The 63,651-nt window shown below is 42.8% G+C and overlaps 1 protein-coding gene across 1 annotated transcript; it reads right to left on the bottom strand.

Annotated features, from left to right (window-relative positions):
- Window positions 1–9,596: 9,596 nt before the first annotated feature.
- Window positions 9,597–29,750, bottom strand: LOC149305377 (COP9 signalosome complex subunit 8-like). Its single transcript, XM_089477829.1, has 8 exons — window positions 29,492–29,750; window positions 23,426–23,496; window positions 22,002–22,050; window positions 19,491–19,623; window positions 17,144–17,251; window positions 15,779–15,841; window positions 13,888–13,929; window positions 9,597–10,675 (listed from the first exon to the last, which is right to left on the bottom strand). Exons 1-8 carry the CDS (start codon window positions 29,579–29,581, stop codon window positions 10,596–10,598), a joined length of 636 nt encoding a protein of 211 aa, XP_089333955.1. The 5' UTR covers window positions 29,582–29,750; the 3' UTR covers window positions 9,597–10,595.
- Between the last annotated feature and the right edge of the window lie 33,901 nt (window positions 29,751–63,651).

Here is a 63,651-nt window from a genome sequence, read left to right as displayed (position 1 = left end):
TAGGCAGAGTATAGGATACAGCAGGGCAGGGATTCGTAGTGGGAAAGACAGCAAAATGGGGACCCTTTCATGCAAGAATTCTCTTTCCCCCTCCCATGACATTGTGAATCAATTTCCAAATGTCTAGCATTGTAGAATGTGACACTGAAAATAGTTCAATTCTAGAATTCTTATATTTCCTCTGTTTGCATTCACTTGGTACCTTTGTCTGTCCTTTTCTTTGCATGCCTAAATTGTATTTTTTTAAAATGCTCAACTGAAATTTTAAGTTGCTCCAATACTAGAAATTCAGAGACTGAAGGAAAATTTAATGGGTGGGGGCAGTATTCCTTTTTTGGGGGGAGGCCAATGCTGTTATTTTGCCCACCACCAGTAGCTACATCCCTGCAGCAAATAACCTTTATTTAAATCACTCCAGAAGAAACAGCAGGGGTTTATCTCTGTGCTTGTATTGTTGGGACAACTTCCCCTCACATTATACTTCCCAATGAAGGCCTTTGGATGCTTCCAGACAGAGGACTCCTCATGCTCTCAATTGAAAGACATTAGGCAGCTCTTCCATCTCTTCCTCCAACTCCAACAGATTTCCTCAGGTACGAGAAAAGAAACAAACGAACAATCAGAGAAAACAGAAGGGCTGTCACTTGGATTCTTTCTATAAAATTTCACACAGGAGGTAGAGTAATGACAGTAAAAACCTTGCCTGGAAACAACCTTAGGTGAGTTCAGAAAGAAAACAGGGAAAGTAACTGCAAATAACTGTTCATTCAAAGCAGCCACACCTGGCCTATTTGCAAGACCCTAGCAGGACAGTTGGATATTCTTAGGGTCATCATAAGTCGAAGCCAACTTGATGGCAAATAATAAGTGCTACAGGTTGAGTATCCCTTATCCGAAATGCTTGAGACAGATGTGTTTTGGATTTGGGAATATCTGCATTTGCATATACATACAAGGTCTCTACAAAGTCTTCCATGGCTGAAGCTCTTAGCATACTGGAAGGCCTGACTCTCACACACTGGACTTTATTATGTGTAGCATTGGGTTCCACCATATTTTTCTTACTCCATTCCATGTGTCACATGAATGGTCACTTCTGGGATACCCTAGCTCCAGGGACGTAGCCAGGATTTTAGGAAGGGGGGGGGGGGTCCAGACTAAGTGCTACCATTATAATGGGGCTTGAGTGCAGCAGCGCAGCAGCACACACCATTCATTTTTCTAATGGAAGGGGGGATCCGGACCCCAAGATCCCCCCCTTGGCTACGTCCCTGCTAGGTCTTGAAATATGTGTAAAGAATTGCAGATTTCATAAGATCCCTGGAAAATGGGACTACTGTACACTTCCCTAAACATAGTTTGAAATATATTTCTTGGCAGATATTTCTACACAGTCATATGGAAGAGATCTGGCAAGTTCCTGCTTAGTCTAAAGCCTTATTTTTAGAGAACAAAACAGGAAGCTACATTTTGTGCTGCACTATCTTCAGATTTTAAGAGTCCATTAGATCAAGTAATATATACAGAAAATAAATGGTTCTCATTGAGCTGGCATGTATCTGAACTATAAGAAGTCAGGTGGAAGGTACAGGGCTCACAAACCTAAATGATCCCCCTCCACAGAAAACCCAATCCCTGATCACAGAAAGCTAGAATGTGAGGCAAATGTTTAGGGCAGAACCCTTTTCCAAGAGAGACAGATACATTCATCCACCTTCTGAATTTATAAATCTTTCCTTCTGCCTATGAGGCACCCATGTCAATGTAAAATAAAGATATGATAAATGTGGTAAACACTGGACTAAAAGCTACACCATATAATAAAATTTAAGAAAGGCCAAAGGGGAAAAAAGGAGGAAAATATACATCCAACAATCCCCATTAAGTCTCCGTCTTCCCACTTTTTCAGCTGCTTCTCTTCTTCTCCCACCTTCCCTCTTTCTCCTCCACTTACTTCACTTGCAATTGAGTTCAAAGTGCAAAGGTAGTAGAAGGAAAGCAGGGGTTGGATCTTCTTGTCCCCAGTAGACTCAAGCACCCTCTCCTAGCTTGTGTGTTCTTCCTCATAAATAACTTTTGCCATCTTGACCACATGCATCCCAACATTCCTCTGTGAAATGTTGGAGGGTATGGAATAGCCCAGATTCCTTGGTGGAGAGGTCCACAGTTTGGAAGTAATTACCAAGATAGCTATGGCCCATATCTCCACAAAACATGCTTCTGAACGTGGCGAGAACATAAGAAAATCTGCCCTCCTTGCAAATTAAAGTCTCAGACAGGCCCATATGAATATGCACTTTGGACTAGTGCAAAATGATGTTAAAGCCAACATTTTCAAGCACAGAGATCACTACTGTTGTTGACTACTTATCTTTCACATGCAATCCTCTATGATCCGAGTAAACTTGCATGCTGACTGAGGAATTCTTTTAGCTACGTTTTTAAAAAAGTAAAGTTTTTAAATTCTGAGACTGATCCATTTCATCAATCACAGGAATTAGATTAACAATATATTGTACAGCATTTCTTAGATTAAAATGAGCATGTCAGGAGGGGGGGACCCTTGGTTTTATGTTCATTTCTGCTCAGGAAGACACATTCGCTGGCTCTTGTTCTGAGGAAACCATCATGGCAAAACCATATTTGACTTATGTGGACTTACTACAGTTCAGTGAGACAACAGCCCCCTCATTAAAGTAACAATTTGTCATTAAAGTAAGTGATTCATCGTTATCTTCCATTTAAAATGCCTCATAGCAGATGCTGCAGCTTTTAATAACCCCTCTCTGTACACTGGAATGCAAAAATGGTTAGGAGTTTTTAAACTTTCCCACTAATAGTTTCCCAAACATAAACTAAGTTGATTAAAACTTCCTGCCAGTGGCAAGCCCTGCTGATGTGCAGAATTCCAGGAGCATGAGCAGAATGTACCTTGAATCATAAGGCCCGCTTTCCAGAAGTTTTGGCTTTTCTCCAGCCACCCATGATGAAAAATGGAGATAAAGAGGTGCTAATATCCTTTCAGATGTAGAATGGATAACGTTAGTAATAATGGGGTGATATTGCCATGATTAGATTTCAGGCATTTGACTTAAAACATCTGGTTTTATTTATTTCCATTCCTCCTGATTTAATCATAGCAAGAAACGTACAAGGCTGCAAGTTGCATAAGAGCTACAGCAAAGTGAATTTCTATTCTAACATTTAACAAATGATAACCTCAGAAGAATGTCATGCCCTCAGTGAAGATTTCTCGTGAAGATCTGGATTTAAGTCAGATAAAAGTTCAACAATTCAGCTCTAATGACATCGCCTACCCCAAATTAATTTTGAAGGAGGTTCCAAAAATCCTCAGGAAAGAGATGTTTTGAGTGGCAGTTGGGAGGGGAAAGAACTGTTTCTATGGGGCTTTACAATTGAGGCCAGGAGAAGGTGGCAAAGGAGAGCATTGAACTCTGAACAAAGGTCTATCTAATTCTCTGTCCAAAAAGCTTAAGCTTTGTTCATTCACATTGGGAATATGAACCATAATAGTCAATTTTCAGAAAATGTCAGGAACAGTTGCACTAGGTTTAATAGCCCAGCTAATGCTTATGTCGTCTCTGTCAGTTACAACATACAGAGTCATTCATTTCTTTCTGTGTAGACCAGTGATGGGCTGCACTGCCTCTCCAGGGACCTTGGATGGTCACCCCCCTAAACCAAACTTCTGATTTATTTATTTATTGCCCCCTAATGTCTCCCAATGCTCCTTAGGGAAAATTTCACGCTTGTATAGCCATTTGGGCCCAGGAGGGATCCTCTTTTTTTAAAACATATAAAATGAATGAAAGTTGATTAAAATAATAATAATAATAATAATAATAAAGTTTTTTTATATTTCCCGCCTCTCCCAAGGATCGAGGTGGGATTACATCAGTAAAAATGATACAATAATACAAAATACAATCAATAAAACACTAATACTGAATTAACCGACATTCCTATTAATTCTCTAAAGTAATAATTCATCAGTCAACAATCATAGTAAGGAGTGGAGCAATCATCATAACCTTTTATATGGAGTCCAGTGGATAAGCCCGCCAGAAGAGATCCGTGCCTTCTTAAAGGCCTCTAAGGTAGTGATAAGACAGATCTCTTCCTGTAGGCTATTCCATAATTTTGGAACCGCACCAGTAAACATCCTGTGGGAAATTGTCATTAACCTAGTGTTAGGATGTTCCAATAAATATTTCCAGATGTTCTAAGTGTGCAGGGAGGATTGTGTAGGGAGAGGTGTTCCTGCAAGTAACTCAGGCCCAAGTCATGTAGAGCTTTAAAGGTAATAACCAACACCTTATACTGCGCCTGGAAGCTAATTGGCAACCAGTGAAGAGATTTCAACACTGGTGTTATATGGTCAAACCTAGATGTACCGGTGACCAATCTGGCTGCCGCATTTTGAACCAATTGAAGCTTCTGTACTTGGTATAAGGGTAGCCCCAAGTAGATCGCATTACAGAAATCTAAAGGTGAGATTACCAGTGCATGTACCACTGCTTCAAGGTCCTTTTGGTCCAGGTAGGAACACAGTTGGAGGTGAGTAAAAACTGGCAAAATTGCCCCAATACTGTCCTAGAAGGCTGTCTTTACTCCCATTGTAGGCCATTATTACAATCCTATTCATGCTTGGTAATACATCCCATTGAACTCATTGGGACTTACCTCTGAGTAACTAGTGTTGTATGCAACAAGCTGTATGCAAGACACTTACAATGGAAACTCGAGGAATGGATGGAACAAGAAAGCATACTTGTAGACTAGAGGAACAAGCTGGCTTTAGGAAAGGCCAATCCACCTTAGATCAGCATCTTGTACTCCAACACCGCACCGAAAAGTGTGCCACCTGCAACACAGTCTCTCTCTATGGCCTGATACACACAGGCATGAAGCGGCGTATCATCCCTGATTCTAGGGTTCCGGACCACGCGGCATCCGCACAGTCTGGAACCCTAGAACGTGTGGACACCATCATCATGGCAGCCTCCCGTCCACACGCGGGCCACCATGATGACATGCATGACGCACAGTGTCCGTATGTCCACATGACGAAGAGATGTCATAAGGGCCGCGATGCAGTCCATATGACTCAGGAAGAAGCTGCTCCAGGCTGCTTCTTCCTGGCAGCAGATCATTGGTGCAGCAACTACATGGCCCCGCCAACGATCCTGAGGAGAAAGGGCCCGACCCTTTATCATCTTTAGCACCGGAGTGTCTGGGGGCATGAAGCCCCAAGGACACCTTTTTCTGGGCCATTCTAGATTTTTCCATGGCCCGGAAAAATGCTGGATTGAGGCTACAGGGCTGCCAGTGAGGCTGCCCTGGCCCCAATCCAGCACGAAAAGGGGTGGGTGCAGGGGTGACTGCTTTAAAGTCTATATGTTGCTTTTATAGACTCTAAAGCAACTTTTATCTCTGTTTCTAGACCCAAACCATGGGAAAAACTGGAAGCTTCCTCAATTGACCAGCATCTACTAATTCGTATGCTGCATGAAGAGACCTCACTCAAAGTAAGATGCAACCCACAGCGTCATCTCACCAATGCCATTGCCACTGAGAAGGGTGTCAAGCAAGCCTGCATTCAAGCTCCACTCCTGTTCAACTTTTACATCAGTGACATGGTGGGTCATCTTGACAACACAAATTTCCATCCTCCAAAACTTGATCCGCTTTTCCTGACTGATGAATTCCAGTCTATGTGGAAACAGCATGATTAAAATTTCTTCAATGGGTTTCTGTCCAGATATTTTACTCAGCATGGGATATGAAAAGGCTAAAGCAACCATCAAAACAATGGATGGATATAGAATGACAGCCAGTATTGTGTACTCTAACTGGCAATTGCATTCCAGGGTTTGAAGTGTAGGTCTGCCATATCACCTTTCATTGTAGGTAAAAGGGACAAAATCTGGTGCCTTGGGCATGCAAAGCACACATGCTTTACAGCTTTAATGTAGCCCCTGCTGCACAGGTGGAGAAATTGTGGTCCTTCAGTGTTTCCAGACTGCAGTTCCCACGATCCCTCGTAACTGGCTGGCGTTGATGGGAGCTGTTCAACACCTGGAGAACCACAGTTTGCCTACCCAAGACTTACAGGGAGACTGAAATTCTTAAGATAATTCATGATAAGCTAGTGCCCCCAAATTTAGTATATTTAGTCCAAGATAGTATCTTTATATGGTTCATATGTTGGTTACAAATCTGGAATTAGATATATAAATAGTTTAATATACAGTACTAATTTCTAGAACAATCTGATGGGACAGAACATTTGCTTTTTCAGGAAATTTCTAACTTATGGTGACCTTAAATCTATCACAGAGTTTTCTGTAAGAATGTATGACTTGTCCAAGGTCACCCAGTAGAGGGAATCAAACCCTCATTTCCAGAGTCATAGTCAACACTCAGACTGCTATACACGGGCTCTTAGAACATTTATACCCCCATCTCAAAGTTCCTTGAACATTCGTAAGGATCTCAATGTGGTCTTTAATGTCTTTTGTGGCACTTTCTAAAAACAAATCAGCTCACAAGTCAAGCTGTTATTTGTTCTTAGTATGCATGTTATCTCATACATTCACATATTTTTTCAGCATGATACATCTATGTGTGAGATGAAACACTATGTTTTGCATTTCCCCCCCCACTATGGAAATAGGTTCATGGGCCAAGCCAATATTTAAACCTGTAGTGTAGAGCTGTGCACTGAGCACATTTACCATGTACTCTGTCACTGTATAGTATAGTTTCCGAAAGGCATCCTGAATAAGCAAGTAAAACCAATGGCCTCATTTTGCTCTGCCAGTAACAGAACAAATTCATTCTACATCGTATGTAACGTAGCATCTTTTTGCACATATTTCCAGGAAGTTTCAGAAGAAATTCTGATGCAGTATTGAGGGAATTGCATTTCTTTGAAAAGGGAGAAGTCACACTGGAGCATGCTAAAGACTTTGGAGGAGTTATAGGGACTTACAGAATTATGGCTCCATTTAAACAAAATATCTCCTAAGCAAGAAATTGATTGTCATCAAATGAGTCTCTCTCCCAGTAAGTTTCCAATTTAACCATATCCTGACAGTTTATATATGCAATGATTATATTTCTTGTTCTTCTAACTATCTGTAACACTGTTCTTTTGGTAGCTGCAGTAAACTAATTCTTAGGGTGAGGTATTTACTGTCTCCAATGACCTTTTATCTAAGCAGTAATAAGCAATTCAGTTTTCCAAAGTACGTAATTACAGCTGCAGGCCTACCCTCTGTCCATTTTTGCTCACTGCTCATTTAGTTCTATTGAGCTCTTCGGAGCTTTCTTCAGATGAAACTATTAAAAGTAATTGGCAACATGGTTCATATGGCTTAGTGCAGGAGAGCTTCTGTGATTTTTAACTATACCCTTTAAGCAAATTATGAAACTGTGTGGCTAACATATAACAGATAGCCACCTATGCTACAACACACGTGATATGGAAAAAGTAGGAATACACTCTCTCTCTCTCTCTCTCTCTCTCTCTCTCTCTCTCTCTACAATCATGTAGCCGTTTCCAAGATGCCTCCTGGTTCAAATAAAACATATGCCTTGGAGAATCCTCACACAGACACTTCCTGTTCACAGTAACAGAAAGCAGATGAGGAAAGAGAAAGGTTAATCAGTATTTATTTTTCTGGCACTATCAGTTTTGCAATGACTGCTTGCCAGGTATCTGAGGACAGTTTGAAACAGCTGGGTTTTTTTTTCACACGGGGCCCAGTAACCTGGTTTTCACAGAACAAAGAAAATTCTGTTTGAATCAGTTTATTGGATTATGTACCTTGTCATATGGATAGGAAGCACCTACCATAAGTTGGTGCCCTGGAAAAAGAAAAGGAAAAGCACTCCAAAAAGAAATACCAGAGAAGATGATAAAGCCACCATCTTAATTTATTTCTAAATGCCTTTGGGTCCCAAAGCATTTAGAAGAAATTTATGACAATTGCTGTTTCATCTGCCAAACCTAGCATTTGGTTGGAGCCTTTGATTCTAAGTTGCTTGTTGCAGCACTACTTCATTACCCCCTTTAAGCTTGAGGGAGCCCAAACTTAAGTTGTTAAATTTGATGATATAGGTAACAGTGTGGTCAAACCAAACAGTATAATGACTCTTCTCCAGATGTACTTCTCACTTGGTGCTAAGAGAAGATGCATATCTCTGATCATTATTTGGATTAGTGTGCTGTATTGTCAAGAGTTCAGTATTTCTACAAATTACGTGGGGGGAAAGATACCTTGGAGGGTAAAATATTGATGATCGATGGAAACATTTAGTAATATCTTCTCTCCCCACACAAGCCTGCAGTTCCAACCATGACATATAGATCCTTAACATACTTAGCTAGTTTCCTATACAGCATGTAACCATCCAATGTACTCCCCTTCCAGAACAAACATTGTGAAACCAAAAGTGCCTCCCTGCAACGTGACAGTAGAGCAAATCAGGTAATCATCAGCATCATCTGTAAGTGCAGAACTTTAGAACAAAAGCTGTTTATGTCAAATGAAAGCAATAGTTTAACAAGTGTCTTAGGGGTCCTCTTGTATTCTTTCTCGTTCTTTCCTTAGACATATTCATCCACTAATTTATGTGGTTTGTATTTTTATTCAGTTGCCCCTCTACCCAACATTGTTCCATTATGATAAATGCAACCCACCCTTCTCTGTCCAATTCCCATCACCTAAAATTCCACCTCAAATTTTTTTTTCTAATTCTCAAGGTATCAATGTTTGCTGCACTATTCTTATCCCTACCCTTTATCACTTCCTTTGAACACAACCCTACTCTAAACAAGTTCACTAAAATTAAATATAAACTGACTTGCTTGTTTGGCTAGAAGATTTTTATCTTAAAAAGCAAGGTACAGATCCAGTAAAAATAAATAAAAGTGAGCTTAAGAATCTTACTGGTCCAAAACACACTGCAGAAATAATCCAGTTTGAGACCAGTTTAACTGCTCTGGCTCAATGCTAAGGAATTCTGGGAACTGTAGTTTTATGACACATTGGGCCTTCACTATCAGGGAGCTCTGGTGTCACAATAAACTACAGTTTTTTATCCCTCCAATCCATCTGCCCTGGTCCAGGCCTCCGAGGGAGAGAAGATCTACTGGACTTTCCCCCTTTCCCACTGCCATTCCCTTCTCCTTTGGTGTCTTGTCTCTTTAGATTGTAATCCTAAGGGCAGGGAAATGTCTAATTAACAATTTGTAAGCTACTCTGATAGCCTTTTGGCTGAAGAGCGGGGTATAAATATTGTTGTCATTGTTTTTCCCAGGATTACCTAGCACTGAGACAGGGCAGTTAATCTGGTCTCAACTGTATTATTTCTGCAGTGTGGTTTGGACCACTGTTGAGACAATCCCACTGAGCAGGAACTATTAGATTTGCATTTTGTATACGATTTAAGTCCTGTAGGATTATTACTGCTAGATATAATACCAGGCTATGTGCTGTAATAAGGTCAATGCTAAACACATCTGTGAAAGAAAACAAAAGGAAACTGAATGATGTAGGAAACTGGAGTGGTGTAAACATATTTTAATATTACCAAAATTAAGCTTCCAACTACTTACAGAGCTGAGGCTTAAAACTTTTTTCAAATAAATAATGGATTGAAATCAATGGCTATGCTCATGAAGAGATTAAAGAAACAATGCACATATTAGTGCCTTCTTGCACCCAAGGGAGTCCAAAACATGGTAAGAGTGTACAGTAGTAGTGCACTGGGAGAAAAGTGTCACTACAGAGGCAGACAGCAACCATTTCTGAGAAGCAAGCTATTCAAAGATGATGCTCTGACAGAAAAGAGGGAGGAAAAAATAATGGTGTAGGAGAGAGACATTTAAATGCAAGAGCAGAGGCAAGGGAATGGCAACCTGTTTCCTTCCAACATTAAAAATGGAGGTTGCAATACATATCTGAAGGATCCCAATCTAGCAATACTCTAACTTAAAGTTGCAGTACACATTCAGCCATTTGCACCAAAGGTCTGATTTTCCAGTGATAACAAGCATCTTCCAAAATGTCAGAAGGTCAGGCAGTCTTCATTAGGTAATTAAAAACAGAAGCCAACTGCTGAGATTCCTGGGGAAAATTAACAAGAAAATACCTTTTACTATATAGAAGTCACAATCCAGTAGTTATGGAAAGATTGTTCTTGGGAAAGTCTTTTTTTTCTTTCTGAACACATGCCTTCTTTACTTTTTCAGTGTTTGACATCTGATGCATTAACAGATTTCTCAGTATCCTCACATTTTCAAATAAAGGTTGCTGCCTCCCTCACAACAAAGAGCAAGAATTTAAAACCTAAAACATAATACTGCTATGCACCTGGTTGAAAATTATGGAAGGTAAAGTGAACCAAAACTTTGCTTCAGCAAAACACAGACAAAGTTGTAATAGAAAATTATGTTTTACCAGCATATTCCATAATAGTGCATACATTGCAACATTCAACAGGATAAACATAATGTCAAAAGGGTCTAGAAGAACACAGGTCTGATGAATGAGTGAGTCGAGTTCTCAGTTTTCAAGGAACGCAACGTAGTCAGTTAATCGGGCCAACTGCTGTTCATTAGGAATTGGTGGGACTGCAGCAGGTTCTAAAAAGAAGGCAGAAAGCATAGTGAGTATTCTTATTATTAACCATTAGACATAATCACTGTCATCATCATCATCATCATCATCATCATCATCATCATCATCATCATCATCATCATCATCATCATCATCATCTCCTGCCTTTTCCCCAGCCTTTTAGAATTATAAATAGAAACCACATACATCTAGTGACAAAACATAGCAATATTTTGCCCCTCAAACCTTGGGGCATACTGCCTGTATATGATTAGTAAGCACTTTTTTAAAATCTGTAACATTGGCCCCATACAGACAGGCCAAAATAAAGCTGCTTCGGGTCACTTTGGAGGTATGCTGTTTCAATCACCGCTATGATCTTTGGGATAGCGGTATATAAATAAAACAAATTATTATTATTAATTATGCATGCGTACTAAGAGTCCGGAAGCCACGCCAAAGCCACAATCCAGTCCTAAGGACTAGAGCACAGCTTTGGCGCAGCTTCCAGATTCTTAGTACGTATGCATCATTGAAACAGCATACCTCCAAAGTGACTCGAAGCAGCTTTATTTTGGCCTGTCTGTATGGGGCCTTAGGCGCGTTACAGACGCGCACAAAGTACGTGCAGAGCGCGTATTAGGGTTAGGAAGGGCACTTCCTGATGCCCCTAATCCTAATACGTGCGGAACGCGTAGAAAATGGCAGCGCCCTATACACATGGGCGCCGCCATGACTATGTCATGACCGCACCACCGCCAAACGGGGCGGCGCGGAAGTAATGTAGTGGGGCCGTGTGAGGGCGCCTGGGGCACCCCTTCCGCGGCCCCAGAAGGAGCTCCGTTTCAGAGCTCCTTCCATGATTTGCGTCGCTGGCACAGCCTCTACACGGATGCGCCAGCGACGCAAATGAGAAAGGGGCCAAGCGGCCCCTTTGTCCGCTTCCCCACAGCCTGGAAAGCGGCAGATTGGGGCCTCAGAAGCTGCCGCTGTGGCAGCAGAGGCCCTGATCCGGCGGGGAAAGGGCCAGTTACAGGCCGCCCCACACAGGCGGTCTGTAACTCGCCTTAGAGAATCAAATCTGTACTTTAGGGATGTAACTAAAACAGTGTCTTTCATGGTCACATGGTATGGAACTTTGCAAATGTTGTTGTTCTACGCCTTCAAACAGTTTCTGACTTATGGTGAACCTATCATGGGGTTTTCTAGAGCAGAGTTTGTGATTTGCCTAAGGTCACCCAGTGCATTTCCATGGCTGTGTGGGGAATTGAACCCTGATCTCCAGAGTTGTAGTCTGATAATCAGACCACTACACCATGCTGGCTCTCTAACTCTGCAATACCTAGTGGGAAAATACATTTTGTGTCTTTTTGAAAGTCTGCAAGAATTTGTGCTTGCTTGGTACTTAAAAGTTTGCATTCTTGGATGCTTTCTCTATCAAGGTGAAAAACCTACTACCACCCCCGCCCAGGTCTTACATTTACCCATGAATAACCTGGTCCACCCTGCCAAACTCACCCCTCCAATTTGATACACATCCTACTACCCTCTCCCCCAAAGCTACTAACTATGAGGAATGACTGATCAGTGTCAGCATCACTAGAAGAGGGGGTGAAGAGAAGACTCTACAACTCCTTCCCCCAAAATTCTCACAAGAGCACTGTTTCCAGCCAAGGAGTGGTGTGTTATGAGGATCTTTGGGGAAGAAATGAAACGCCTTTACTTCATCCTGTCCCCCAAAGATCCTTATACGGATACAGAAAGATCCCCACTCCTTCCAACAAGGAAAGAACTGCTGCTGGGAAATCGAAGGCTTTCATGGCCAACATCCATTGTTTTATGTGTATTTTTCGAGCTATGTGGCTATATTCTAGAAGAGTTTATTCCTGACGTTTCGACCGCATCTGTGGCTGGCATTTTCTCTGAAGATGTGGGCGAAATGTCAGGAATAAATTCTTCTAGAACATGGCCACATAGCTCAAAAAACCCACATAAAACTGCTGCTGTGTTTGTGGATGTATAGGAAGAGCTACGTGCAAGTCAGTATCCTATGTAATCCCCTGGGCTGAAAACCTTGTGTCCCTCTGATTTACAAGGATTTAAATACCATCACAAAATTTTACTTCATGTTAACCTTGTGCCAAGAAACTATTGCTTTCACTGAATCACCATTCCTTATACTTGCATTCCTTACATAATATGACACATGTAGTTCTGAGGAAAGTTTAAACAAACAAGCAAACAAACACTCATATTTCAAAAGAACTACAGTTTGAGTTTCCTTTATCCTTAATGCATGGAACCAAGAATGTTTCAGTCTTCGAAATTTTTTAGATATCAGAATACCTGTCCTTGTATATTTGTACATAATGAGATATCTTGTACATAGGTCTCAAGTCTAGACACAAAAGTAATTTATGTTTTAAATACACCTTATACACACAGCCTAAAGGTAAGTTTATACAATATTTTAAATAATTTTGTACATTAAACAAAGTTTATGTACATCAATTCATCAGAAAGCAAAGGTGTCACTATCTTAGCTACCCATGAAAAAAAATGGTTTCTAGCATATTTCGGAATTCCAAATAAGGGAGAATGAACTTGTATACACTTGTCCCTACATATTCACTAGGGTTAGGGGCACAAGACCCCTGTGAATATGGAAAAACCACAAATAACAAAAACACCATGTTTTTACCTGAGAGGACATCTCTCTAGGAATCTCTAGGTCCTGCAGTGCAACTCCGTGGTCAATGTCCAACAGACACTGACCATAGAACTGCACTGGAGGAGCTACAAATGCCTAGTAGAGTATTCTCTTTAGGAATCTCTAGGTCTTTCAGTGCAACCTTTGGTTAAAGTTGACCATCGAGTTCCACTGGATAAGTTAATAGAGAGAACATATTAATCAAATCCGTGAATAATCAAAGCCGCAAATATGGAGGGATGAGTGTATATGAAAAGTAGCCCAAAGATTGAACGTAAATCTTGAAAAGAACAAGATGGCTGGATCCACTTGTATGTGGATATGATGGGTCCAGAATAGAACCTAACAGCTATTACTTTTCATTCCAGCAGGTGGCCAATCGAGACACAAAGGAAAAGCATGCTTTCAACTGGGAGGGGGGGATCAACCTCCAAGTTTTTGCACCTCTTCGTATCTCTCTCAGATTTCATTTAGATTCCACAATAATTGTGGTCTATTTTTAGATAGGCCAGAAATATAAACACATACCTGATAATGGGTGAAATCTATTAAAGGCAGGCTCTTGGGGACCTAAAATACATACACACAAAATGTATTATAATTTTTTCTTGGAACTCCAACATTAACTATACATTTCTATATGTTAACACCTAATTTTGCAATGAAACTTGTAGATCCTTTACTGATTGTTTCCTGCATATTGCAAGCTCTGTGTTCAGTAAATCAATCCAGGTTCTGGCTAGAAAAAAATGCCTTACCAAATTTTGCCTACATCTCTAAAACTTTATTTACCCGATCTCAAGCACTCTGCATTACAGCCAATATGAATGGAGTGATAATAATTATAGCAGTACTTAAATAACATTACATAGCACAAGAGTAACTTAACGATAATAGACGGCAATAATTTTAAAAAATAAAATGGAAGTACTCTACAAATCTGGAGAAATACAAAGCATCTAGTCTTGTTAAGAACCAGTGCTTAAGAATATGAAGGTAGATACTAAAAGTGATATGAATACGTAATTATATTTGTTTCATTTCCAGTTGTTGGTGCTTGACCACTTTACATTTCACTTTTAAGTTAAAGGTTTTTAGTTTTAGAGCTTCATTCCCTTTTTGATAATTTAAAAATAATTTTCCCCAGAGTGCACCAGATTAACAATGCTTTAGACTAAACAGCTATCAACACACATACACATGCATAAATCTCACAGGCACAACATGAACAATTACGTTTGCCCTTATATTTAAACAGTCATGTCTTCAAGTCACGCTGTAATTTTTTTCATTGACGCTATTTTAAAAAGAGAATGGAACACCTTTGAAGTGAAGGATGACTTACTCTATGAGCAGCAATATTTTAGCATTTCTAGATATTAAGAGATCCAGCAGTGTGGTGGTTTGTGCACATAAGCATTCCTCCCCATTTCCAAGAGTGGTAATCTATCTTGGATTTTGTGAAGTCAAAGGCTTTCATGGCCAGTATTGATAGTTCTTTGTGGCCATGTTCTAGAAGAATTTATTCCTGACGTTTCACCAACATCTGTGGTTCTGAAGATGCCAGCTACAAGTCCTGGCAAAACATCAGGAATGAACTCTTCTAGAACATGGCCACATAGCCCGAAAAACCCACAAAAGCTATCTTGGATTTTGTGTGATGATCAAGCAATCTTAGCTGAAAAGCAACTGTCTGCTTATATAAAATGGTTCCTGTGTTCTGTAGAGAGTTCACTCCAATCTATATCACACCTTTCTTAAAAAGTAGCTTAGTTTTTAATTTTATTTTTTTAAAAAACATGTCAGCAAGAGCACTCCTGTGTGCCAAAGGAAAAGCAGTAATATAAAAAAGGAATAGCAAACATACACTAGAGGTATTTTATTTAGTTTGGAACATGCCATTTTCTGCCAATAAGCAAAGTACATAACAGCGTATGTGTTCTTGTCCTTTACTCCATTAAGACAGGACACTAGTTTCAGTTAGCGAACAAGAAAGAAAGAAGCACAGAACCCATTTTATGCTGGGTGGTACTTCAAAATGTCAACTCCATTTTATTCAGGCATGTCAGTTAAGGTCACTGAAAAAGACATTCAGCTGAGTCTTTTGCCCAGAATTCAAGAAAGTTTAAGGCACATTGTGTTTGCTTCCATCTAAAAGTTTCACATTCTAAAATGTTTGCTTAATTAAAGCTGCCTGTGCCCATATCAAAAGAGGACCAACTCATGCTTCTGACATCATGTTTTCTGAGTATCCCCTGCTGTTTAAAAACGTTGACTCTAGTTGCGTGCAAATACTAATTATATTTCAAACATTTTACACTGAAGGCAAGCAATGCAAAGTAGATCAAAAGTGCCATGTTCCCCCCTCCAATACTTTCCACAAAAATAAAAATCCTCATGGAACAAGAGCTCCACCTACCTGGCTTCTTAGGCATAACCATGCGAGTTGATGAATCTGCTTGCCAGCCCTGATCAAGTACTCCTATAAACATAATTGAATTTTTTTTTTTACTATTACAGCCTGTGGCATAAAGATTCTTAGATTACAAATAAATTCTAGACTCTTGTATCTCCTTATCTTCTCAGTAAAAAAGCAATAATTCTTACCTTATTATAGCATGATATAATTTTCTTTTTGGTCTGAACTGCACTGCTCAAGCTTCTAATCCATTTGATAATCATAATCAAGATGGTAATAAAAGCTGGTAAAGGTAAAGGGAGTGCCTTGACATGAATGTCTAGTCGTAACCAACTGTAGGGTGCAATGCTAATCTCTGTTACTAAGCCAAAGAGCCAGCGTTGTCCAAGAACTAAACCGGTGGTCATGTGGCCAACATGACTGCACCGAATGCTGTTACCTTCCCACTGAAGTGGTACCTATTTATCAACTTCCATTTGCATGCTTTCAAACTGCTAGGCTGGTAGCAGCTGGGACTAGTGATGGGAGCTCACCCCATCATGCAGCACTCGGACCTCAAACTGCCAACCTTCCAATCTTCAAATTGTCAGAATTGGCATCTTAACCACTAAGCCACCACATCCCTAGTTGTTAATCACCCTGATATCTTTAAACAGGAAAAAGTGGAAGTGTTTGACAATTTCATTACTATTTTAGGTTTTCATATTAATTTGTGTTGTCTAACTGAGGAAGATAGTTCAAATTAAATGTTTTATTTTACCCTGGAACCCTTTTCACCAAATAGGATTTGTTATTATACCAATACAGTGAACTCATTTCTCATAAATAATGCTAAAATTTTATACATCCTATTAACTGATTTATGTGTGAGTAAAGGTGGCTGTCCAAATCCACAGATACTTTATCCACTGATTCAACTTGTAAATATTTTTTAAGAATATAAAATATGAAATCCAAAAAAACTTGATTTTTGGCATTTTATATAAGGAACACCATTATACCAACCCACTGTATTTAATGGAACTTGAGCATCCACAGATTTTGGTATCCACAAGGTGCCCTGGAACCAAATCCAAGTGGATATTAAGGGCATGCATAAATTTCAAAACTATGAATGTGCTCATATGTCCTGGTTCAACAGTGGCTCACTTCTCACTAGAACTCTTAACTCTGTGTAAAGAATCCATCTGATTTTGTTCTGTTTCTAGAACTGCATAAAGATTTGCATAGTTATAGATACTTAACAAACTAAGACGTACCGATATGGTTACATGGATAAAAGAAGTGAGGGGAAGGGACGTTAGTGCAAATCATAATGGAGATCAGTGGCACGATAGGGCAGACTGGTATATGGGTTTTCAGTACCTTTCACTGCTTCCTCTACAGGAAGCCCAACGAAGGCAGCAAAGTCATCTGCACTTATTGAGGTATATGCTTGGGATACCAGCCCGAATGCTCGTCGCCTGGTTGCATCTGCAAGAGGGATAATTATAAAAAGAAAGCATAGTGAATTATTTCAAGAAAATGAGGTGCACTCACAGCAGTACCATAGTACTAGGCAGGCACGAACTTTTATTTATTTTATTTACTTTCACAAATGGCTTGGCCAATATAGCTTTTGTGCCCTAAAGCTCCATTTCCCCTTATATGTCTGGTTCTAAGGTTCCATGCTCAGAAATAGTTCAGCTCTCCTGTCTAACACCATCTATCACTATTAGCTAAACACCACGTAGTGGCTAATTCCTATATGACTTCACTCACCATGTATCACTGATATCATAGATACAACAGTGACAGAATCTAAACCACCCCAAGCGCAGTCATTTAAGGTGTGTGTGTAAACGTCCTTATTTTAATAGAAGAGAAATAAAAACATCAAGAGTATTTAGTGTATAAAAGTATATGGCTTTAAAAGAACAGTTTCTTAAGTGTTACCAATATTCTAGTGCAGTGATGGTGAACCTTTTAGAGGCCGAGTGCCCAAATTGCAGCCCCAAACCCACTTATTTATTGCAAAGTGCCCTGTCCCTCTGGCTTTCCAATAACAAATTCTGGAAAACTCTGTGCTGGGGCGACGGCACATGTGCCCACAGAGAGGGCTCTGAGTGCCACCTCTGGCACATGTGCCATAGGTTCGCCATCACTGTTCTAGTGTAACCTAACTCTAAACTTCAGCTGTTAATCCAAGTAAATAATGGCAGCCCTACTCTCTGCCCTCCTACCAAAGCCACATGCTAACACCCATAAATAAATATATATAATTTATTTCATAAGGTTCAAGTAGACAGAACATAAAAATTCCCAGCCAATCACCAGTGGCCTCCAACATTTCACACATTCTCTGGCACTTCAAAAGCTAAGTAATAATTGTTAAATTTACAGCAATGACACTTTATCCTAATTAACTTTTGCACAAGCTATAGAACACTACAACTTCCTTCTCCCATCCCAGAGCTGTTCTAGTAGGATACTATGGTCAATGGTATCAAAAGCCACTGAGAGAAGAAGAAGGGTCAACAAGGCAGCACTCCTCCTATTATCTATCATACACCTCTGGGGTCAGGCAGATCCTCTTCAGGAAAAGGAACACTACAACTCACCCTCTCAGAGCTTCCCTTACAAAGTGAGATTTTTACAACACCTTGGATCTGCCCAATCAGTCCACTTGGATTGGATCTTATCAGTCATAACAAGCAAGGGTTAAATGTGTATGTGCCAGGATTTTTCCATAATATTTTATATTATGCATTTTATATCACATTTTTGTATTATTCTGCATTGTATTTTTACCTTTTAAGAACTGTATTGTATTTTACAACTCCTGGACTACAACCATTTTTTTAAAAAAGCAGCAAAAACAATATTCTGAGGTAGACTGACTTGTGGATCTTTGTTCACATCATAGCAAACGTGACCAAAGAAACTCTGAGCGTACGCACACACACACATCCCAACACTGCAAGAATGATGGCATTAAGTTCTGCCCATGGATGAACAACTTTGGCGGGTTACAAACAGCCCTCAAGAGGCCGTTTCCCCGCCGCCGCTATTCACTGCGTAGGGAAGCCCCAGCGGCCAGACCGCGAGGCTTCCCCGTGCAGCGAAAAAGGAACGCCGAAATGGCGCTCCTTTTCGAAACGCGGAAGTGGCGCCGCGAGGGGCGGAGCGTGCCCTTGCGGCGTCACTTCCGCCGTGACACATCTGGACGCACATCAAAATGGCGGCGCCCATGTGGATGGGCGCCGCCATTTATGACGCGCTCCGCGCATACTGGGAGGAACAGCCATGAGGAAGGTAAGAACCTTCCTAACCCTAATACGGTCCTTTCTAACCCTAGTACGCGCGGAGCGCAGACTTTATGGCGGTTTGTAACCTGCCTTTCTCCTCAAAGGGCCCAGGAAACATTACAGCCAGCAACCAAGAGTTCCCTGGGCTAAAGACACATCTGGATTTACTGGGTTAACAACACCTGGCACAAATTTCCTTGAATTTATTTGGCTGGAGTTTGGGAAACAGTGTTCACTGAGGAGAGGCTGGATGGCTGCTTGTCCCCAGGAAATGCAACAATCCAATATGCATTGAGCACTTTTTTTAAAAAAAGTAAAAAGATGGGATCAAAACAGAATAAATAATTAACTTTTTTGAGCAACTTCTGTGAAATCACAGATTCATCTTGCAAAGTAAAAAAGGACTATAAGAACGATGTCTATACCTCTAAGTGCTTCCATGATTGGCTGAATAGACTCTGACCACTGATGTGCACCAATTGTTGTATAAATTCCAGGAAAATCTCTCTGCCAGATTCTTTGCCCTACTGCCCAAATTGCACCAAGTTCAGGATTTGCCTGCAAAATAAGAAATGAGTCGCAACAAAGCCATATTTGTTTCATAAATCACAACCTCAAAGCTTTCTATCTACTTTAAGTTACATGAAATAATATTTTCCCCTTGTATAAACCTGTCAGAGATGTGCAACAGGAGAGATTGTATCTGACTGAAAACAGACATAAATCTGTTGGAAAGAAGAAAGAAGCATTTCTGTAATGGATGCTAGGATATGGGATCTATTTCTCCAGAAGTTATTTTTTTGTATCCTTTGCATCTTGTCTTCTGAAGAATTGCTGTTCTTCTGGACTATTATATAATTTTTCTCTATTCTTTCAAGAAAATGATTTCTCTGTTCTTTCCAGAAATATTACCACCTTCTATTGCATTTTTATTTTTTTCAAATTACATGATTGAAATTAGCCATGTTGAGCGATTTATTATGAAGAGCCTTTGTGTCTCTGTCAGAAAGGTGGAATAAGATTAATGCTTGTGTTATTTGCCTTCAAATCACCTACTGATTTATGGAAACTCCACGCATTTCATCATACGTTTTTCTCAAGCAAGGAACACTGTCACTTTGGGTGTTCTTGGGAGAGAACATAGCTTAGAGGTGATTTTGCCAGATTCTTCCTCTGAAATACAGCTCCTAATTTCGATTAGCTGGGATGCGGTGGTTCAGGTGGTTAAGATGCCTAGTCTGTTGATTGTAAGATTGGCAGTTTGAGGCCTGGGTGCTGCATGAAGGGGTGAGCTCCCATCATTAGTCCTAGTTTCTGCCAACCTAGCAGTTCAAAAGCATGCAAATGTAAGTGGATAAATAGGTACCACTGAGATGGGAAGGTAAACAGCGTTCTGGCAATCATGCTGGCCACATGATCACAGAGTAGTCTCTGACAATGCTGGCTCTTTGACTCAGTAATGGAGACGAGCACCACCCCCTATGGTCGGACATGACTTGACAGCTTTGTGAACGGGGAATACTTTTACCTTTAATTTTCACTGGCAGTCTAATGTTCAAGTACTAACAACTAGATAAAATTAAAACTTGCCAGAGGATTTAATACAATTTTCACTGGCTAGGATGCTGGACGCTTAAGACATGTTTCTCCCATAATTTCCAGTGCTTTTGTTGCTCTTATTTATGTCTTCTGTAGCACAGTTCCTGACTTTCATTTTGGCATACAGTACACCCCAAATGGTTCATTACTCTCAGAACTGTGACAATTTCCCACAAATTACCCTAGCCCATGCCATGCAGTGATATGTGACCTTGAAAGTGACCTTCTGCTTTTGTTCTTACTTCTGTGCTTGCTTTTGTCTCCTTCTTCTCTTTGCAATTGAAGCAGAAAGCTTCCTCCAGTTCCCTCTTCAGACCTCACTCCTCTCCTCTCAAGTGCAGTGTGCAGAGGAATGTGCTCCTAGATACCTTCTCTTGTACTTCATTCAAACACAGGTGTCTTTAAGCTTGGAGAGGAGCAGACTGAGAAGGAGGTGGCATGACAGACGTCTCTAAAAATCTGAAGGGATGTCCTCTAGAAAATTGAACAAGCTTGTTTTCAGTTGCTCCAGAAATTGTAACATGAACCAATGGATGCAAATTTCAAAATGAGAGATTTCACCAAAATATCAGGAAAAACGTCTTGATGGTAACAGCTGTTCAATGGAACAGACTACCTCAGAAGATGGTGGACTCTATTTCTTTGGAGGTCTTTAAACAGAGGATGGGTGGCTGTCTCTTGGAAATGTTGTAATTGCGTATTTCCTACATGGCAGAGGTTTGGATTTGTTGTTCACTTCCAACTCTATCGTTCTTGAATTCATAAACACTTTGAATCTGACACATATCCCATTCTTCCTAATGAATTAACTGAAAATCAGGATGCTGTAGTAGTGAGTTGGTAGGGAATGCACATGTGCAGGAATAGCCAGTAAAGATCTCTTATTTTTCCTCCATGACATACTGTAAATACTCTGATCTTTCAGGTATTTTGAACTTCCATTTGTGGAAGGACCAGCCAGCTTGGCTAATAGTCAGGAATTCTGAGAGATGAAGTCAAAAACATCTGAAGTACCAAAGTTTGGGAACCACTGTTCTAAACTATGCAGCTGAACTCTGAAAAATGAGACCTATAAAAAGCTGCATTCTCTCCCAAGAGCACCCAAAGTGTCATACAGGTTTTAATAACAGACCATATAGCTATCACACTCAGGTCTATGAAATACAATATATTTGTTGACACAGTGGCAATAACGCTTCTACACATTAACGCTGAAAGTAGCCAAACTGCTATTCCTGCACCAGCAATAATAAAGGATCTTTTAGCTTATGATTTCAGGAAACAGAACACATACTTTTATAGTTTTTCTCCTTTTTACAGCACTGAAAAGTACTTACAGACTTAATAGCAGGAGGGATTCTTTTCCACAAATATCGTGCATTATTCCTAAAAATATAAAAATAACCCTATAATTTGATAATATTTTCATCAACTAAAGTAATAGTACAGATTGGTCACCGGGAGATCTAGGAGTGACTACATAACACCAACCTTAAAGTCCCTCCACTGGCTGCCTATTAATTTCTAGTGACAGTACAAGGTGTTGGTTATGACCTTTAAAGCCCTTCATGGCTTAGGCCCATCTTACCTACGGGATCGCCTTCTCCAATACAATCTGCCTCACACATTCAGGTCCTTTGGGAAAAATTTACTGCAGCCAGCAAAAGCTAGGTTGGCTGCGGTTACCTGGAGGATCTTCTCCTCTGCCGCTCCCAAGTTATGGAATGGCCTACCAGAGGAGATCCGGAATATTGCTAATCTTGACTGCTTTTAAAAAGTGGCCAAGACGGATATCTTCTGGCAGGCCTTCCCAGATTAGCATCTCAGTCACATCCCATCGACTGCCTACTTTGTTTTAATTTATTATAATAATTTAATCGTATTGTTTTTATTGTACATGGGTGGGTTTGTGGGATATTGTGTTTTATTGTATTTTAATGTTCTTTAATGTTGTCAGCTGCCTTGATCTAATTGGAGAGGTGGGGTATAAATAAAATTTTATTTATTTATTATTATAGTACTGAAAATCCTTACCAATAGGTAGAACTTCTGGCAAAAAACCAGATAGATCCATAAGCTGCAGATGACATTTCCCAAAACAGAAGCATAGTTTTACAATATGAAGTTTCCTGGTTGAATTTTTTTAAAATTCTATCATAAAATAGCACATTTTAGTAATAAATTAACTTTCTTGTTCTACACAGTGTTTATAAACACTGCTTGATCACTAAGTGAACTGTACTAACCATAGATCTTCCAAAGTGCTTTATCTATGGCTAAACACAGGCGGGTTATAGACCGCCGTTTTGAGGCGGTCTGCCGCCGCCGCCGTTTGCTCCGTAAGGGAGCCATCGCAGCCACATCGTGCGGCTCCCTTGCGGAGCAAAAAAGAAGCTCCAAAATGGAGCTTCTTTCTGCGGCGCCCTAATGATGTCGCGAGGCGCCGCTGGCGCACTTGTGACGTCATTAGCGCCGCGACACGTTCGGACGCACCGGCGCCATATTGTACAGACAGAGTCCGTATTAGAGCCAGGGGCGTCTAGAAGAGACGCCCCTTTTTTAAAATGGGACGTCCTGTGGACGTCCCAAGTGCCAGTCTGTAACCGGCCACAAACCAGGAACTCTGTCTTGTTTCTTTCCTAAGAATCCAGATCATGTAAGGATAAACAAACAGCAAAAAATAAATTTATAAGCATACAGCTTGCAACTAAGCGATTTTCAAATCCCAATATCAGAGATATTAAGAGGAATCCTTACTTACATGTCATTATGCAAAAGGTACAAAGCAAGGAGTTGAGCGTAAACAGGTGGAGTTGCTATTCCGCCAGGGGCCTTAAAAAAAATCAAAATAATTTATTCAGATGATACAACACATATAGTCCCGTCCCTCCTTTTCTCACAATACACACGGAGAGTGAGCTGCTTGTCTCGTTTTTATTCATTCTGATTTACATGGTCCCTGGATGCAATTTTAAAATGAAAAGTTGAGTGTACAAGTTTCCCCCCGTTTACAGTTATAGTTCAAGTTGAGGAGCAAATCAAAGAAGCAAAGCTGACATTTCTTCCCAGGTGATAAGGTGCAACTCTCTGCACAGAAGGACAAAGGTTTGCACTATTCTGTAGTAAGACCCTAAAGCACAGAAAGAGGATTTTACAACACTTAAAGCTGGGAAGGTCAGCTTGTCCAGCTACTATGTCAAACTATGCAATTTGGCCTCTGCTGATTTTTTGTAATCTAGTACAGCATCTGGTATCAAACCCAGCATGGTGTGGTGATTTGTGAATTGGATTATGACTTTAGATACAAGTTTGAATCCTTCTCAGCCATAGAAACCCACCGATTGACCTTGAGCAAATCACTCTCTCTCAGACTCAGAGGAAGGAGAAGGCAAACCCTTACTAATAAATCTTGCCAAGGAAACCCCATGATAATTTGAAGACACACAACAACACAACAGCATCCAAGACTCACTCTCAAATTTTGTTGTTAATGTAATGACTGCCTAGTTCCTCCCTACCACTTTACTTAGTAGAGGAAGGGATAGATCCTTAGACAACAAAATATATATTAAATGAGTACCCACTCTTGCAAGCCTTCTATATTTAGTCCAACTTGCTACCTAGTTTAATATAAAAGGTAAAAGTTGTGTATGAAAAGTGGAACATAAATATCCACAAAAAATAAACAGAACCTCATCTTCAAGTTGTATAAAAACCTTACTCCAGCATAGGAGGAATTAGTAAATTTGGCAGTGTCTGTTACAAAAAAAAAGAAAGAAAGAAAGAAAGAAATGCAAGGTTTTGGTCTCAGATGATAACTGCAATCTTTTGCCAGGATCCACCTGAAAAAAATCAGCTGAATCACCTACATTTTCATTAATAATGAATGCAATAAACTATAATTTCAATATCATTTTCCCTCCCCACCTACTTAAAAAAATTAACTTGATAATATAAAGATCTCAAAAACATGCATTTTTGACCTTTTATTAGTCCATAAAAGATATTACACAACCAACCCAAATGGATTTTTTGACCAGTTTCCTATGTCTTTGTGCACTAACGACCATTGTTAAAATTGGAAGTGCAACTTCATTTCCATCCACAAAGGGTTTGTAATTTGTATTGACATCCTAACATATCAATGGCATATATATGTCTGTGCCTGGTTTCCACTCCACCAAATGTATCTGAGGAAGTACACTGAAGTCTACGAAAGCTCATGCTGCCAATTTCTTTCTTTCAGTTAGTCTCAAAGGTGCTACAAGATCTCTCTACATACTGTATTTAATAAACCTGACTCTGAGGTGCAGCAAAGAGGCTGCAATGCTGTGTGCATATTCAACTGGGAGTAATTCAGTGTTACTTACTTAATTTAGAGATGATCTTCAGAGAACTAGGTAACTGGTCCTTGACTTGACATTGTATCTCAGACTGAGATCAGGGACAATTTACTGCTCCTCCTTGAAGCCAGGCTTGAAGCAGGAGCTCCACAGCTGTATTCGGCCCCCAAGGCAGGCTAACACCCAGTGCAATTACAGGGATAATCTTCATATTTAGATTGAATAGAAAGGCATAGGTTCTTGTTTTGACTGCCTAGCACTGAGCTGCTCAGAGATAATGTGTTATTATGTCCCATAGGTCACCTCCAGCCATCCTTGTCTTTCAAAATCCTTACATACAAAGGAGAGCATGGGAACTAGGGGCATCTTGCTCGTTGAACAGCTTCTGACAGATGTGCATTCATGAGCAGCAGTTTATACAGAATTCACTGAATGAAGGATGCAGCCCAGGGTTGAACTTCAGAAAAGGATTTGGGGACTACATTCCCGTGGTGGACACTTTCTTCTTTTTTTATTTCCTGCCTTTCTTCCGATAACAGGGATTCAAGGTGAACACAGCCAAAATCTGTGGTGTATTTTAGCTTACATCTCTTACCACCAATATTTAGGGAAGGCATTTCAGAAGATGGAAAAAAACATACAAAAGGTGGGAAATCAAATGAGAGTGTAATCACATGGAGTATTCTAGAGGGATGGGCTGAGACTCCAGGAAGAGCAAAATCAGATGCAGAGCCTGAGAGAGATTTCTGTGTAGTCAAGAAATACCTGCTTTATCAAAACTTGAGAAATTTCAGGTTTTAGGGCACTCTAAAATTCCTGAAGTAACACTAACCTGCCTCACAACATATATTGGGTTGGGAATCATGAAGTCTTTTGGGTACTACTGGACTGGAGTTTCCATCAACCAGCACAGCCAATGATGAGGAATAATGGGATCTCCAATCTGACAACACCCGGGGGGCCATACAATTCCTGCCACTCTGCTTTGTAGAAGAGTGTTCAAGTACACAAAGATAGTATATGGCATAGGCATTACTTTAGCAGGGCATATACAAATCAGATACCCACAAAGAGCCCTTATTCAAATACCTTCTGGTCATAGTTCATGTACTTACAAGGCTTTCAATTGCTTCAAGTTTGAATATGCATATCGTTGCATGTCAAAAAGTAGTATGTAGGTAGAACTACAATTAATCTAGACCAGGTTGTGAAATTAAACTATACTCATTTGCATTATCCCATTGCAGTAGGATAAAAGCATCCATAGGATTTGAAAACACCAAAACACATAAAAATGAGTATACAACCATAGCTCAGTTAACAAGAGCTTCTGAAAAAGAAGCTCCCTTTCTTTCTTGTCCTCTGTATAACTGAAAGGAATTTTTGCAGCACTGACATGGCAAGATGGTAAAGGAGAGCTGGAGAAACACAGGCTCTTGGTGTCAAGTTGCAGCTGTGTATGAAGTAAACAATGCAATAATGTCTGAGCCTGAAAAGAATCAGATTATGCTCTATCTGATCTTACAGTAGCTGTTGTGTGCCTGCTTACATCAGGCAAGGTAAAAGCTCCAGAATCCCTTAATGGTCTTATATGAATAGCAAGAGAGAGAGCAAAGGGGAAAGTAAATAAGCCTACTCACCAGCTAACCCAGCATGTTATAAAAGTACAGATCTGGAAGTTTAGCCACCAAAATGAACATTATAAGAAAAATGAATCCTGATAAAAGGAAATAATCCCTGGATGCACTATGAAAGAAGCTGTCAAGGCACCTCAAGAAGATTTTAAGAAGTTTTACTCTGATGAAATATGTTGGACTGCTCTTTTCTGAGTGTGGAATAAAACCTATTCCTATTTTCTCCATGGTCCACAACACACTGCAGAAATAATCCAGTTTGAGACTGCTTTAACTGCCCTGGCTCAGTGCTAGGGAATCCTGGGAATTGTAATTTACTGAGGCAACAGAGTTCTCTGACAGAGAAGGCTAAATGTTTCACAAAACTACAGTTCCCAGAATTCCCTAGCATTGAGCTAGGGTAGTTAAAGCAGTCTCAAAATGGTTTATTTCTGCAGTGTGTTTTGGACCAATATTATGGTCTCCAGGACCAGATTTTTTGTTAAAGATGTAATGACCAAGAACACATTTACTTGGCTAACCTAGTCATACCTGTATTTATGCAGTTTGTTTTCATAACAGCCAATGACTTTGATGCTTTAGATGAGGTTCCCAAGTGCTGTTGTTTTTGTCCAGATGCTGTCCAAGACCATCAGACTGATATGTTTGGAGACCACATTACTTCAGACCATTCTCTGGATAATGAAATTGCTCACTTCTTTTAAATTCTGCTTCATCATTCCCAAACCTCCTCTGCAAAGAAGAGCTCCATCCTTCCCACTGGCCCCTCTGCCACTACACACTCATTTGCTTCTTCCTCAAAGCCATGGCTTCTCTTGTGTTGTTTATGAAGCCACACGCATCCCAAGCTCTTATGCTATGTGCCAATTTCATCCCTCCATTCTCAGACAAACCACGAAGCACCTTTCTCCACCCATGGCCTTCAAAAGCTGGAGAAAAAGGGATGGGATCCTTCCTCATAGGTGAGCTGCACATTCCAAGGTTAACATAACTACTAGACACATTTGAGTTTCTCCCAAATCCAAGGAAGAAAGGGTCATGGAGTTTCTCTCTAGATACTCTCATCAGATTGATTGATCACTTACTGTAAGTCCATTTTGAAAGTCTGTCAAGAGGCAAAAGAAAATGTGACAAAATGCTCACAAATAAACAACTACAAATATACCATTTAGAGAGAACTTTGTTGTTGTTGTGTGCCTTCAAGTCCTTTCCAACTACTGGTGATCCCGAGGCAAACCTATCACAGGGATTTCTTGGCAAGAGTTGTTCAGAAGCCACTGCCTTCCCCTGAGGCTGAGAGATTGTGCCTTGCCCAAGCACCATGGGTTTACATGGCTGAGCTAGGATTCAAACCCTGGTCTCCAAAGTCATAGGCCAACCCTCAAACTATTACACCACATTGGCTCTCACTGTATACTAGACACCTAGTTCTCATGCAGAACAACAGGGGAAATATGCTGCCAGCAATTACAGCACATTATACAGTAAGGTTGGGAGCTGCACATGGATCAATTCATCCCACATATACATGATCCTGCTTGCTTGCAAAGCAACTAATGCAAAAAAAAGACTATGCAAATATAGCACAGAACTAGGTGTCTAGTATACAGTGAGAGCCAATATAACACAGAATAATAGGTCTCACGTAGAGTGACTATGGCCTGGCCCTCTGTATAACTGAGAACACAAATGTCTTTTAACCACAGCAGCTGTGTTACCAAAACTATGCATCTTGGCTCATCACGTATTGTATGGGTGCTGTATGTAGAGAGACCTTGTAACACCTTTGAGACTAACTGAAATAAAGAAGTTGGCAGCATGAGCTTTCATAGATTTAAATCTACTTCCTCAGATGCATTTGGTGGAGTGGAAAGCCAGGGGCAGAGCTATATATGCCATTGGTGCGTGAGAATGTCATTGGGACGGGTGCTGGTGTGTGCAGCCCAGTTATTCTCACTTTGCACCTCCTCTCTAAAGAGACCTCTCAACTAATCCTTTTAACACATATGAATGCACGAACTGGAGAGCCTGGCTTGATACTGTGTTGTTGTTGTTTCCAATTTATGTCGACCCTAAGGGGACCCTATTATGTGGTTTTCTTGGCAAGATGTGTTCAGAGAAAGTTTGCCATTGCCTTCCCCTGAGGCTGAGAGAGTGTGACTTGCCTAAGGTCACGCAGTGGGTTTCATGGCTGAGCTGGGAATCAAACCCTGGTCTCCAGAATTGTAGTCCAACACTCAAACCACTAGACTACACTGGCTCACACTGTATACTGGACACCTACTTCTCATGCAGGACAAGTTGTGTCATTTCCAGTGTCTGGTGACCCTAAAGGGAACCTATCCTGGGGTGTTCTTTGGAAGAGTTGTTCAGAGGAGGTTTGCCCTGTCCATCCTCTGAGGCTGAGAGAGTGTGACTTGCCCAAGGTCACCCAGCAGGTTTCATAGCCAAGCTGGGAACCAAATCCTGGTCTTGGGAGTCACAGTCCAGCTGTCAAACCACTAGACTACGTTGGCTCACACTGTATGCTAGAGACCTAGCTCTCAGGCAGAACAAGTTGTGTGCCTTCGCGTAGTTTCTGATGACATTAAGGCGAACCTCTCATGAGGTTTCTCTGGCATGATTTGATCAGGGAAGGTGTGCCTTTGTCTTCCTCTGAGGCTGAGAGAGTGTCAAACAGAGTCTGGATGGCCTTCTGTCACAGGGGATGCTTTGATTGGGAGTTCCTGCATGGCAGAAAGGGGCTGGGCTGGATGTCCCTTGCGGTCTCTTCTGACCCTGTGGCTCTAGGCCTGCTGTCCCTGGTCCCTCTGTGCTCAATGGGCTCCAAATGGAATGCCCTTCCCTTACCTCCAGCTCCTGGGTCTCGCACTGCTCCAGCAGCTTCCGGTATCCGAAGGCGCTGCTCGCAGCACCAGCAGCCATCACAGCCACTGGCATCTTCGCTCCTTCTCCTGCCCTGGGGAAGCGGGGAGAAGAAGGGCACTTCCGGGAGGCGGAGGGGGGGCCCCGTCGCGCTCTTTCTGCGTCACTTCCGGTCCTCAATCTCTGACGTCATCCCCGCACATCGTTTCCAAAACAGTACGCGCACTGCAGAAATACACCAATCCACTTTTGAGGCTGCCCTGGCTCAATGCGAGGGAATGCTGGGAAGTGTAGTTTTTGCGAGGCATTTTTGAGCCTTCTCTGTCAGAGAGAGCTCTGGTGGGGCCACAACAAACTACATTTCCCAGGATTCCCTTGCACTGAGCCTTGACCGCAGTTTAAAGAGGCCTCAGGCTGGATTATTTCTGACCACAGACACAGAGGCTGCATCCACACTGGAGAAATAACTCAGTTTGGCATCGCTTTAACTTTTTGTCTGGCTCAAGGCTATGGAATTCTGGGAGTTGGAGTTTCTGCTCTGCTCTGGGCCCCACGGCAAACTCCAACTCCCAGAATTCCACAGCCTTGAGCCAGACAAAGAGTTAAAGCGGTGCCAAACCACGTTATTCCTCCAGTGTGGATGCTGCTAGACAAAAATACAGGGCTGGGTGGGGAGGTTTCGTCTCAGAATAGGGTGGCCAGGTGTTTCCTCACCGCAAAATGGAGGACAGGACCAAAGGAAAGCTAAAAAAACCACTCATAAAAGTATCAAGTCCATGTTTAATCCCGATCCAAAGGGAGGATGTTTTGTCATTCCTCCTGGTCTGGACAGGAGATGGAAATGGAGGGCATGTCCTGGAAAAGGAGGACACCTGCTTACCCTTTACTCAGTGGGCTCCTTAGTGATGCTCCCGATGGAGGACATTTGGGAATCCCTCCTGGAAATGGAGGGCATGTCCTGGAAAAGGAGGACACCTGCTTACCCTTTACTCAGTGGGCTCTTTAGTGATGCTCCCGATGGAGGACATTTGGGAATCTCTCCTGGAAATGGAGGGCAGGTCCTGGAAAAGGAGGACACCTGCTTACCCTTTACTCAGTGGTTTATGTGGGTTTTGGGGGCTATGTGGCCATGTTCTGGAAGAGTTGATTCCTGACATCTGTGGCTGGCATCTTCAGAGAATGCTGGCATGGCAGTGAGGGGTATATATACTGTGTGTGACCCTTGGTTGAAAAGAAGTGATTTACATGTTAATCTCTGCATTGGTCTATTGCTGAATGGTGTGGGAGGATATGCAAGAAGGATTTATGTCTATTTAATTAGACTTTGGTTTGCTCCCAAGCTGTTTTTTTTCTTAAGACACACACACAGAGAGAGAGAGAGAGAGAGAGAGAGAGAGAAATCTGCCAGTGGAAATGTAGTTCATTATCACCACACAAAATAGTCTCCTATATATACTGGAGGGAGTGACCAGGCAGGCCCAGCTCCACCAGGGCTAGCCTGAAGAAGAAGAGCCCTCCCTCCAGTCCAGAGAAGAACCACTGGACCTCATCTCCTTTCCCTCCATCATTCCCTTCTCCTTTTGTGTCGTGTCTTTTAGGTTGTAAGCCTGAAGGCAGGGAACCGTCTGGTTAAAAATAATAACTGTAAGCCACTGATAGCAATTAGGGCTGAAGGGCAGGATATAAATACCCTAAATAAATAAATAAAATGGAAAATCAAGGTTTGCTATTTGGAATTTATACTTTTTAAGAATATTTTCAAGCCATGTATGCTTGAATCCGTGTATAAAAAAATCAGTGTATAAGGAGGGCCGACTGTATTATCTGAAAAACTGGATAGATGGAAACAACATAATTACTAAACAAGAACTGCAAAGTTTGATAGGTTTGGAACAATTCTATAATGTGAATCCCCAGGAATTTAAATGGCTAGTTCAGGGAAAGGAAAGTCAAAACAGTGGCAGACGCTGCTAAAATGGTGGATGAAATAGTCTTAATTAAAGGAGATGACCGGGGGATGACAAAAAATAAGGAGGGATCTCAGTGGAAACACAAACAGGACCCCAAAACATGGAAAACCACTAAAGAGAAAAGTAGTGAAGAAAAAAATTATAAGCCCTGGTACCACAATAAGAATGAAGCTGAGAGAAAAGATGGTGGGTTGAGAGAGTGTGACCCTGACACTCATAAAAGAGACAGTTGGTGTAAGGAAGAGCAACCAAGAACCGGTGACAGATTATGTTACGAATGTGGAAAACCAGGACATTTCAGACACAGCTGTCCAAAAATTCATAATAAAAATGTAAAATCAGCTTATTGCTTAAGAACGGTTAGACCTACAGATAGAGAAGGTGGTAATAGAGAAAGGGCAGAGCCTGCAGTTACCATGAAAACGACAGTTGGAAGACCAACTGACAATTGCGAGGCCCATTGTCCCAAGTCATGTCTATTGATCATAGCGGTATACCTCATGAAATTGAGACCAAAGATCATAGAGAAAAGATACCAATAAATAAATCATATAGGTGGGCCTTCCGTGACTCAGGGTCAGAAGTGTGCATAATCAAATCACACTTGATACAACCCCAATATCTGTGCCCAAATGACCAGGTATTTATAAAAGAGCTAGCTGGACCTGCGTTTTCAGTGCCAGTTGCTACATTAAACATAATATTTTAGAGGACATGAACTGCAATGGCGATTTGCAATCTATGATTCCATTCTGACAGACTGTCTATTGGCAGTGATCTAATTAGACACAGTCAGAGGAGGGAAGAATTAGAAAAATCTTCCAACTGTAGTAACTTATCTTTTTTTATTTGTACCCAGTCTTTAATCTAATCGAGACAGCAGGCATGGTAATATAATTTAAAATTTGGCAGCCCTAAACTTCCTTTTCCCTTACTGTCCTGTAATGTTTTTAATCTGACCCTTGGTTTCTTTTTATTTCATATACATTTAATTAGGTCCTTATCCCATTCTTTAAATGGCTTATCACTGGATATAATAGGGAGGTTTTGAAATAAAAATAATACTTTAAGAGTGATGTTCATCTGTATAGCTGCTATTTTCCCAAGCCATGAAATTTGTTTCCCCAATTTTGTAAATCTTTTTTTAAATTATTCCATAATGGTATATAGTTGTTTTTGAATAAATCAGAGTTTTTATTTGTAATGTACACACCCAGATATTTGACCTTACTTTTTATTTCAAAATTTGAAAGGGCCTTAAGTTTTGCACAGTCTTTTTGCTTTATATTCAGGGGTAGAATATTAGATTTATCCTTGTTAATTTTTAGACCTGCATATTTCAGCTTGTTCACATTAGGGTTATGGGTGGCAAAGGGCATGGATTCAGACTTTGATATCCCAATCCACTCTGTCTGTTCTTTGCACTGGCTTCAATACAAGTAATAGTCCCCATGGTAGAAGATAGGAAACTCTGGCCCCTTGGGGTTAATCCTGATTGCTCCAGGTCCAGGTTTTTTTCCTTTCCAAAGAAAATCTCTCCCACTATCTGCAATCACTTATTTTGGTTAACAACAGGAATTCTTAATGTCTGCCAGTTTTCCAGCGATGGAGGTGGAAACATCCTATAATATGGGTTGAATCCGTCTCTTGCTCAGAAAAAGGCAGGAAAAACAGACTTGAAGGAGTCAATGCCACCCCCCACCATCGCTCAGTCTTTTTCCTGCCTCGCTCCGAGTAGGCTGTGTTTTTCCTTTTCTCCCCCTTCCTTGACTTTGTCTTAAAGGCTTTAATAATTCTTTTAATATTTATTCTATTCTTCTTATATTCATGATCTGTTCTCTCCTGCTTTGGCAACTACCTGCAAAAACAGCTATGATTTCTTTAGTCTTGCTCTATCCTTTTGACTTAAACAAAGCCAGGCAGGGAGAGGCAGTCCAGAAGCTGCCTTGCATTGCCAGTTTTAAAAGAGTTTTTGGCTTGCATTGCCAGTTTGAAAAAGACCTCAGTTGCACAGAAGTGTGAGTGGAGAGTTTCCCTCCAAAACCAACTGCCACCTCCTTCCTCCATCATCCACTCGGATTGAGGGGATCAGAGAGGGTTATAGAGGGTTTTCCCCATCTTCCCTTAGTTGGATATTTCAGTCACTCCTTTGGGGACATGTGTCTAAACAATTTATTTATTGTGGTTCCCTTTTTAAAAGAAGAGGCAAAGCTGCAACTTAAGGTGCGGCAGCCATTTTGATTAAGGACACCAAAAAGAACAAACGCCTGCTGCTTCTTCTCCAGTCTGCCTCTGTTAAAACAAAACAAAATATTAACTGGAGTTCATTCCTCAGAAGAGGAATGTGATCTGAATAAATAAATAAATAAAAATGAGGGCCTTTCAGTAGCTCCTGAAAGCTCCTGAAACCTCTTAGACTTTGCAGACTGATGAGCTTTTATTATTATTGCATTTGTTTTTATATTATTGTATAAGACAATTAATATATTGGGGTTTAATGACACCTCTGAGCAGTTGAAGCTGGATGATCCTGATCTTCCTCAAGGGAAGGATTTTCCTCCCCCTAGGCTTGCCATATCCCGCCTGGGGGCGGGACTTTCCTGGTTTGGGGCGGGTCCGCACGGTCCCGCCCCGGTTTGCCCCCGCCCCCGGGCAGGATGTGGCAAGCTGAGGGAGGCTTTCAGTTGCTGCTTGGGCCTCTGCTCCCCGCCGCGATCGCGGCGAGGCCAGAGGCCCAGGCGGCGACTGAAAGCCTCCTTAAGGCGGAGGCTTTCCCGCGCCGCTTGGGCCTCCGCTCCCCGCCGCGATCGTGGCGAGGCCGGGGGCCCAGGCGGCGACTGAAAGCCTCCTTAAGGCGGAGGCTTTCCCGCGCCGCTTGGGCCCCCGCTCCCCGCCGCGATTGCGGCGAGGCCGGGGGCCCAGGCGGCGACTGAAAGCCTCCTTAAGGCGGAGGCTTTCCCGCGCCGCTTGGGTCTCCGCTCCCCGCCGCGATTGCGGCGAGGCCGGGGGCCCAGGCCCTGAGGGAATCCTTCACTCAGGGAGGCTTTGCCTCCCCGCCTGGGCCCTGGGCCTCGCTGCGATCGCAGCGGGGGCGGAGCCCAAGCGGCGAGGGAAAATGTAGGACAAAAATTTCAAATGTAGGACACATGTTTGTGTGTCCTACATTTGAAATTTTTGTCCTACATTTTTCCCGGTTTCGAGGTCCGTAGGTATGGCAACCCTACCTCCCCCCTCCAAGTCTGGGCCTTCAACACCAAATACTCTATTTCATACAGATTTTATGTAAGTCATAAGGCTTCCATAGCTTGTTATTGTGAGACCAAATCCAATAGCTGTTTGTGTACAGACACACACACACACACACCTCAATTTGTCATGGGAATCAACAGATCCCACTTGTGGTAGCTAGAATTTGTGCTCAATAAAGTTGTCTCTGCTATTTCCATTTTTTTCTAAAACTATGTGTGGCCTACAGAACTTATCAAAAACAAGCAAACAAAAAAACTTGAGGTCAAAATAAATTTCTGCCAGAACATTAACAAATGGTTTAAGGTTGTGGCTATTTCAGGAGACATAGCGTAAATGTGATTCGATAGAATCCAAGACCACAACTGGTTCAGTTCCAATACAAAGACAGATTTGACTAAACAATTGACACATATATGCCCATTACAGTCGGTCCTTCTTATACACGGATTTCTTATACACGGATTCAAGCATACATGGTTTGAAAATGTTCAAAAAAAGTTTAAATTTCAAATATCAAACCTTGATTTTTCATTTTTTATTAGGGACACCATTTTGCTATGTCATTATATTTAATGGGACTTGAACATACACGGATTTTGTTATACATGGGGGATCCTGGAACCAAACCCCAGCGTATAACAAGGGTCCACTGTACAAACAAAATCTGACATTTCCACCTCTTACTGGGCACAAATTGTTTAAAATCAAGTCTCTTGGTTGAGACTAAGGATAAAAACAAAACCTTGCCATCTTTTATTTTAAAAAAGTTATTTCCTACAATACATTCCTCTAATGAAGAATGATAACTTTCCTCTATTGTCTAAATATGACAATGGGAAGCCTTCTGAGAGGAAGATGGCTCTGATGCAGGGATTCCATCTTTTGACAGGCTTCTTCTGACTGAGCATTATGCAGTGTTACTACACAATGCAGTTAAGATTTTTAAATATTTTCGAGGCCACCTCTCCACTCCAATTAGTCTACAAGAAATGGTCTTGATTTGCCACGAGGCAAATGTGACTTTTCTTAGACCAGGGCCTTCAATCCTAGAGACACTCTCCAGAGCTGTATCCACAAAGATACCTTATCTTCTTTAACAGTAGGAAGGTCGAGATTACGGGGGTGGGAAATATTGGAGATGAAGCTCCTTTGTACTGCCTTTGCCCAGCTATAGTGCTCTTGTGAGATGACAACTGTCAATAGCCAACTGCCAGTGTGTCTTTGTCTATGGATTCTTTTACACAGGGATGATAACTTCAAAAAATGAGGCCTTTCAAGCTTTTCCTATCCAAAAACCATAAGGAAAATAATCTAAGAGAACCATTCACTGTACTAATAGCATATTCTAATTAGGTGTTGTTGTATGCTTTCAAGTTGATCCTGCTTTATGGCAACTCTACAGCAAATCTATCAAAGTGTTTTCCAGGCAAGATTTGTTCAGAGAAGGTTTGTCTTTTCCTTCCTGTGAGGCTGAGTGACTGGCCCAAGGACACTTGACAGGTTTCCATGGTTGAGCAGGGAATTGAACCCTAGTCCTCAGTATCATAGACCAAGTACAGATAGGTGTTTTGCGCCAGCTTTGGGCCAAAATTAGGGTTCTGTAGGGCTTGGCGTCCGCACGTGCCCAGCCCTACTATCCCAAACAGCACCGCACCGTGCGGATGTCACTGTTGTGTAGAAGCACACCAATGGCACCCCGCGTGTGGTGCAAAAAAGAACCTGCCAGGAACGGATTCTATTTAGGCCTCACAGAGATTGCAGCATCTGTCTGCTGCGGCCTCCATCCGGGGAAGAAAGGGACGGTCTCTGGCCGCCCCTTTCTCCCAATCTGTACAGCCCCTAGGTCTAACACTCAAATTCACACAGTTCACACTGCTAACCTAATAGAATACGAAAATGAAATCCATAGCAATATTATCCACACTGTACAAAATCAAAATGCTTTAGTTGCCTGAAGTTATGGATCTAGGCAACTAACAGTGACAACAAAAATTACCGGATTCTTTATTAAATAGATTTTCGATTAAAAAGTTTAAGTGACGTTCTTCTGCACACCCCATACAAATAGTTCCGCTTGTGGTTTCATGTATGTTATCTTTTCATTCTTACAACAACTCACAAAGTAGGGCAGTATTATTATTCTTATTGTTGCAGATTAAGATCTAAGGCTGAAAGAGAGCGGCTTACTGACTTAAGCTTTTTGGTATTTTTCATATATACTTGACTATAAGTCAACCTCATATATAGGTCGAGGGGAAATTTTGGGGCCAAAATAATGGATTTTGATATGACCCATGGGTAAATTGAGGGTAATATTTAGGAGAATGTAACAAAGGATGTAAAGGATGAAGCAAAGGAAAATGAGGCCAAAGAACTTATGAAATTCTGGCAGGCATAACTGTTTCTGCTCATCCTAAAGGCTGGATGGATGAGGAGGGAACTACAGTAAATGTGCAATATGTAGGGGAGATGACCAGGTGCAGACGAGGCTAAGACAATGCACAAGGATCACTATCCTTGAGTTTCTGTTAAACCTGGGTCTCATTCCCACTTACAAAAAAAGCGGTTTGCGATCCAAATCAATGGACCGATTTGACAGCGCAGCGTGGTTCCCACTACATTTGCCCCAATCACATTTTTCCCTGCAAAATAACTCACCTGTGATTCACATTCATGGATGAATCAATTCAAAATGGACCTGCTCTAGCCAGCCGAAGGACAAATTTAAATCGATTCCAATCTTCATCTGCTTCACACTTGTGCTAAATTGAATTATCCAAAAAGACACAGAAAACATCACCATCAAAAAGAAATGGATCTGGTGTATGCCCCCCCCCCCCCCAATCGAATCACTTCAGCAAATCGATTTAAGTGGGAATCAGGGTCATTTGAACCAGTTCAAACTGAATTGCAATCTGGTTTAAAAGGTAGTGGGAATGAGGTCCTGAAATCTTCACATAAAGCTGGAAAAACTGAGTTAGAAAAATAGTAAAGCCATGAAGGATATTTCTCAGTGGGATTCACCTTCCCATTTACCATACTGAAAAAAACCAAGGTTTTTGTGTGGGTGAAAATTTACCCCAGGTGCACAAAGATCATATGTTAACACCACCCAAAAGTTGCTCCAGCCTTTGAGACTAGACTATCCCCCACTCCCATCTCACTTCCCAAATTATCTCTAAAACACCTTAAGTCCAACAAAGTTTTCGTGGGAAGTGGTTTTCCTATAAAAACAATCCTTCTCTAGCAATGGTTAACAAATGTTTTCCAATTGGAACACAGAAATATAATTAATTAAAAAAAACAACAATCATTGACATTGTGTTAAAGATTAAAAGTAGGATACAAAAAGGCAGGTTTTGTTTCAGAAGACTACTTGGTCTAAAATCTGAATTCCTAGTATTTCTCCTGTATAGTTTTTAACACCTGATGAAGAAGCCAGTGGAGCTTCGAAAGCTTAGAACATGTATATTTTGCATTTTGCTTAGCTCAATAAAGGTATCACTGTTTGGTGGGTTTTTATGTTATTGGATTTGCATTCGTAGCAGTTAATGTTTGTATTTGAGGCTCTAGAGAAGTGCCATGTTCAAGCGATGTTCTTTGAACTGCCTTTCCCTTTCTCTCCTTTCAAATAGTTTTAAAAAATTATGTTATTGGATTTGCATTTGTAGCAGTTAATGTTTGCATCTGAGGCTCTAGATAAATGCCATGTTCAAGCAGATCATTGTACTGCCTTTCCCTTTCTCTCCAGGTGGTGGTGCTAATGCACTGCTAGCTGTGGTCCAATAACTGTACCTGCCATGATTTCTCAGGAGGGAACTTTGCCTCTTACTCTCTATAGTAGAAACAAGTAGTGAAAGTTCTTTGTGAGATGTGTGTTTTATTAACTTTTGTATGGTTTTAAAATTAGTTTACATCGTATAAAGTGGAAGCTTTAATTTTTTATTTTTTTAAAAAAAAACTGTTTCTCTTTGGAGGTTGCCTTGGGTCCCACTCTGGTAGAAAGGTGGCATATAAATGAAATAAATAAATTCACTCACAACATAGAAACATAGAATCTCAAAGATGGAAGAGCAGGAGCCATCCCTGTGGACTATGTGGCTGAAAGTAGGGTGATGGATGGAGCCGGCCATCTGCCTGTCCTGAGGGGGAAGTGGAGTGCTTTGTGTGTCTCGCCAAGATTGGAAAGTGGGATGGATCATAAGCACCCATCTTGGCATTTCTCTTTTACAGACAAGACATAGTCATGCACACAGACACATCTGTGGTTCACAACTATGTTTGGAGTAGAACAAGTAATAGATGTGCTCATTTGCAACACTTTTAAGCATATACACATAAACACACAGAGAGAAGTCTCTGACCAGCCTCAAAATGTGTGAATTCCATGTACTTCTCCTACTTTGTCTGCCCCCCCCCCATCTCCTTTTTTATAAATAGATACAAGTGGGCTCAAAAGGCAGAGGCATAGCACCTCCTGCCTCTTTCCATACATCACCACACGCATACACACAGACACACACACATATGTGCGCACTCATCTGTCTCATGCAGTCCAAAAGGCAGCTTCTGGGCATTTGGAAGACACACAGGATAAAAGCAGATACTTGCCTTCTCCCCTATCTGCTCCCATAAGCCCCCCCAGCCTCACCCTGAAGGATTGTGGGAAATTTTCATTGCTGCTCTCATTCTAATATGGGGGGAGGGGGTTGGCCAATATATCCCATCAGTGAAAATCTACAATCAAGCCCCAAAATGGAGGTGGGGGATAGAGGACTTCCTACCAGAAATGGCTAGATGTCAACCAGGTCCAGGGTGTGCCTTGTTTTTAAAGTAAAATTGCTGCTGTGTCCAGAAATGGAAATCAACCATTTTTTTTTTGTTTAAAAAAAAACCACTTCTAATTCTGGGGCCACAAAATGCCTGGGGAGGCACATGTGTCTCATGAGATGCTGCTCTTGCCCTCCTTGCTCAGAGGCATCAGAGGGAGTGAAATTGTCTGGCACACCGCACAAGGGAGGCCTCCCATCAGCCAACCTCACATTTGCACTTGGGTCATGGAGGGAGAAGGGGACACCTGGAGCCAAGCATAGGGGGATTGGGATGGCAGACCAGGATGGCTGGAGCCCTGGCAGAAGTTATACTTGCCTTCTCTCCCATGCCCACAAGGCCTGTCCTGCCTGGCTAGTAGAGGGGGGGGGGCTTCTATGCCCGAGGGCAAAAGCCCCTGTTTTTTTTTTGGGAGGGGGGTTCTACAATGCTCAGTTTGATCTACACCTCCCAGGGTGGGTGTGCGCACACATGTGCACATTCACTAGTAGCAACAGAGTGCCGAGGGAGGTGGAATGACAATTCCCCTGGGGCTTGGCTGCTTCTAGGGAAGTAGAGCAACTCTCACCAAGGAGGCAGCGGAGGGTTTGGCTGCACAAAGGCAGCTCCTTCTCCTTTTGCCCTCTCATGTCCACTAACTCAGCACAGCTTTTGGCGATGCAGGGGGTGGGACTGGGGGCATGTGTTGAAAAGAAACTGAGCACATGGCATTAGATCTTGCCTGTACCACTTGGCTCATTTGGTCTAATGGCTTTTCCCCCCTCCCCACAGGCTTCTTAGCTCCTGTCTTTTTTGCCTCCTGGAAGATGCTTCTGAATAAAGCCATTTCCCCTGTGCATGCATGGCAGCTCATTGCTAGAGGGACAGAGGGTCTTTTGCAAGCAATCCACAGAAAGGAGGATTGTGTTGAGGCTGCGGGCAGCAGGTGGGGAGAAGTGGGTAGAGTTAGAATCTTCTTCTTGACCTGACCCCCCCCCCCCTTTTTTTTTTAATTTAATTTTATTTGCCCTTCCTATCTACGGATTCTTTATCCATGGATTCAACCATCCACAGCTTGAAAATATTCAAAAACATAGTAATTTCCAAAAGGCATACCTTGATTTTGCTAATTTATAAAAGGGACACCCTTTCCCTATGTCACTGTATTTAATGGACCTTGAATATCCCCGTATTTTGGTATCCATAGGGGAGACGGGGGCCTGGAATCAAACCCCAGTGGATACTGGGCTCACTTTCTTTCTTTCTTTCTTTCTTTAGAAAAAGACATCTGCATCTTTGGTTTTCTCCCCCCACCGTTTCTAAAGGGCAGGTAGGAAACCAAGCTGGCTTACTGGTTAGTGTTGCTGAGACTTGAGAGAATCAGTGTCTTGTCCCCATGGAGCCGTGAAACTCTACCTCACAGAGTTGTGGTACTGAGGATAAAGTGGAAATGGTGAGGGGAACGAGGAAATGTATGAACCCACAAGCAGAGGGGGCACCCAAATCTGGTACCCAAATCCTTCTCTATTCCAACAGATCCTAGTCCCTTGGTTCTTGTTTCTTTTTTATTATTATTTTGCTTTGGACACTTTGGGTGGACAGGTGGGTCCGTTTTGTCTCTCAGACAAGCACAAACAACAGGGATATCATTGTGAGGGTGTACTACAACCTCCCCCCCCCCCCCCAAGCCAGACTGAGAACATGGATGATGCTTTCCTAGAACAGATGACCACACATTCAGTAAGCAGAGATATAGTGGTAATGGGGAATTTCAACTATCCTGGTATTTGCTGGAAGTCAAGCTCTGCCAAAAGTTTAAGGTCCAGCAAATTCCTCACTTGCTTTGCAGATAACTAAGCTGACCAAAGGTAGAAGAGACAAGAGGTTCAGCTAATTTAGATCATTCTTGCACGCCAAAACTGAAAGGTGGGGTGTAAGAATAATAATTTACTTCACCAGGATCTTTGTGGGAAGGCACAAGATAACTTAATAAATACAACACTTCTTGTTGTATTTCCTGAAAAATAAACAAGTTGTCTTGGCTTGTTGATTCAGTGACCGATGTAACTGAAATCCCCTTGAAAGATGCCATCAAAGTTGTGACCCTTGTCCTTCACGCACACCTGGAGCAAGCTGAAGTGGCAGAGTCAGTGTGCTGTGCTTTCTGGGCCCTGTCCCTTCATGGTGAGCCTTCAGAGAGTTCTTCATCCAAAGCAACAACGACAAGACTGGTCCAGGTGGGATTTGGACTGCTGTCTTCTACATGAGGCTGGAAGATTCTCACTGGGATCTGTAGCTGTAAACCACCCATGTTCCCTTGCCATGTGCAGTTGTGTGGGGATGTGGGCCACATACACATTTTGTGTGGACATGCAAGCTGGCCCAAAATAGGCCTCACCAGAATCCTTTGCTGACATTACAGGCATCTTCCCCAAAAATATGCTGGCATTTGTCTCTCTGGCTGTTTGCTTTCCCCCTGTCCAGGTTGCATAGAGGAAGCTAGTTATGAACCCTATGCCTTGCTTCTGTTGGAGTCTCTCCAGTGCCATCAGGAAAGACCCATCCTTGCAAAAAATGCCTGCCTGGCCTTGGCAAGCCTCTTCAGGACTTCTGGTAACAGCCTCACATCACAAGGGAGAGAGGAAACATAGCTGGGCTGCAGCACCCCGGGCAAACATTAGGGTTCCTCTTATGGTCTGATGGGAGGGCAACATTCCTGCTTAGACCAGATGAAAGAAGGGAGGACAAAGATTGTCTGAAAACCTCCAAGACCCCTTGTATCCTGGCCCTCTGCCTGCTGCCTCCGTGAGCCAAGCCTTCCTCTGGACAGCTATCTGTCCCAGTTTGTGATCTTGTGTCTTTTTGTTTCTCTGGCATTTCTGGAAAAGAAGGCACTGGTACTTTTACGACTACTCTTCTTTCTCCCTGGGAAATAGCACAACATAAGGAAGAGAAGAAGCTGGGATCTGCTTCCCTCACACAAGGTGCTTCTGTACTGAAGGACTTTGCCTGAAGGAGAAAGATCCCAGATCACCTGTTTGCATCCTGGAATTGATATAGCTATCCTAGCTTTAAACCTGAAAGATAAAAATCATAGAATTGTGGAGTTGGAAGAGACCACAAGGGCATTCAGTTCAACCCCCTCCCATGCTATAATTTAAACTTACTGTTGGGAAACGTGTCCTCTTCTTGGGTGCATGACAAGAACTGCATTTCTTGTCACTTGCCTTGTTCTTATGGCGGCTGAAAATGACATCATGGAATTTAGAATAATACATGGTCTTTAAATGGCTATTGTCAGTGGGGATTGAGAGTTCCTGCATGGCAAAACCATGCAGCCAAGACTATTAGAAATTTACCAATCAGCACATTTCCAGAATTTGGAAGGTTCCAGACTTTTGCTGTTTCCGGGAACATGTTCGTCTATATATTCCTGTAAATTCTTCACTTCGCACTTTAATGCTAAGATAGAAAAAAAATAGTATTATTAGTTTCATAGAATCATAGCCACCATCTTGAGAGGGAGAGGTAGGCAGGCTAGCTCCCTCCAGCCTCCATCTTGAAGAGGTGGACCACAGTAAAACCCCAGGCAGCATGCATCAATGACTGAAGACTTACCAGCCACAGTTTCTTGCATTGCAGTCAGTTCATGCTGATCCTTCTCCTGGTCTCTTAGCCTTGCCAGTTTCAAACTCTGGACTTCCTTCTTTAAATCATTCATTTGCTTTTCTTGGTCAGCATTCTTCTCCTTCTCTTCTTTCCACTTCCCAATGAACAACTCCAGGTCTGGATCCATTGCTTCACCTGAAAGAGGGAGAAAGAGGAGTCAGGGTCCATGTCCTCCTTTTCCAGGGCATGTCCTCCATTACTTCCAAGCGCTTTCTCTCTGCCTTCTCCCAGTCCAGGCAATTGAAAACTGGCTCAGAGCAACTTACAATTCAATAAAATCCTAACAGTACCATTAATTCAATAAAATAGCTATATCGACATCCAATTTCATATAATCTTGCTCAGAGTGGAGCATCTTCTTATGATCTCTTATAGAAGATTAGGAGGGTAGGCCTGCTGGAAGAGATATATAATATAGCTGAGCTGAGCTTTTGAAATCAGGTGAGATTGTGTGTGTCCAGAGCAGTAAGAAAATGTAGAGCCTGAAAAGTACATTTTTAAACTACAGCTCCCAGATCCCTGCAAGGCACCATTCCCAAGGGCCACATCAACATGGAATTCCCAAAGAAGTAACTTTTCCAAGCTCGGCAACTATCACCCTGTAGCATGTTCTTTGCTTAATGGTTCTAGACCTTCAAAACTCAAACAGACTGATATGCAAGTATTCCGCTGAAATATTTATCAAATGATAATTACCTTATTGTTTTAGGAAAGAAAGTCCAACATGAAGGATATACTGTATTTCTCCAAGACTAGAGATTGTCTTGCTGTAGAAAGCGGAAACAATAATGTATACATACATAGAAATTACAACAGTGATTAGCTAAAAAGAGCAAGGTAAATCAACATATATGTTTAAATATTTGAAAGGATGTCATATTGAAGATGAAACAAACTTGTTTTCTGCTGCTCCAGAGACATCGGAGATTATCGCACTGGGTTCTGAGAACGTTCTCATCCCGTGATGAGAACGGAACGCATTTGAGTATACCGCACGTATGTGTTCCGTATGTGTTCCAATCGGGTTCTCAGAACGCTTAAATGTGTTCCAAATGTGTTCCAGGAGGGTACAGATATGAATGTGTTCCCAGAGAGCTGGAACGGGATGAGAACGTTCCAACAGAGGTGTGTGCGGTATTCTTATGTGTTCTCAAATCCGTTCTCGCATTCCTCCGTCTCCTGATTGGCTGAAAGAATGACAGGCAGGGAGGGAGGCAGGCAGGCGAGCGACTGCAGTGAGGGAAGGTGTGTGTGTGTGAGGGGGGAAAGAAGGAGGGAGGGAAGGGAGGAAAGTTGGGACAAGTGAGAGAAGAGGAAAGAAGGGAAAGAGAGAGAAAGAGAGAGGGAAACAGGGGGGCCAGAGCTGAGAGCAAGAGGGAGAGGGTCTGGCTGCTTCTGCGGGGGCCTCTAGTGTCATGTCCAGTGGGGCTCCTGTGCTGTCACAATGCAGGAGGCAGGGATGCCCAGGACCTTCTCCTCCTTCCCTCCAGGAGGGAACCCACAAAAGCTCCTCTGTTTGGAGCACCACACAAAAGCAAGCAAACAACTCCCAGAATTCCATAGCAAAGAGCCAGACAAGAGTTAAAGCGGGGAGGGAAGCTCACAACCTGAAGGCACACATTACATGCACACACACAGGAGGAAATGGGATGACAGCAGAGGACTCTTCTTTTCTAACCGGTTTAAAGAGCTGCAATGGCTGCAGGGGCTCTCCCCTTGGTCCAGTCCCCTCCCTTTCCCTCCGCTTGAAGGGACCTCCGTGGAGCTCCCTTAAAGCCCAGGCTGCCAAGGAGGGGACTCTGCCCTTGGCCCATCAAGTTACATAAGTTTTATCCTATTTTCTTCAAACATATGCCAGCATATGAAGCCCCAGCGTTTTATAGGGGCTTGCCTTCCTTCCCTCCCAAGAGAATCCTCTGACTCCCTTCGGAGGGAAGACAAGATGGGAGGGGGGGATGCTTGCCTTCCTTCCCTCCCAAGAGAATCCTCGGACTCCCTTCGGAGGGAAGACAAGATGGGAGGGGGGGATGCTTGCCTTCCTTTCCTCCCAAGAGAATCTTCGGAGGGAAGACTTCTCAGTGAGGCTGAGAAGCACTCTCCCAGCCAGAGTCCCTAGGCTTACTGAAATCCCCCACCTCCCTTCCCCATAGAAATCAATCCAAAAACTGAGTTTAAAAGGAGCAGAGGCAAGCCCTTTGGGTCTGCATCTGGGAGAGATTTTAAACTCCTCCGTTTTTGGATTGATTTCTATGGGGAAAGATGGGAGAGGGAAAGATGGCAGGACATCCCCATAGCCAAGCAAGCTCTGCCTCCCCAGATGAAGACCCATAGGGCTCTCTACTCTTTTTTAAGCTCCGTTTTTGGATTGATTCCTATGGGGAAAGAGGGGAGAGGGAGAGATGGCAGGACATCCCCATAGCCAAGCAAGCTCTGCCTCCCCAGATGAAGACCCATAGGGCTCTCTGCTCTTTAAGCTCCGTTTTTGGATTGATTTCTATGGGGAAAGAGGGGAGAGGGAGAGGTGGCAGGACATCCCCATAGCCAAGCAAGCTCTGCCTCCCCAGATGAAGACCCATAAGGGCTCTCTACTCTTTTTTAAGCTCCGTTTTTGGATTGATTTCTATGGGGAAAGAGGGGAGAGGGAGAGGTGGCAGGACATCCCCATAGCCAAGCAAGCTCTGCCTCCCCAGATGAAGACCCATAAGGGCTCTCTACTCTTTTTTAAGCTCCGTTTTTGGATTGATTCCTATGGGGAAAGAGGGGAGAGGGAGAGATGGCAGGACATCCCCATAGCCAAGCAAGCTCTGCCTCCCCAGATGAAAACCCATAGGGCTCTCTGCTCTTTAAGCTCCGTTTTTGGATTGATTTCTATGGGGAAAGAGGGGAGAGGGAGAGATGGCAGGACATCCCCATAGCCAAGCAAGCTCTGCCTCCCCAGATGAAGACCCATAGGGCTCACTGCTCTTTAAGCTCCGTTTTTGGATTGATTTCTATGGGGAAAGAGGGGAGAGGGAGAGATGGCAGGACATCCCCATAGCCAAGCAAGCTCTGCCTCCCCAGATGAAGACCCATAGGGCTCACTGCTCTTTAAGCTCCGTTTTTGGATTGATTTCTATGGGGAAAGAGGGGAGAGGGAGAGATGGCAGGACATCCCCATAGCCAAGCAAGCTCTGCCTCCCCAGATGAAGACCCATAGGGCTCACTGCTCTTTAAGCTCCGTTTTTGGATTGATTTCTATGGGGAAAGAGGGGAGAGGGAGAGATGGCAGGACATCCCCATAGCCAAGCAACCTCTGCCTCCTCAGATGAAGACCCATAAGGGCTCTCTGCTCTTTTTTAACCTCCGTTTTTGGATTGATTCCTATGGGGAAGGGAGGTGAGGGATTTCAGTAAGCCAAGCCTCCCTTTTTCCTCTTTCCTGGGAGCAGCGCCTCTCCCGAGCCGTCCAACCTCTGAGTGGCGACGTCATCAGAACACAGCCCACAAAACGTAATACAGCAAACTGTTCTGAGAACGGTTTCGCTGTGCGGTAAAATGCAGTTCTGATCACGTTCTGATCACATTCTAGTTTACTAATGCAGTAATATCTGTTCCAGGAAAGTTCTCATCACGTGATGATAGGAACGTTCTCAGAACGCAGTGCGATAATCTCCATCGACACAGAACAGTGGATTCAAATTACAAGAAAAAAGATTCCATCTAAACATTAGATAGAACTTCCTGATGGTAATAGCTGTTCAACAGTAGCACACACTGCCTTGAAATGTGGTGGAGTCTCCTTCTTTGGTGGTTTTTAAACTGAGGGCGAATGGCCATCTCTTGTTAGTGTTTTGATTGTGTATTTTTGAATGGCAGGCGGTTGGACTGGATGACTCCTGCTCTTCCAGCTCTGAGATTCTATGGCCCCATACAGACTGCCAAAATAAAGCTGCTTCGGGTCACTTTGGAGGTATGCTGTTTAAATGATGCAAGAGATCATAAGAAGATGCTCCACTCTGAGCAAGATTATATGAAATTGGATGTCGATATAGCTATTTTATTGAATTAATGGTACTGTTAGGATTTTATTGATTGTATTTTATATGGAATTGTATTTTATTGCTGTAATCCCACCTTGATCTGTAGGGAGAGGTGGGAAATATAAATAAAAATTATTATTATTATTATTATTATTATTATTATTATTATATCTTTAAACAGCACCATGAGTGCTTGTGGTGCTCTGTGGGGAAAGGGAGTGAAGGCAGAAAGAAACAAGGAAAGAAGAGGCAACCATTTTGATTCTGTACCTTTAGCTCAGTGGCAGATTCTGTGAAAGGCTTTCTCTCATCTATCAATCTGCTCAGTTTCTGTGTACAGTTTTAGGAATGGGGGGGGGAGGCATATGATTTTGCCATTTGGAAAATGTGTTCAGCTCCCCTTGATAATGACAAAGAACTTGTATTTTACATGGCTATGGAAAAGAAGCCAGTGTAGAGATTTTGTAGGTCCATTACATAATCAGAGCAATAAGAGGCACAAGTGATTCTGGCATAGGGTTGTAATTCTTCATTAATATTCTGAGAACAAGCAACGAGTGATGTTAGTAGTTTTAGAAATATTTGTTGTTGTGCAGAAAATGCTGTTTTATGTACAGAAAATGCTGTAGTTGTGGACTTAGGGGTTAAACAGACTGCCCTTTTGGGGCGGCCTGTTGCCGCTCCTTTCAGCGCCAGATTAGGGCTGTGGCAACTACAATGTCATGGCCCTGATCTGGCCTATCCCCTGCAGTGATGCCGCTCCTTTTTATGCTGGGAAAAAAAGTGGTTTTGTCGTCACCGCAACACTTTCCGGTGCTCCTTTAGGTGCTGCATCCGAAGGAGCACCGTGATGTCACCCGCCATGCGATCAGGTGCACGGTGTGATGGCAGCATCGGGGCATGTGTCATGCAGACGCCATACCACCACTCTGCCCTGAGGCTTGCATATAACACTGGGCTGTACAGTTTCTCACTCTCTCCAAAATTCTCATGGTTTTTGTGGGGGTTTTTTGGAAAAAAAATAATTTTATCAGAATAAGTCCCAAATAGCAAAGATTTTCATCCCTCTTTTGACTGCAGAGCTCAGACAATGAAATATTAGGGAAGTAAAAATTGCAGGTGAGATGTGACCAAGACATAGTATCGAATATTTATATGGGGCAGATTGGCAAGTTGGCATTTTTGCAATATTATAAAGTAAAAGTGAAGATTACATGATTTGATAGCAGACCAGATAACAGGAGCAAACGTTGTTGATGCCTTCTTGTCATTTCTGACTTATGGTAACTGGAGATGAACCTGTAATGGGGTTTTCTTGACAAGATATATTCAGAGGGGCTTTGCCTGTGCCTTCCTCTGAGGCTGAGAGAGTATGACTTGCCTAAGGTTACCCGGTGGGTTTCCATGGTTGGATGGTGATTCAAACCCTGGTCCCCAGAGTCATAGTCTAACACTCTCAAAGCACTACAGCATGCTGACTCCTCAGGAGCAAAGGAGAGAGAAGCAAAAGGGAAAGAGTTGGAGATATAGGATTGAAAGGGGGAAGCAATTCATGAGTACAGAGGCAACCTAGATGTCACTTGCATAGATATGTATGGAAAGGCATTTGATTTGATAAGGTTACCTACAGGGAGTTTGTACAGAAAGAAAAGCAAAGAGGCCAGGGAAGTTCCTGGAGCTGAATGACACCAGCAGAGAGTGGGAGAGCTTCTCAGTATGGGAATGCTAATAGAATAATTTACAGGTGGGAAAAGAGTAATCTATGGCCCTGTGCACACTGGCCTTAAAGCATGGTGCATGGTGTCACGGCATGTGGCATCATGGCACTTCCCCACCGTTGCATCCAGATGACACAGCACCGAAAGAGTGCCGTATAGCAGCAGCACTGTGGCTATCCTGCCCTTTCCAGGGCGCAAAAAGGAGCCACTTTTTTCCGTGTCCTGGAAAGGCCAGATCGGGGGCGTAGCGTGCGGTTGCCGCAGCCCCAGTCTGGCTGAAGAAGGGGTGGTTTGCACAGCCCCTAAGTGCAAGTGTGATGCAGTGTTTTGAGTGTCAGATTATGACTCTGGAGAGCAGAGTTCGATTCCCAGCTCGGCCATGAAACCTACTGGGTAACCTTGGGCAAGTCACATGTTCTCAGCCTCGGGATAGCAATGACAAAACTTCTCTGAACAAATCTTGTCAAGAAAAACCCATTACAGATTCACCTTTAGGTCGCCATAAGTCATAAACAAATTGAAGTCACCCAACAACAGCAAAAAGGTCAGAATCACGAAGATCTAAAGAAGGAGTGGATGGAATTTGTTTTACAGTTCTTTGTGTTTTTTTACTAGAACCTGGAGGCTCACTAACCACAGGTGGGGGGAAAAATGAAGCAGATTTTGACTCCATTAGTCGACTCCATTTTAAAAACTGATGCAATTCTATGTTGCATCAATAGTAGTGTCTAGATTGAGGGAAGCAATAGTATAACTCTATTCTTCTTTGGTCAAGCCTCGTGTAGAATACTGCGTCCAGTTTTGGACACCACAAATCAAAAAAGATGTTGAGAAGCTGGAACATGTCCAGAGGAGGGTGACCAAAATAAATCTGGAAACCTTGCCATACAAGGAGCGACTTAGGGAGCCGAGTATGTTTAGCCTGGAGATGTGAAGGTTAAGAGGTGATAAAATAGCCCTGTTTTAGTATTTGAAGGTATGTCATACTGAAGATGGAGCAAGTTTATTTTCTGCAGCTCCAGAGAATAGGATCTGGAGCAATGGGTTCAAACTATGGAAAAAGAGATTCCACCTCAACATTAGCAAGAACTCTCTGACAGGTCTATTTCAACTATATGGTTCTATTATTCTAATTATTGCACATTATATACAAATTAAAAAATACATCTTAATTACTACAGATCATCCTTTCTGATAGCTTAATTTTGTTTAGAAGTGCCAGTCTTGCCAGTTTACAGCAAATCATCCTGCATTCTACTGAACTTGGACCATTAAGAAAGCAAGTTACTCATTGTGTCAAAGGAACCAGAAAGGACTAAGAACCTTATCGCACACACAATTTTAAACGTTATGGGGACCGAAGGAGGACGCTCGTGTGCATGTGCGTTCGGCAGAAAATGGAGTTTATCGCACACAATTCAGTCCTCCAACAGTCCCTATTCCGTCCCCCGGCGCACAGCTGTTCATGTCCAGTCCTGATGGGTGCCATTTTTTGCCGACAGAAGGTAATCCGTCAGGCAAAAATCACGCCCGTCAGGACTGGACGCGGACGGGTGCGCGCCGGGGGACGGAATGGGGACTGTTGGAGGACTGAATTGTGTGCGATAAACTCCGTTTTCTGCCGAACGCGCACGCACACGAGCGTCCTCCTTCGGTCCCCATAACGTTTAAAATTGTGTGTGCAATAAGGTTCTAAGTGTTAGAATCCTTGGATTCTATCAGAAATGAATGGATATTGGAGAGGTTAGAGATGGTAGAGCGGGAGGGATGATAGTTGTGGGCTGAGAATATTTAGTTTAGGTATAGATTCTATTGGCTTAGGCGGAGGGCATATACTGATACTTTGTTATTTGTTGCAAGAGGCCTGGAGTGTCAGTACAGTAGAATGTGGTGTTAGAAACTCTTAGTTAAGCATAAAAAGGGGGGAGCGAGGGGGATTTGTAGATGAAAAAGGAGGGAAAAGAATGTTGGGGGAGGAGTTGCTGGGGATTTTGTATATTGTAATTGCTGGAGATGGGCAGTGTCAGTTTAGAAGCTGAAGGAGTCACAACTTAGTGCTGTCTTTGAGATCATCAATAAAATGCTGTTTGTTTTTACCTCAGACCTGACTGATTGACTGATCCAAGAGCTAACTGACCATTCTGACACTAAGGGAAGACTGAACTCCATCTTTGAGTTTCTGTAGGAAAAGTGGTGCTCTTTGGAGTTACTGTGATGCAGGTCTAAATTCTAAAGATGGGCTCCCAGAATCAGTGGAGGCACTCTGTGAAGGTTTGCCTTCCTGTGCTTTCCTGGGCCTCACAGCTCTGTAAACTTTACCTCTCAAGAGAGAGTGAAATGTGGGTTAGCAAATAAAGGCAACAATTCTTGGTAGCAACGTAACTGAAATGTTTTTGAAGTGCCTGAAAAATGATAAAGCCTTCTGTCACTGGAAACTTTGCCTACTCTGGAATAGGTGTTTGCTGCTGTTTGCAACTGGTTTTGACAACTTTCCATGTTCAGAAATGCATATAAGCAGTCCCTTTTGTCTGAGATGTTACAAATTTTTACAAATATTGATTTTGAAGTCTCAAACAGGATTCCATACTTAGTGGAGTTCTGATTCCTGTTGTATATCTGCATCTCACGTTAATGGCAAGAGCAATGGTAGGAGAAAGGATAGTAAAAATGTGGTTTTAAAAAGTATTTTGGAGGGGACGTACAAAATACCTTGGTTGCAGGGGCACATGAACCATGTGTTTTGCTCATCAGTATTTCCTATGAAAGAATCAAAGCCAAACTCACCTTCTGTTTTCTACCTATAAAGCAGACTTTGAAAAATGATCCTGAGCCAGAAATTAGTTGTGTGTGTGAGAGAGAGTGTGATTGATCCACCACATGATTTCCATCATGAGCAATTAGTTTATAAAATATGCAGATGAAGCTGTCTAGGTTTGGGGACGATAATACAGCAACCTTAGTGGTTGAATTTGTTGCTGTTGCTGTGTGCCTTCTAGTCATTTCTGACTTATGGTGACCCTAAGACAAACCCATCATGGGGGTTTCCTTGGTAAGATTTGTTCAGAGGAGGTTTGTCATTGCCTTTCCCTGATTCTGAGAGTGTGCAACTTGCCCAAGGTCACCCAGTGGGTGTCATGGCTGATCTGGGAATCGAATCCTGCTCTCCAGAGTTCAACACTCCAACCACTACATCATGTTGGCTCAGTGGTTGAGTATGTGTTACAAAAACTATAGGATGTGGCTTCCTGCCCTCTTCTCATAGCAGCTTTTTTCTTTCAGATTTTCAGTGTCCTTTATTGTAGATGAAAAGGTTACCTGCTTCCTCTTGTAGGCTGTGTTCACTGAACAGAAGCATTAGACTTTGAAAAACAGGGAGCCCATGATGCAAGGTTCTTAGCTAAAAGACATTTCTCACCTGATAAACTCCTGGAAAGCTTTACTTGAAAGGGTGGAGTGGAAGCCTTCCAGGAAATCCAAAACTGAACGCCAGATATAAAAAGGGAAATTTAATTTCACACACAAAGTATGCAGAATATTGACACAAAGCCAACATAAAGAGTCCCCACACCCTTCCGCATCTCTTGAGGATTTTGGTTTATACTGATGAGGCCTGCTCTCAGGCACAGCACAATAATGACTTCCTTCCCGAAAATCAAAGTTCATTTTACAGAAACCGGTTGAACTGTTCCAGCTTCTTTCAGGCAAGCCTTTTGCACTTCTAAACAGAGCTCAAAGGAACTTCGCTTTCACAAATGGAGAACTTTAAGAACTGGGCTAAGCATTATTTGATTGCTTTTGCTTTTGCTAAACATGATCGAGGGCAATTAATTTGACTGAACAGGAATGGCATATCAGCCCATCATAAAGAAATAAGCTATTATTCCTCTCCTCCCCACACACACCTTTTCCCCTTGAGGTTCAGAAATAAGTGATGAAGTGTGGATAGGCAAAGTTTGTTAAAACATTACAGAAAACCCCAAAGTTTTTTGCAGAAATCAGGTTGTCAAGTTAAAATTATAGGTCTGAGAGTTATGAAAGAGCAAAAGGCCACAGGCAGCCTCTATATTGGTCAAGAGGCAGATTTTAAATAAAATCAAACAAATAGACAAAACCGCGGTCATATGGATGCCTGTTCTAAACAAAATTTGATCATTGATTGGTGATATACTCTTTCAACAATCACTGGATCCAATATTGATAAAAAATTAATGATAAGGGAAAATCATTTGCTTTTTCACATAAAAATAAAAAATGAGGTCCCTTCATCAGGGACAATCCTCCTTTTCCCCCCATAGATACTTATTTTACAAGAGTCAATAGGTTGGGCAGACAGTGGTCTGAGCTTAGTTATCAACCTTACCATTGGTCCCAGGCGCTGCTTCACCTGAACCTACAACAACAATGTTCAGTGACAATTCTTGTCAAACAATGACACAAATAGCCTTAGTCCTGGCTGACTGGTGCTAAAGGGTGAGAGGAAGACTGCAGTCTTTCTTTCATCTTTCATAACAAATTCAGCCAGACCTATGGGTCCTCCCAACTCTAAAAATTTGCTCACATATACATATACCATTCTCATCACTATTTCATTGCTTCCTCAAGATACAGGAAAGCAAAAGGCGCCTTGTGGTTAAGGACAGGGAATATTCCCTCCTCCACCGCGCCAATTCCTTTCAGGATGTCCATCTCACTGTACAGACGCCTTCCTGGAGTTGGAGATTGCAGTGGAGCACATCTGGTCCAGGACAGAGGGATCTCCCTCCTCTGGCCGCACCTGGGCTCTCTGGCCTTTCAGCCCCTTCGGCCAGACATGGCTGGGCTGTCTTGTTCTTCTTTAATGCTGGAGTTGGGCCTTGTTGCCTCACAGCACAGCAGCTTCTGAACTGTCTCTCCCTGCCTGGCTTTGTTTCAGCCGTTAGAGAGGCAAAGGGATAGAGAAAGACTAAAGAAAAACATTGCTGTTTTTTGCAGGAGAGAACAGATCATGAATATAAGAAGAATAGAAGAAATATTAGAAGAAATATTAAAGTCTTTAAGACAAAGTCAAAGAAGGAAGAGAAAAGGAAAAACACAGCCTACTCGGAGTGAGGCAGGAAAAAGACTGAGGGATGGAGGGGGTTAATGGGTACAAGTTGTTAAACAAAAAAGTCTTGTGAGACTCTGTAGGCAAGAGGTGCACCATGTTAAGAACTGCATTAAGCACACTTAGGCTGCTGCCACACTGCTTTCACTCTCATCACTCCATCCTATGGAATCCTGGGATTTGTAGTTTGTTGTGGTGCCAGGGCTGGGCCAGTTTTATGAAGGGTTGTTGGGAAACTGATCCCAAAGATGCATACAGCCTTAGATCTCTACTTGGGAGAGGAACTAGGAACCAAATGGCCAACCCCCCCCTTCTTTCCCCCCTTCAGAACAAAGGGAGAAATTCTACGTCAAAGGCTGAACCGAAGGGAACCAACTCAAAGGGAGGTGTCTGGGGAATTCTAAGGTTCTGTCTCTATTTGGAGTTCCTCAGATTCAACAAAGACGTGGCCAGGAATACTTCTACTTAGTCCTTACAATAAACTTCTTGATCTATCTGAAGTTTGTCGTGCATTTTTGGTCAGAGTAATTCCAAGTCTCACAGTTTGTTGAATCTCACATCTTGATGACGTCCAAGGAATCCCTGCCACTGGAAGAGATGCCAGCTGGCTCAGAAGAAATCTCAGAGAGGGAGAAAACCCTAGAGGCCGGTGAGCAGTGGAGGGCCAAGCCCAAAAAAAGGGGTGATGGAGCAGGTCTGCCGGAGGGCCTGTGGTTCCCATCTCCGGAGGACGAGAAGAAACGCCACAGAGCAGGCAGAGTAACGGCTTGGGACCAAGCCGTGGGTGAGGCCATGCTGTGGACGCCAAGGGAGGAGAACCTGGCAGATGAGGTGGCCGGCCTTAAGGAGGATCTGAAGGAATTAAAATCCCTGATGTCTCACCTGACTACCAGAGAGTTGGAGAAAAGGGAAGGGAGACCGAATGAGGCGCAGCTGGAGGTGACTTACTCCACTCCCAAACCGGCGACAGAGTCGTTAGGCGAGGGTCTGGAGGAGGAGAGCGATGAGGAGGCAGAGACTACCTCGTGACCCCCCTCGCGTCAAGGCAGACTGAATGCGGCACCCAGAAGGGGGAGAGGGGAAACCGAGACATTGAGGGAGCTCCTGGCAAGTAAACTGGAAGCCAAATTTAATGGGGATCCCAAGCAGCTCCCATTCTTTCTGGCCCAGGTGGTGGGGCATATGAGGACCCGAGGAGACTACTTCCCGGACGAAGGTGAGAAGGTGCACTGCGTGGCTGGTAGGCTGGAAGGCCAGGCAGCCCAGTGGCTGGTGCAGCTATATGACTGCAGGGCACCGGAGCTTCAGAACCTGGCGGCCTTTATGACACTGTTGAGGGCCCTATTTGAAGACCCCTTCGGAGTGGACTGCGCCAAAACTAAATTCATGACTCTCCAGCAAGGCAAGCGGTCAGTGGCCAAGTATGTGTTGGAGTTTAGAAGCGTGGCCGCACAGATCCCAGATTTCCCAGAGGCCATGAAGGAGCGTCAATTCCAGGATGGGCTCAACTCGGACCTACTAGAGTGGGTGCTGATGCGAGGCAACCCAGAGGGGCTGCAGGAGTGGATGCAGTGGGCCGGGGAGGCTGAAACCACCAAGGAGTGAGTGCAACTAGCCAAACAGCGGGCCGCTCTCCAACAGGGTAAGGCCCTGGTAAAACCCTCCGGAGGAGGCGCCCAGGTCCATCCAAAATCCACGAGGGAGACGGAGAGACAGCGCATGATGAGGCTGGGGCACTGCTTGGCTTGCGGGATGAAGGGGCATCTCATTGCAAAGTGTCCAGAAAAGGCCAGCGACAAGACAACCCTCAAGGCGCCGCTGAGCTCCGGAGGAGGAGCGAGGAGAGAGGCTGGGGGCAAGCCACCCACTCGGGGACTGGAACTCCATGCTTTGAGGCTCACCCGAACGATGCAGACCAGGACAGGAGCATCCCAGATGTGGTGAGTGGGGGAGTGCCCATTTATTTCTTGGAGTCAAAACTGGGGCACAAGCGCAAAGGAACTATGGAAACTTTGCTGGCAGCCCTGGACTCGGGCTGCACTAGGTACTTAATGAGCCCAAAATTAGTACAGGCTTGGGGGATCAGCCAAGAGCCTCTACCTGAGGAGATCCCTTTCATGCAAATGGATGGCTCAATGATGGGAGGGGTGCCCAGCAGGACACAGACAGAACTATTAACTTTGAAAATTGCTGGACACCAGGAACACATACAGTTTGTAATTGGAGCGACCCAGGGTTGGGACTTAGTGCTGAGCATAGATTGGCTGGCGCTTCATAACCCTGATATTAATTGGAAGAAGAAGCTGCTGACTTTCAATGACCCAGGATGCAAGCAGCATCTGAGTCTGAAGGGACACTCATCCGCAGAGATTAACCGAGCCCTGACAGTGAAAATGAGGGGGCCCTGCGCCATGAGCGCAGGGACAGGGCTCCAATCTCCATTAGGATTCCCAGAGGTATACCGAGATTTGGGGGAAGTTTTTGAAGAAAAGGAATGTGATGCGCTGCCCCCCCACAGGGACACAGACTGTGCGATAGAACTGAACCCAGGGGTTGCCCCACCCAAACCAAAGATGTATCCCATGACACCCCAGGAAATGAGCACGCTCAAGGAATCTATTGGGAAAAACCTTGCCAGGGGGTTTATCCGCCCCTCCAGCTCGCCTTTCAGGGCTCCAGTATTTTTCAGGGAGAAGAAGGATGGGACCCTGAGACTGGTAACGGACTATAAGAACCTGAATGCCATAAACACCTGCAGTAAGTATCCGCTGCCCCTGATGAAGGATATGCTGAGCTGGCTGTCCACAGGGAAAATTTTCACTAAATTGGATTTGCGAGATGCTTACTTGTAAGAATCAAGGAAGGAGATGAGTACAAAACGGCATTCCATTGTCCTTTGGGGGCGTTTGAATATTTGGTGCTTCCATTTGGTCTTTCGGGAGGTCCTTCTTGCTTTATGAAGCTGATACATGAAGTCCTGCATGATCTACTCTTTGAAGGAGTGTTAGTGTACCTAGATGACATTTTGATATATTCTCAGGATCTGAATAGCCATGTACAACTTGTCAGAAAAGTGTTGAAGAGGCTGCTGGACCACAAACTGTATGTGAAACTGTCCAAATGCCACTTTCACACAGATAAACTTGACTTCCTGGGATACAGGGTGTCGACCCAGGGGCTGCACATGGACCCACACAAGGTCCAAGATGTGCTGAATTGGCCTGAGCCCAAAACGCGCAAGCAGGTGCAGAGGTTCCTGGGATTTGCCAATTTTTATAGACAATTTATCCCTGATTTTGCTCAAGTGGCTCTGCCTATTACTAATCTGTTGAAAACCTCCACCAGGGAAGGGAGAAAGAGGCGAGGGCAGAGTCTTCCTGGAACTGAAAAACCCAAGTCCTCTACAAAGATTCATTGGACCCAGGAGTGCACCAAGGCGTTTGAGGCTTTGAAGCAGTTGTTTAGCTCAGAGCCAATCCTGAAGCACCCCGACCCCGAGCAGCCTTTCATAGTGCAGGTGGATGCCTCTGATGCCGCAGTGGGGGCAGTGTTGTTGCAGAGGCACGAGGGGGGGCATCTCAGACCTTGTGCTTATTCGTCCAAGAAGTTTGATTCGACACAAATTATTTGGCCATGCTGGGAGAAGGAATCTTATGCCATTAAGTGGGCTTTAGAAACTTGGAGACAATTCCTGGAGGGGGCCTCCCACCCATCCGAAATATGGACGGATCACCGGAACTTAGAGGCATTGCAGACTCTCAGGCAGTTAAGCCCAAAACAGCGTCGATGGGCTAAAGAGTTTTTTAAATTCAATTTTGTCATAAAGTTCATCCCAGGGAGGGAGAATGTATTGGCCGATGGTCTTTCCCGGATGCACGGGCCTGGGGAGAAGGAGGAGTTGGAGAAACAGGCGCTGTTCACAACACAACAACTGGGGCTAGGGGTGACCACACAAAGCCAGACAAAAAGGGAACAAGAGCTAGCATTCCAAGGCTTAGACCCCCTGTTACTAGAGATCATTCACGCCTACGAAGGGGATCAAGGATTTAATAATTTGAGGAGTGAATTACAGCAGACAGAACACGGGGCAAGGACAATAAAATATATGTGCCAGAGAGCTTAAGGGCTAAGGTAATGGCAGCCTGCCATGATGTTAAAGCGGCGGGACATTGGGGGTTTGTGAAAACCTGGCACACCCTACGAAGCAAATATTGGTGGCCAGGGGTGTGAAAGGAAGTGGAGAACTATGTACAAAGCTGCGTGGTTTGTGCCAGAGCTAAGCCTAACACAGGGAAGCCTAGTGGGTTTTTGAGGCCTTTGGAAACTCCCAACCTACCCTGGCAACACATAGGTATGGATTTCATCACAGACTTACCCGACAGCAAGAGGCTGATCGCAGAAGTGACGGCCGAATTAAACCTCACAAAAATGTACAGACATTTACACAATGTTTTCCATTTCAGTTTATTGAAATCAGCGACTCCGAGGAGTAATGAAGATGGGGAGAAGATGGAACCATTGCCTCTGCTGATTGGAGGAGAAGAGCATTTTGAAATTGTAAAAATCTTGGACTCTAGGATGATGCGGAGGCAGTTAGAGTATTTGGTGCAGTGGAAACATTTCCCTGTCGACATGGCTGAATGGGTGAATGTGAAAGATGTAAATGCTGATAAGTTGGTTAAGGAGTTTCATTTGGCTTATCCTGACAAGCCAAAAAGGGGGAGATAAAGTTTGGGGAGGCAGACTGTCAGAATCCACCTTCAGTCAGTCATTCAGGGTGTATTCTGCCATGAGGTTTGTAGGTAGAGAGAGAGAGAAAGAGAGAGATAGGGAGATAGATAGATAAATAGCAGAGTGGGGGTCAGGGAATAGGTTTTCATCCACAAATAGGGAAGATATAGATATGCATATAGAGATAGGAAGTAGAGATATAGATAGACAGTCACTTTGAGAATAGGGGGGATGCCACCATGAGGAATGGGTCGGATGGTCACGTATTGCCTGGCAGTTAGGCAGTTTTTTGAGGGGTTGTTGGGAAAGTGATACCAAAGGTGCATACAGCCTTAGATCTCTACTTGGTAGAGGAACTAGGAACCAAATGGCCAAACCCCCCTTCTTTCCCCCCTTCAGAACAAAGGGAGAAATTCTACATCAAAGGCTGAACCGAAGGGAACCAACTCAAAGGGAGGGGTCTGGGGAATTCTAAGGTTCTGTCTCTATTTGGAGTTCCTCAGATTCAACAAAGACGTGGCCAGGAATACTTCTACTTAGTCCTTACAATAAACTTCTTGATCTATCTGAAGTTTGTCGTGGATTTTTGGTCAGAGTAATTCCAAGTCTCACACACTGGAGAAATAATCTGGTTTCAGACCACTTTAACTGCCTCAGCTGAATGCTATGGAATTCTGGGAATGGTGGTCTGTTCCAGCACCACAGCAGAATGGCAGTTAAACCCCTGGAAAGCTCTCTGACCAAGGTGACCAATGCCCTCACCCCAAAATGTAGGGCACCCAAGCAAAAAAATGTAGGACATGGCCAAAAATAAAAGCTAAAAACACCCATGTAATTATAAATCCATGCTTCTTAGCCATGATCCAAATGGAGGACATTTTGAAATTTGACAGAAGAGGGTATATCCTGGAAAAGGAGGAGGATGCCTGGTCACCTTGTCTCTGGTCCAAAATACACTGCAGAAATAAAACAATGCTGGACTGAAATGCCCAGAGTTCCTCACCACACTGAGGAAATAATCCAGTTCAAGAGTGACTTAACTGTCCTGGGTTAGTGCTGGGGAATGCTGGGAATTAGTACACTGTGGCCCCAGAGCTATCTCTGACAGGGAGTCTCATAACCCTCCAAACGTAGTTGAACTGCAGCGCCCAGAATTCCTCACCAGGTGCATCCACGCTGAGGAAATGGTCCAGTTTGAGACTGCTCAGTGCTGGGAAATCCTGGGAATTGTAGTCTATTGTGGCCTCAGAGCCATCACTGACAGAGAAGTCTCAATGTCTCCCAAACACTAGCATTGAGTTAAAGCAGTCTCAAAGTGTCTTATTATTCCTGCAGTGTGTGAGAGAGATATAAAAGCTAGGGAGTGGATTCATTTGGAGGATCTCTGTGTCCAAAACACACTGCTTGGACTGCCAGGGCTCAGTGCTATGGAATCCTGGGAATTGTAGTTTATTGTGGCACCAGAGCTCTCTGACAGAGAAGGCCAAATGCCTCACAGACATCAGAATTCCAGAGCATTGAGCTTTGGCAGTTAAAGGGGTCTCAAAGTGCAGGGGGGGGGGGGGAGAAAAGCCAGGGAGAGTGAATGAGAAGCTCATCTTGGCTGTGACTACTCTGAGAGGAGGAGGAGGAGGAGGAGGAGGAGGGAGGCAGCCAAGGGAAGTGGCCAGGACCATCCGGAGGAGCCCCTGCTTTTCCTCATCATCACCTCCTCTCTTCCACCACAGGCCCCAAAGGGCCAAACTGTTGGCAAGAGGCTCTGCCCCCAGGCAATGCCTCCTCTGTGGACCATTCAGCCTCCTTTTGTCAAAAGAGCTCTGGTGCCACAAGAAACTATATACCAACGTGGGCGAGCAAAAGCTCTGAGTGGCAGATGTCCTGAAGACCTGCTCTCTAGGCTACGCCAGGCAGGGAGAGTGACGCACAGTCGCGCAGGACGGCGGGGAGGAGGCAGGGGAAGGTGGGTTGGCACTGCTGGGCCCTGAACCGGGGGCTGGGGGCCAAACCGGACCGGGACCAGGAGAGGGCCCCCAAAAGCGGGTTTGTCACAGGGGCCTCCAGGTTATGGCATCCCTAGCTATGTCAGATATAAAGATTTATAGATGGCTTTGCAATATGGTATGGTTACAGGACTGGATCAAGTTAAATAATAAGCAAAGTGTGGAAGGACCGGATTTACGATTTGGGTGGCACGCGTACCTATGGTACAATAAAGTTGCTGTAAATAAAGACTTCAATAATAATCCAATTCGTAGAGCTTTGTTAGAAATTTGGAAAATAATAAAGGCAATTTTTTTTCGTAAAATACCAGGCTGGGTGTCTACCCAGGAAGCTTTTATTAACAGATGGGACTCAGAAAAATATTGGCTTAGATACACAGATTTAATAAAAACAATTAAAAAACAAGAATTCTCTATGAAATCTAGGGAAGAATTAATTATGGGAAAAAAAGAAGTAAATTGGTATAGTTATTATCAAATAAAACATAGATTTAACGAAGATATTAGGACAGTGGGAATTGAGATAAAGCCAACAGAAATAGATGATCTGATAACGAAAACTGATGAGAAGAAAATAGGTAAATATTATAAATTGTTCAGAGATAGACAGTTAGAAAAAGAACCAATAAAACAATATATGATTGACTGGGCAAGAGATAGATATAGGGCATGAAATCCCATTGGAAGCATGGGAAAAAGCTTGGAAAAAGGACAAATGCCTTTACTAGATCTCAAGACTTGAAAGAAAATTTCCTAAAAATTAGCAACAGATGGTAATACATTCCTGTTAGGATGAAAAAGATCTTTAAATAAGAAATGGATATATGTTGGAATTGCCATAAAGAGAGGGGTACGATGATCCACATGTGGTGGAAATGTGAAAGGGTGAAAAAGTTCTGGGATGAGACACACAAAATAATACAGCAGATATATGGTATAAAATTTAAGAAAAGACCAGAGTTGTACTTACTAAATATGACATATTTTTTGAAAACTGATGATGAAGGAAAACTATGGTGAATAATGCTATATTTGATTACACTTGTTAGAATGATAACAGCGCAAAAATGGAAATCAGAACAGGAGCTACAGGTAGATGAATGGTTGTTGAAACTTAACGAAATTAGAGAGATGGATAAACTCACACATTCTGGAGAACAAAAAAAGAAATAATATAGAAAAGGAATGGACACAAATTATGATGTATTGGGAGAAGAGATGGGGTTTTGATAAAAATCTGGTTTAACATTAGTTGTGAATATTATGGATTAATGATAAAGGGTATATGTAGATGTGGACCAGAATAATGAATTTTTTCATGGAAAACAAAGTTATAAAAACTGTGTTAAATAAATTTGGAGAATACGTATGGACATACATTCTTTTTTCTTAAGGACAGAAATGTTATAAGTTAATAATGAAGATTAATTGGAAAAGACTTCTGATATGTTATATCAATCACTATTGGAATGTATGGAATATTTGCAAGTAAAAGGAAAAGTGCGATAAGTAACACATAAAAGACATTAGATTGGAAAGTGAAAGGAACAGAAGATAAAAGAGGATTATGTATTTGTATGTTTTAATTCTTTTTTGATTGGTTTGTTGTAAATGAAGGAAATAAATAATAAAGATATGTTTTTTTAAAAAAGTATATTATTTTGGCAGGAGATTTCAATGGGGTGCTTAACCCCAAAAGAGACAGGAAGGTGTTAAAGAGGGTCAAGAAAGAACAGGGTAATTTGCCAAAAAGCTGTATAGACTTGATTGAGGAACATGTTTTGATAGATCTCTGGTCCAACATTAATGAAGGCAAAGCTGGTTTTACTTTTTATTCGGGAGTTCATAAATCCTGGTCACGGATAGACCTTTTTTTAATTTCTAAAGGGTTAGCACCCAAGGTTAAGGAAATGGAGGTAGACTGTCAGACTTTGGCCTGATACAGACAGCCAAAATAAAGCTGCTTTGAGTCACTTTGCAAGTACGCTATTTAAATGATGCATGCATCCTAAGAGTCCAGAAGCCACGCCAAAGCCACGATCCAGTCCTAAGGACTGGAGTGCAGCTTTGGTGCAGCTTCCAGACTCTTAGGACGCGTGCATCATTGAAACACCATACCTCCAAAGTGACTCGAAGCAGCTTTATTTTGGCTGTCTGTATAGGGCCTTTATCTGACCACAATTTAATAGACATGTTGTTATTAGAAGAGGGAAACAGAGACTTTATTTGGCGTTTACAAAATGAAATATTGGAGGATGAAGATTATATCTCGAGATTGAGGAATGACATTAAATCATATTTCAAAATTAACGACCTACCAGAGACCAAAATTAATATAGTTTGGGACGCGAGCAAAGCAGTCTTTCGGGGACTTCTGATTAAAAGGGCGGCTGAGATTAAAAGAAAAAGGACTGAGAATGATAGTAAAATTGTAATAAAGATTAAGGAGAAAGAACAGCAAATGGTCAAACATCCAGGGAACCCTAAATTAAAGAACGAGCTAAAGATTCTCCAATCGCATTTCCAAAGTAAGATTAATTTAGAAATAGCTAGAGATTTAAAACGAACCAAACAGGGGTTCTTTGAAAATGGGAATAAGGCTGGCAAGTGGCTTGCTAAGAAGCTGAAGAGAGAAAGGGAAAAGGGAATAATAACGAGGATTAAAAAAGGAAACAACATTCTAACATCCCAAAAAGACATTGTACAAGCTTTTAAAAATTACTTTGAAGAATTGTATCGGCAAAATAGGCAAGAAGGGGAAGGTGTGTTAGGCCTTAGGGAATATATAGAATCAAAAACAAACCTCAGGATTACGTCAGAACAAAAAGCATATTTAAATAGCAAAATAACCAGACAGGAAATCTTCTCAGCGATAACATCTCTGAAAGATGGAAAAGC

This window comes from Sceloporus occidentalis, unplaced genomic scaffold (genome assembly GCF_023333645.1).
Source record: "Sceloporus occidentalis isolate IW3139 unplaced genomic scaffold, rSceOcc1.0.p SCAF_12, whole genome shotgun sequence".
Classification (NCBI taxonomy): Eukaryota; Metazoa; Chordata; class Lepidosauria; order Squamata; family Phrynosomatidae; genus Sceloporus; species Sceloporus occidentalis.
This window is presented reverse-complemented; position numbering and strand designations above follow the sequence as displayed.

What these genes read in the sequence shown, in the direction of transcription:
- LOC149305377 (XM_089477829.1), bottom strand. Translation starts at nt 29,581, where the DNA reads ATGCCAGTGGCTGTGATGGCTGCTGGTGCTGCGAGCAGCGCCTTCGGA. An exon ending in AATCATGGAAGCACTTAGAG is followed by an intron (nt 17,252 to 19,490) that starts GTATAGACATCG and finishes TCCCTCTTGCAG; the next exon opens with ATGCAACCAGGCGACGAGCA. An exon ending in GGTTATGCCTAAGAAGCCAG is followed by an intron (nt 13,930 to 15,778) that starts GTAGGTGGAGCT and finishes TATGTATTTTAG; the next exon opens with GTCCCCAAGAGCCTGCCTTT.